Below are 55171 nucleotides of genomic sequence, written 5' to 3' on the forward strand. Positions count from 1 at the left end.
GCGTGACTCAGGTCCTTGCAGAACCAACTCGGCATACCCATTAATTAACCGCGAGACGGGGCGGGGGGGGCATAAGGGGCCGTCCATAAATGACGTCACGCACCTAGGGGGGGGTCAGACATTTGTGACGATGTGTGACGAGGGGGCGGGGGGGTTTGAGAAATGTGACGTCACATCAAAATGCGCAACTTTAAATAAATATATACAACACGTTCTACTTAATAAAATTGACTTTTTAATGAATGTTTTCTCCTACAACATCAGGGTGCAGCGCCACATTAAATACGCACTACAATGACAATAGTTTAAAGAGATTTGAAGCATGTTTTATTTTTTTTTGGGGGGGGGGGAGGGGCAGAGCTTTGTGACGTCATATTTGAGGGGGGGTCTGACTTTTTGTGACGAAGGGGGGGGTCAAAAATCGTCCAAAATCGCGTGACGTCATGTATGGACGGCCCCTAACTGAGTCTTGCGCCAAGGTCAATGGGTCGCCGCGGTCAACGGCGTTGATGCCAACACACCCCGGCCATCGCTTCCTTCCTTCCGCCAGATCTCGGCAGTTGTTGCGCAGAGTCGGCACCCAATCATCAAGCAACGCCGCCGCCGGTTTCACAGCGTTACAGCTCTTCCCCTCGTATTCTTAGGTTTTTTCGGTAAAGTCACGTAGGTAAAAAAATTAAAATTAATAAAAGTAAAATAAAAATAAAATAAAAATCACGACGTTTCGGAGGCAACGCAAGCTTCCGTCTTCAGGTGGAACCGTCACAGCACGATTGCTGTATCAAGTAAGGGAAATTCCAAGAAAACCGTCCTTATATATACTGGTTGAGGGTGGGAGGAGCCAAGGTAGGCCCTGGATATTATTTTTGTTAGGTTTTTTCGGTAAAGTCACGTAGATAAAAAAATTAAATTAATAAAAGTAAAATAAAATAAAAATCACGACGTTTCGGAGGCAACACAAGCTTCCGTCTTCAGGTGGAACCGTCACAGCACAATAGCTGCTCGTCACACGGTCGACGCGACCTTCACGCACCTGCGCTTAAGAGTCCGATCGACACCAGGTGGTGGTGGTGGTCGATGAGACTGGGTGATCACTCGGACGCAGCTCCCGATAACCTCCTCTTCCGTCGTGCACACGCAACCAGAACCCACACACCCACAACTTCCTCCCCCCCCCCTCCTCCTCGTGATTACATCAACAACGAATTCCTTGCTGCCACGTTCCACGCGGAACCTCAACGTTGCTTGACCCTCCCCTCCCATCAATTCCCAGCATGCTCCGCATAGTTGTGTGGTACTGTCCAAGGCTGTAATATATTGCTATGAATAGATTTCTGTTTATATGATTGTTATGGTTGTACTTTATGAATCCCTCATCTCTGCCAATATATGCAATGAAACAAGAAAAGGTAAACAAAAACAGACCAATGTAATACAATACACTCTTAGACATTATTGTTAAAAATAAATAAAAAGTCTATCCCATGTGTTCGTGATTTTTTTCATTTTCGGCAGGAAATTCGTTTTCAAATTTAGATTTTTTTTTTTTCTGGGGAAGGGGGGACTCCCAGACCCCCTGGAAGATTTGCCCCCCCCCCCAATGTTGACTCCATGGCTACGGCCTTGGTACCGTCACCCACGTGGACATCTTCTCGCAGAGCCCCGCCGGTATCACCCAGAGGGGCGACCGCTCAGATCCCGGTTCGCGAGTCGGACACCCGCCCCCAGACCTGATCAGACGAAGAAGCGAGGGTAGCCGACTTGACGCACGGCGCTACGAACCTGGCGGCATGAGTTCCATTCCCTTTCCTGGCTCCAGCTCTGCTCGAAATGGAGGGGGGTGGGGCGAGCGAGGGGACGGTGGCAGTACAGCTGTCGTGTGTGTGTGGGCCACCGCGACAGTGATTCGCCACTAAGGAGAGTGAATTTGAGTGGGGAGAGGGCGGGGCTAAAGGGACAATTGGGGGTGCTAGGGCCCTCCCCAGCACACCCGTTAGCACCGGCCGTGTTCCTGGCCACGGCTAACTAAACCGACCCCCCTTTAAAAAAACAACCCCATAACTGACAAGGCAGTGGATTGACCAAGTCTAATACGGTATATAAAATGGACAACTTACCGATACGTCCTTGTGCAGGGGTCACGTGCACAGTGGCGGTCAGGTCGCCTGGCTGCTGGGGAGCGGTGGTGTAGCGGTTAACGCGTTGCGCTACGAACCTGGCCACCCGGGTTTGATTCACGGTTAAAACCAGTGACGATTATCTGAACCGGTTATGGGCCTCCCCTAGGTCGACTCAGCCTCAAATGAGTACCTGGTGCTGTGCGTAAAAGCATCGCCACTAGGGATACAAAGGCGGTCGGGCGTGGTGTTGGCCACCCCACCCCCTCGTGTGCCGTTCTGGCCTTCATAGCTGCTCGCTAACAGCACTTGCCCCTGACAGTCTATTAAGGCTATACGGGGGATCTTTGCCTGTTGTGCACGGTGGGGGTCAGGTCACCTTGCGTTACCTGTTCGGCAGCTGAGGCACGCGCAGCGCTTCTCTGCAGCGGGTTCGTGGCAACCCCGGCTGGTTTCTTTGCGTTTGTTCAAACGGAGCACGCGGTGACAACAACGGAAAATCACGCGCGCGTCGCCCAATGCTCTTTGTTCGCCCGATGAAAGAACCTCGACGAGTCCGAGGACTCGGTTCTCAAGAGGGCCTTGCCACCTTCGGGCCAATTCCATTACACGCCGGGTTTTGGCTTCTTGTGGCGAGAGAGCGGGAGACCCTTCCTTGGAGAAGCCTCACCCCCCCACACACACCTCCCCACCGCGCGATGTACGAGTGGGGGTGACGCGAGACACTGCCACCTCCCGGCGGTTGTTGAAAGCGTGGAAGGAAATGTGGCAGGTTGGTGCTGTGGTAGAGGTCGCAATCGGGTACCCGATACCCGTACCCTACCCGATACCCGGCTACCCGTACCCGGCCGGGTACGGGTAGCCGTTTGCGACCCTGGTGCAGCCGGGTACGGGTACGGGTAGGCCGTGAGTCACTGGTGAGTAACCGTTTGTCACTCATTTCGGGTAGGGTACGGGTAGGATACGGCTACCTGTACCCGGCCGGGTACGGGTACGGGTAGGCGTTTGCGACCCTGGTGCGGCCGGGTACGGATACCCATTTGCGACCCTGGTGCGGCCGGGTACGGGTAAGGAATCAAAATCCGTTTGCGACCTCTGTGCTGTGGGTAAAGTCACAACGCACCGGTGGTGGTCTATGAAACAGCCATCATCGTATCTTATGTTAAGAGGATGTTTCTATAGCGCCTTAACCAAGGCGCTTTACAAAGAATGAACGACGGTGCGCCGTGTGAATGCAACGGTGGAAATGAGCTGAGTGGAATAGTAGATGAGAGGAAGCAATGGGGGCGGATGTGCGATGATGCGAGAGCGAAATCGATGACAGAAATTTACGATGAACGGCTTGAATGAATGAATGTATGGCTGTTAATGAGTGAGAGACGTATGATGAGAATGTGAAGAGGGAAAAAGTGACGGTGGCGGTTATGAGGGGGAGATTGAGGGCTCGTGGGGTGAGCTGGGGGTAACAGTAAGTGTGAGTTTTTTAGTGAAATTTAGTGAGCGAAGGTGACCGCTTAATGTGGAGGGGAGAAGTTTGTTCCAGTGAAGGTGACGCAATAAGAGAGAGAGAGACACACAGCGTGGATTGAGCACCAGGAGGAGGACCAGAGAGAGAACAAACATTGTGAACGTCGAGGGTGATAATACGACGTAGAATAAGTATAACCCGTAAAAACAAAGTTTTTCACTATAAATCCTTTATATGCGTGGCGGCTAGAGTCCTCTCGTCCTCTGGCTTGAGATGGCTGCCACCTATGGGTCAGGTGATTGCATTGCACCATTAAGCAATTGGTAAGTAAAAATAATATTTTGTCCTAAAAAGTGTAACATTTAGAAAAAAAGATTTCACGAACATTAATTGTCACGCACGACGAGTCTGTGTGGAAAATGTCAGCTCGATTGGATCACGGGAAGTGGGTTAAAAAACGACCGAAAGATTTGCACGGTCCTAAGCAAGCAAGCGAACTTAATATAAAGGATTTAAAAATATGAGTGGCAAGATATTGGTGGGGCAAGACCATGGGGGGGGGGGGGGGGGGGGGTTAATACAGTCTTGCACTTTGCAACACTGTTAAAAACGATCACATGTATTCACTGGTGTCACGAAGCTTCACTGACACTCGCGATGAGCGTTCGGGAGGGTCCTGCCATATGAGAGAAAGGTTTGGTGCATTCCATTTAAAATAAGGAGTGTTTTTTGTTTTTGTTTTCGACAACTCTCAGATTCGCACTGTCGGCAGATTCGCACGCGGATTAAGTGAAGCAACTGTACAATTATTGGGTGTATCCGAGGCTAATTGAACGGCTCCTTGAGTTATTAATTAACCGAGGTGGAGGTGAACCGTGGAGTAATGAATTATGAATGAAAAATGCGTACATGTAGGTGGACGGATGAATAGACTGACGAATAAATGAACGATTTACTACTGGTGGAATAGATCAATAAATTAATACATCAATGGTACATTTTACCCGGTGAATGGATGGATATATGAATAGCTGAATTGCTGAATTAATAGCTGAATGTTTTAATATACAAATAAAATAATTAATAGATGAAGGAAATGGTGGAATCGATTAATATACGTTTGAAGGAATATACGGAGAATGTGATTTCACGAACAAATTAATAGACAAATTAATGGTTGCGTGATTGAATCGATGGACATATGATTCAATGGATCAATACGAATATGAATTCAGAAATAAATGTATAATGATGTATGTTAAAGCATAGGTGGGTGAAACGATGGATGCATGCATAAATGGGTGAATGCATAGATGAATTATTGAACGGATGAATGGATGAGTGACTGAATGAATGCCAGTTTCTGGTTAACCTGTCTTCAAACCGGTTTAGCAGGAAAACGAGGAACGTGTGTGTGCATAGTTGTGTTAGCGAGCACACGAGGGGGTGGATGTCCAGCACCGCGCCCGGCCGCCTTTGTCTCCTTCGTGGCAAAGCAATAATTTGTGGCTGAGTCGACCTCGGAGAAGCCCACGACCGCTTCAGATAATCGTCACCGTTTGATGGCCGTGAGCGGGAATGCGATCTCGGGCCGTCGGGTTTGCAGTGCACCGCACTCACCGTTACGCAAACGCTCCTCAAAAGTGCTCGCGAACAGCACTTGCCCCAACAGTCTGTTAAGTCTACGGAGGGAAGAGCTCTGTGTTTATTACGAGCGTTGAGCGCGTGTCGTATACGAGTGTAATATTACCACTGCCTCAGTTTCCAAGCGCATGACTGCAATAAAAACACATGGGCCGTGTCGACATAAACACCCGGTTTTGTATTAACGTGGGCCAGGTAGATTGCCTTGGCTTGCATCGAGAGATTATTCATTGCGGTTACGTTCTTTGTTAAACACACCATCATCATGAGCCATGGACTATCCACTGCTGGTTGAAGGCTTCCTTCGTGTCGTTGCCATCCCTCAACATCCTGGGGGGGGGGGGGGTGCCACAATCCACGTCGCTTCCCACGTGCGAACTAATCTCATCACAACGCATCCTCACACGGACGTCAATGTTCGTGCAAGCCCCTAAATTATCCAGGCATGGTGGTGGTGGTGGTGTAAACCTGTGATCCAACATGGGCTGGCGGATCATGCAGAGGTGCGTGAGCCTCCCAGATCTGCTGGACCTGCAGGGAGGACAGGGTATGGACAGGATATCACGTGAGTTTGTGAACCCATCTGTGCGGACCTGTGTTATCGCTTTGTATGCGTGGTGGACTTTGTCCCAGGACTCTGGTTTCCTCCCAAAACACACGACGCGAATCATCCTAATATAGCAGGACCCTGCAGAGAGAAAAAAAGTATCGTGTCACAGTGTGGCTTTCCCAGATAAATGCATGATGTTGCATAGTGGTGGTGCAGTGGTTCGATTCCTGGGCACGGCTAACATCAGTGGGTGTCCTGTGCCTCGCTATACTTCATCAACGTACACTGACCAGCAATGGTGAAGGATGGTCAAACAACACCCACGATTCCAAAGACATGAGTTAGGCCTTCTCCTAACATTGCATTGACATGGGGGCTTTCAATGATTACGTAAATAGCTCTCCACCGGGTGTTCGGGTTGTACCCCATGTTGTTCAGCATGATGTCCGACGTTTTGCTCGACGTGCTTGGGAGCTTCTGTAGCTCCTAGTCGGATGTCATGCGAAGAGCACGAGGTACACACACGAACACCCAACGGACAACGACGAACCATTAAATACCCACGCAGGAAAATTACACAATTCATGTTGAGTCTTATTGTTTTTTTGCATGGGCATATGTAGAACTTTTACAAAACAAGCAAGTTACAGGACACTGCCGCAGTGGCACATGACACGCAATGCAACGCTAAACACCTCTGACATTACGGAGAGGAGGGCATCTCGGGTCATCCACAATTCCATACATGGGAGGTAGAATAACCCAAATACTGCCATGAATGGCTTTAACCAGATCCCTCACGCGTGCGTACGTGGCTCTGGTCACGAGCCAGGAGCCAACTGGCCTCAACCTAGCCCTGACCAGCGAGCCAGAGCCATCGAGGTTCGACTCCCCGGCTAAATTTGCCAACCCGGTCTTTTACCCCAAATAGAACTGGCGTTGGGCAGCTGGTCGGGATGGTGGGCAGATGAGGTGTTGAGCGCTTGTGTCTGTGTTGGGCCGGAGGAAATGCTGGCGTGTCGTGCTGGCGATGTGTTCTGGTTCTAGCAGAGCAAACCCCGTGCTGCTACCCGCACGGGGTCACATGGGGATTTGACCCGTGCGTGCGCTACACACGAACGCACAAGCCACGCGTACAGATAATGTACACCTTGCACAATACGCAGTCTCAAAGTGTACAATACAATACAGTTCAGATTATATAACGTCCACTTTGTATGGGGGGTTCCCCCCACTGGAAACAGTTCTCACAAATTGCATTAGTATTTCTTTGCTTTGTGAAAAGTCAAAAGCGGTTCTTGCTTGGACAGACCGATCCCCGATACAAGAAAGTGGAATCTCTACCGCTGGATCAGCGTCGAGAGCGGAGAAGCGGCGTACGCACTTGGAATTGTTTTGATTATTCAAACACAACTGGGCTGCGTGAGTGATGACTTGCAACAGACGTAAATTACGTTTTACGACAAACGCTTTTAAATAAACTCCATAGGATAAGGAGCGTTATCCGAGGTCACATGGGAACAGATGAGATAGAGATTCTCAAAACAAAACGTCTTCTTCTTCTACGAGGGGTACAGCGAAAATCCAATGCAGTGGTTAGCGCATTGTGCTATGAACCAGGCGACCTGAATTCGATGCGTGGCCACGGCTAGCATCAGTGAGTGGTGAGTGATGTTTCAATCGGTCTTGGACCTCTCCCAATGATGCCAATGACATCACCAAATCTGGCCCATTATCACCTCCCGTTCTCGGGGCACGTGTGGGAACCGAAGCAAAACCGATCATTTGTCGAGCAATCGATTTCTTAAACAACGGGATATCCCCAGATCTACACAACAAACAGTGCAAACACAGCCAACGCACAGGACACAAAGATGAGTCCCCGTTCATCACTAAATGACCTTCACATCACATTGCCCTTGTGCAGAGCTCGGTGCACCTTGCAGACACGTGGCATGGCTACGGCTTGCCAGCAAGTCAAGGGGCAGACCCAGGTGGAATGGGTTAAAAGACTGGAGAAAACATAGTTCCATGTAAAAAGGAGGCGTTCAATATTCATGAGTTGCAAGACCCCTTGTTGGGAAGGTCCTTCATCAAAATGTATGGATAATTCTATTTATATTGAGTGTTGTGCCATATGCAATGGAATCACTTGCACTTGAACAAGATATTTTCGTGCCAAATGGGCTATCACGTGTTTATAAACAAAGTACTGTATTGAATTACGTTTGTTCAAGGTTAACCGTCAATTCTTTTTTATTCGACATCATCGGAAAGCAAATGGAGATTGCAGCTGAAAATGTGCGATGTGGATTGTGACATCTGGTCGTTTTGCGCAAAGCATTATGGGCATTTCAAAAATGGTTGTAAACAGTGTGTGGGTGTGCTGTGGGAAGAGGCAAAGGTGAAAACATGTACAAGGTTTGGCGACAATTGCCGTGCGTTTTGAGTGATGCAAACATTTTTTTTATTTCCCACAATGAAGGCTGCGTGGCTACAAGATGAACAGCAGATGGCAATGCGCCTCCGATTAGCACGGTTGGCTACGTACGATGAGAAAGAAGTTCAACATACGTACAGAAAACTATTTAAACTATTCCTATTTTCATTTGTACCAGGTAAGGCCCACTGAAACGACCTGGCCACAAATGATAGCTCAACGAAGTGGCTTATCACGTGGAAATGAATAGCAGCCAAATTACTCTTAACGCATGTTTCTAAATGTGGAGAGAAAAAAACCGAAGGAGCCGGAGAAAAATCCACGCGACCAAGGGGAGAACATGCACACTCCAAATATACAGGCGTCAGGGTCGGGATCGAACCCACGACCTCTATACGAGGCGAGGTAGTTAACGTCTCCCCACCGTGGCGCCCCAACAACCGTCAGTTTCACCAACTCGTTCGCATGTCTCTGCTTCCGGCCTGCACCAACCCACACTGAACCAAGCGTGGTCAAAAAACCTCCACGACCCGCACGACGTGGGCAAGTCCCTAATCCAGCAGTTGATTGACAACATGGGCTGCTCATGCACGTGTACAAAGTTATGGAATCCCAAGCACTGGTTCAATTCAATTGCTCATGATGGGGTTGAGTGGCACTGCAGTTCTTAGCCCACCTTACTACGTCTGTTTCTCTCCACCAAACTCATTCTTATTGCCCTAACCACATCATGTCTCACATGCCTCGACCAGTCCACCTCGAAACCATTCACTTCACCCCTAATCTCTGGCGCCCTCAAGTGGCCGTAAACGGTTTTTGTTAATTGTGAACACCGCTCGCCACCTTGTGGTACATCATCATCATTACCATAAACAGATATTTTCAATCTACTGCTAGATGGACTCAAGGGAGTCCATCACCGCCATGTCTCACAGCCCTGAGATGCGCAAATCCACCTCGCACCTGCACGTGCACTGATTGCATCACTCATTCCACCCGGTGGATGAGAAGACGAGAGAAATTAATTCACAAGTGCTATATTTTCCAAAACACCACAAGCAATACTGGAAAATATGTATATTTAGTGAAAATCGCTGAGGAGCTGTGAAATGTATGCACTCCGTACGAATACATTTGGCGTATGAAAATAATGTATCACAATTTGCCAATTCACTGCTGTATGAAGGCCTCTGTGTCGGTTACGGTAGTTGCTTAAGCATACTTCACCACCACGCTCCTCACTGCGATCGATTCAGATGTCACACTCACCACCGAATTTGGGCCGAGCGCAAGTACAAATTCCTGGGGAAACCCTGCTCCACTCACATTACTTTAACAGCGCTGGATCGACAGTGGGGGGGCAGGGGGCGAAAATTGGTATTTCATACATTGGTATTCACAGGGAATATACATTGACTTTTTTGGATATTAATGTGGGAGCCCTATTTTAAAAAAATCTTTACATTATTGGACTATGCCAGATCCACTTCTGAACTCCGGAAATGATGTAAACGCCAACCGCTTGTTAACCAACTTGAGTTGTCATTCGACTCGAGTTCTGGTTGAGATCGGGCCAACTCAAGTTGATGGTTGTCCAGTGGAGTGAGGTGATCGCACGTCATGCAACCCAGTATCCGTGCAGGGCTGAAGGAGGAGACACCTGTAGCTGAGTAACCTCCCCACGGTCACAGGGCTACAGGTGATTGTTGGACCATTCCTTCAGGCACGCGTAGCACGCAGATGCCTGTTCTTCGTCGGCTCCAAACGTGTCCTTGAGCTTCTTCTTAAAAATCTCCTCTTTCTTGCCCACCTGTAGGTACTGGCCCAGCAACTTGTATGCCTGCGGTCATTTAGAAATACACACATGCAATCAGTTTCATAAAGGGCATCGGCTAGTGCATGGGTCAGCAACCAAGAACCATTTTTTTCGAATTCAGGAACAAAACGTCAATATTTCAAGAGCCGCAAAGCACTGTGTGGTGAATGCGAGACGGTGCTGGTCCTTAATAAAATAACGCCACGAAGCAGCAGTCATCATGGGACCTCCTTTGCCAGTACCAAAATATACTCATAGGGTTTTTTCCCCTAAATTTCTGGCAACAAAAAGAAAGCTGTCTGGTGTGGACCAATCAGTTTCAAAGACAATGCATACATTATCAGAGTATTGTTTTTTGTTTGCATTTGACTGCAAGTATTGTGGTGAATGTAAGCATGATTCCTTGCAAAAGGTGTCAGTCTTGTTGCCAGAAAAAAGGGGAAAAAACCCTATTAGAAGCAGCAGTCCTTAAAGAGCCGCATGCAGCTCTGGAGGGCTTAGTGCGGGGTTTGCAAAGGCACTTGGCAGGCATTGGAGCATTGCACAGTAACAAGACGTTGGTGTTACTACCTTTTGCTGTCCAGCACATAGCCCAGCCAGTAGCCTTCAAGTGTTGCATTAGCGTGGTGTTCACCTAAGTACTATCCAGGCTCAACTCCGCTTAGCGTTCCGAACATCTCATGAGGATAGGGCCCATTCCGGGTGATTTCACCATAGGTCATTCATTGCCAGCGACCGCGATGTACCTTGTCCAGTCCTTCTTTCTGGAGGCGAGAACCGAGTGTCGGACCAATTCCGGGTAAATCCGTCACGGGTTTATCTCCCATGGGCTCCGAGACGAAGGCTCTGTGCTTCTCGGAGTTTGCTGACATCACGTGTCGAGCTCCAGGATGCTTGATGGCAAGTCCTTCTGCAATTCCAGGCGAATGATAAGTACGCATTTTATAATCATAACCATCAGCAGCCATGTACGTTGAACTTCTTTCGTACCGTACGTAGCCAACCGTGCTAATTGGAGGTGCGGGAGAAGGACAACACAACACAAAGAGCAGTTCTAAAGGAATGAGTTTTCAATCGAGAGCCATGATTTGTCCACTGCTCAAGGCCTTCCCCCAAACCGTCGAGCTGATTGCATTTGCTCGATCCGGGCTGTGGACAATGCCCCCTCGTGGATAAAATCTGTAAATGACGGGAAAACGCCATCACAACAGAATGATAGTACAAGCCGGGAGAAAAAAAAAACACAAGTTCTAAACAACACACACACACGTGTAGGGAAATCACTCCGCCTTGAGTGCGTTATGCAAAACCCATCAGCACGTTCCTGAAGAGCTGCACTGCGGTGCTTCTCGTCTTAGATCGCACTCACAAAATAAACTTGACGAAACACATGGCTGACAGCAGCAGTGATAGAGAGAGGCAGACAACCATGGGCCGGTTTCGTTGCTATTAAAACTCATCAGCACAGTCATCGTCAGCTTGCAAAGCATGTCTCTGCAAAACGTGGAAGTCCCCACAATTCCACACGATGGGGCCCATCAAATTATGGCCCGAATCCCAGACAATGTGTTCCGTCAATGACCCCTTTGTTTATCTTGATGTAAGTGGTAATTTTAGCTGTAGACGTTGCTTTGCGTATGATAAATTGCTGCATAAAAACCCCATTCTAAGGGTGAAGCCTTTAGTAACATAACCGAGATAAGTACAGTATCCTAGAGCTTCATGCACTCCACCGTGAGATCTACGGATTCGCATCAGCGTAGGTTCACATTCTATAGATTCACACTCCCCCATCGAGATTCAAACGAGTACCCGGTCAGTCGCGGAAAGCAACAGCAGCGCTTGGGAAGAAGAGAACCCGGGACGGCCTGGTGTCTGTGGTTATTATCCAACCCCATACACACATCCTGGCGTGGAGGGCGAAAGTCCTCCATCGCCCCCCAGTGGCTAGGAACGGAATTCGCAGTTCGATTCATAAAATAATCGGGGTGTTTACTGGTAGGAACCTCCTGGTTACACCAGCCCACAGGGGATTATTGTGTCCGTCCGTCCGTCGTGCAGGGAGGGGCTGGGTGGGGAGGGAGGGGCTGGGTGGGGAGGGGCTGGGTGGGGAGGGTGGGGAGGGGCTGGGTGGGAAGAGTGGGGAGGGGCTGGGTGAGGAGGGTTGGGCTGGGTGGGGAGGGGCTGGTCACCCCGTGGTGCCCTTATAAAACTCAACGTTTAACCTACTCACGCCGGCTTGTGCCCGACCTCACAGTCTGTCATATTTGCGGAATACACCACGCCGCCGTTGACCCTGGCCATTGACCGAGCAACCCAACGTTCCTACCAGCTCCCTCCGCAGGAATGTATTTGAAGCATGGCAGTCGCCCGTCTTCGTATTTATCCAGGCGCACAATTGCTTAGATTTTAACACCAGGTGCATTCCAGTTAATTATGTCACAGCAGACAAACGTGTACTTGGGCTGCAATTGGTCAGTCTTGGAGGCACCTACATTTTATTAAATTAAATTGTGATGACAGATTATGTTGTCGAACTCTCCACATCAAGTGTGTAAATTGCATGGTTTTAGTATGGCCAGAGGGGACTGTAATTCGTTCTTCCACTGAGGTCAAAGACTTGGGTGTTATCCTAGACCTCAGTTTGACATGAGGCCCACGTATGTAGTAATATTACCAAAATCTCGTTTTTTCATCGACGCAATAGAGCTCGTCTAAGACCGAGCCTGTCCCGCCCGGATGCTGAGGCAGGTGCATGCCTTTATTTAATCGAGGTTGGATTACTGGAATGCCTTGCTTGATGGCGTTTTTGAAATGTTTTAAAATATATTACAATATACTGTATTCAAAACTCAGCTGCCTGGGTTTTAACCAAATCTAAATCGCGTGTCCATATTCTTTCCACCATACACTGCCTCCCTGAAAAGTACAGAGTCAGGCCTTGAATGAGTTGGCTCCGAAACACCTCGCAGATCTGCGAAAACTTTGATCTTCTGCTTCCGGTCTACTCATTATTCCAAACACAAGATTTGGTTTTATGGAAGACGGAGCTGTTTGGATTGTGGAAATCCCTTCATCCTCAGTCCATTCGGGAAATCTGAGTCTGTCGCACTTTTTAAAATGCATCTCAAAAACTCACCTGCTTTCTCCAAAACCTAAGCATTATGTAATGCGCTCTGAGGCTTTGTGCACATTTAGCTATATAAAACCCAGGTGATTATAATTTGTGATGGAAAGGACATTCAAAAATACAATTGTTGAGGTTTATACAGCGTCACAATCGGTAACTACAGGTAAGCTGGAAGGCAGCGAGATGGTGAGCGCCAAAGCTATAAACAATTGCACAAGTGCTGCAATCCTCTATATATTAAGATGTTTTCAATAATTGAGTGTTTATGCAGGCGCGTGCATGGCCACCACTGCCTGGCTAATTTATTATTAATGGTGAAATATAAATTTCTTCTTCTTGGTTCTTTCGGTAAAGTCACGTAGAAGGGAAATAATAAAATAATAAAAAATTTTACATAATAAAATACAATTCTCACGACGTTTCGGCCACAACACAAGCAGCCGTCCTCAGGTGAAGAAACAGAGCTGTCGGAAAGACAGCGCTCTGTCTTCACCTGAGGACGGCTGCTTGTGTTGTGGCCGAAACGTCGTGAGAATTTTATTTTATTATGTTATATTTTTATTATTTTATTTCCTTTCTACGTGACTTTACCGAAAGAACCAAGAAGATGAATCCCTGCAGTCACGAAAGCTTTAAATCGAAATTTATAAATCTCTTGTATTAGCCCGGAACATCCGAATATTGCAATGCGAGTGAAGATGTGGAATAATGTTTTTTTTATGATAAAAAAATCTCATGTATTATTTTCTTGTATCAAAGTACCATACGTTTTTTTTCATTGGAATGCCAGAATACAATACACCATCATGCACAGATGTGCAGAACCATGAGTTAACATTTATTGAATTCATGTTTAAACAAGTGCAACAAATTCTGCAAAAAACGCAATTGCCAATGTTTTCACATTAAGTTAGCTACTTGAACATTTTCCCATTCACAGTATTCCCTTAACATCACCCCAATGAAGCAGGTTGCGTAGCATATTGGTGTGTATGTGGGAACGCGGCCGTGGAGCGATGAATTAAGCTGATGTGCAGGCGCCAGGTGGTGACGACTTGGGATGGCCTTCATCCAGCAGTGGGTTGATTATGGCTGATGATGATGATTGATCTAATTAAATTGAATGTACTCCAATTGCTCCCCACAGTCTGGCTAGGAGGGCAACACCAGCCAGGTGGCCCACGACAAAGCCTGCTACAGGAACGCATCGCACCAGTCCATGAGACACTTGAAACACTGCGACGCTTGCCGGCTATTGGCCTCACATATGTACGTGAGCCACTCCTTGAAGAGCTCCTCATTCTTGCGAAGCAGCAGGAACTGTCCCAGAACCATGAATGCCTGTGAATGCAACACACCCGCCAAGACAATGATCCTTCGCCCTGTCTCAGTCTTTCAAAGACTGATGGGGCGATTGTTTTTGACAGGGGCACCTATGAAGGTGCTCCGGCACGGCACACAAGGGCGTGGGATGGGGAAAAAATACACCAGGCCCAGCTGGCATCATCCCACAAAAACGTGCGAGTAACCAGCTGCCATCTAATTCTAGATTGTAAGTTTTCGTGACTGCAAGGATCCATGCTCTTTGGTTCTTTCGGTAAAGTCACGTAGGTGAAAAAAAAATTACTGTAGTTTTCACACCTAATGATGATTGCTTGTGTTGCAATCGAAACGTCGTGATTTAATTTAGTTGTTTTCATTTTAATTTATTTTATTTTACTTTCACCTGCGTGACTTTACCGAAAAAACCAAAGAGTAAAGCTGCCATCTAACCATGATTAACAAAGACAATACCTTATCAAATCCTTCTTTCTTCAGTTGAGTGCCCCTCTGTCTGTTGATGCCAGGCAAAGTCGTGATCAATTTCTCCCCCATGGGCTCCATGATGAACGTTTTGTGCTTCAGAGAAGTCGACGACATTGTGTTATCCGCGTGAACTTTATTGCTGCAGCAACTCCTTCTGTAATTACATAAGAACACGTTCTTTTGTGATTTATCACAAGTTCACGTACGTCTTCCAATAACAAAGGGTGGGTACGTCTGGCGGATATAAAATTAGAATTTCATGCACAAAGTGAACATCAGAGTAGGTAAGACAATTAAATGGAGACCCACTTTCAATTTAAACATTTTGTTTAAAGTACAGGATGATTAGCACGGTTGGCTATGTGCGGTGCGAAAGAAGTTCAACATACATTCAAATAAGGCAGCAGAGGACAATGGAGCAATATCCATTGTTGTAACTAGACTCCGATGTTTGTATGACTTACCCTGTTCAAATCCTTGCTTAATTCCTACTCTTATTCCGCTGCTTATAAATTAAGTTAACGCCTACAATTCTAAGACTCGGACGGTTGACCCAAGTCCTTGATTGCTTGGGTGGTTGCTGCTGGATAATGCTGCTTTGGAAGCAGTGGCATCGAACGTGGTTGGCATGGGCCCTGGTGCAAGGAATTAAATGGGGCCCCCCCTCGTCCCATACCCTCCCACCACCACCCAGAGGTCGCAAACGGGTTTTGATTCCTTACCCGTACCCGGCCGCACCAGGGTCGCAACCAGCTACCCGTACCCAGCTGGGTACGGGTAGCTGGGTATTGGGTAGGGTACGGGTATCGGGTACCCGGTTGCGACCTCTGCCACCACCCCCTTTGTAACAGCACCCTGGCCCTCCTCCAGCCCGTAGGCATATGTGCAGTTGTACCGCCTGCACACTCGATAGCTACGCCACTATTTGTAAAACAAACAAAACAAATCGGTATAATTATAGTTATACAGGAGTTTATTATATACTAGCCTTTTGCCCGTCCTAGGACGGAAGCTGTAATATTACCGAAAACATTTAGCAGAGTATAATTGTATCTTGTGTAAATTTAATGGCAGTGAATCTTGCACGAAAGTATGTCATCAAACACTTCACTGCATTTCACTTTAGCACTGTATTAATGGCAGTGATTCTTGCACAAAACTAAGTCAGAAAACACCTCACTTCATGGCACTGTAGCACTGTATATAACTTACCTTGAATTTGTTCAAATTCTCTGCTCTGATACTTGATTCTCTTCTGCTTTCGGTCGCTGGAGTTGAAATAAATTGTAAATCGATACAATATCTGAAAAATCTACGAAAAATGTCTATTTTACCATAATGTAGAAGCACAAATTAGACTTACCTTTTGTCTCAAGTGCTGAAGGAATAAATAAAGACACCAAATCCACTTTGTTGCTGCGTAGAATACACACATAGACACGTGTTTAATTTAATACGCACAGGAGAAATTGCCTAAATCATCAACAGGGATTGATTCCAGTAATTAATTTTACAGCAGTGACTATATTGTGATGTTTTTTGGTTGGGGGGAGGGGGATGTGTTATTGGTGAATAGAAGTTATCTTAATCGGGGCTTCATTTATGTAATAAAGTTAATATTGTGATTAGGAAAACTGAAAACAAGTGTGTGCTCACAGCAAACTGTTGTGAACTTTGTAGGGTGTGAAACGATACATTAATTAATATCGATGACTTAAGGTATAAAACAGGTTTGAAAGAGCTCGCATAAACTATGGATGTTTTTTTAATGTATGCAACCACTAGAGGCCGCTACATGCAGCACGATTTTAAATATAGAATCGATTCCTAATATCGAACCGCATACATATATTGAATCGTCGCATTGCAATACACTACATCCAATTCCGATTGGCGATTCAATTATATAATCGATTCTTTGTCTCGCTATTCCACCCTAACGTTTGTATTTTTCGACGTTTATTCTGTACTAGCTTTACTACGGGACTTAAATTCACCACGCCCGGCCGCCTTTGTCTACCCAGTAGCGATGTTCACACACCACACGAGTTGCTCGTTTGAGGCTGAGTCGACCTAGGGGAGGCCCAGGACCGGTTCAAATAATCGTCACCGGTGATGGCCGTGAGCGGGAATCGAACTCGGGTCGCCGGGTTCGTAGCGCAGCGCTTCCGCACACGGGTCAAATGACAGATGTGACGTCACAGCTCACTTGCCGTGCAAAATAAATGCATTATTATTAAACTCCCCCCCCCCCTCTACAAAAAATATACAAAAGTGTATTTTTATAATTGTTGCATGGTGTACAGTCTGGAAAGTACCCACATGGCAAATTTCAAGTTTGTTGCATGTCGGGAAGTACGCTAAACATTTTTGAACAGACACACATTCACAAATTTCCCTTTTATATAATAGAGAGAAGAAGATGAATAAATAATATTTTTTTACAATAATTAGGAACCGGCGTTCGCAACAATGAACATACAAAAACAAGGACACACGATCTCTTGACACGAACGGTTTCATGAATGTTTCGTTTCCATTGACAAATTCCTCAGCAGCCAACAGCTGGAACATTTAAACCGTTAACGCCACAAAAAAGGGCCCACATTTATCCCACACGGCCAGAAACAAACAGCACCGTTGAAGGTGCTTTAAAAAGTCAAGATAAGAGACATTTCGTTCGCTATGTCGACTGTACGCATCTGTCGATTAGTCAACACGGTTATGATCATCGGTAGCCAGGATGTATCCACTGCTAGACAAGGCACGGGCGTGATAATAAGGTAAATATCGTGAATGAATTCGTATACTGTAACAGTACTTCACGGCGTTGACGCATTGCAGTACTGCCAGAACTGTGCATCCTTTTAAGTAATTATCGTGGATTAGTATCGATTTCAAATAGCACAGTACAGTACTGTATTCGAATCGCCAAAATGCTATAAAACAGTGTCTGTGTTGTTAAGAATTATAACGTTAATTTCGAGAATTCAAAATTAACATACTTTACCAGGCGGGTTGGTGAAGGTGTTGGAGCCACGGCACCAGTTCAGATATCACTCGATACTGATGTTAGCCGTGAGCCGAGCATCGGAAGTCTAATCGCTTCCCATCCCCCATACATTTGATACAGCGCCGTGATACGTTTATAGACGTACCATACACGTAACAGGAATTGTAGAGGACTTTGAAATATACGTGAAGGTCTCGCTATGTATTCCAACAATCTCAACAATTTTTTTTATAGTTTTATATTTGTATTATTTTATTATTTTCCTTCTACGTGACTTTACCGAAAGAACCAAGAATATAATCTCAATACACTTGTTAAATGTGTTCAACACTGATTATATTACTTTGCCCAGCATTACTGGTGCGTTCTTTTCTGCGACCGATAAATGTTTTAATAATTTCAATTTAGTGGGGTATCTATAAACGGATCGCCATGTACAGTTGCCCAAAATAACGTGCGAACAAAACGATGAATGAAACATATCATTAATCAAACGACACAATAATTATCTATCAACTATTAAACGAAACAATTCGACGGAGACGATTTGCGTGAACAAACCCGCGAGTCAAACTGCACAAATCGGTGGCCAGAGACCAAAAATTGGATCGCGTTTCACTTCCATTTTTTTTATTTTGTACTCAATTCCTTACTTTACACCTTAATGCTTTAAAAGCTTTACAAATTTAGTACGCCAGTGACTCATTGATAAAGTATCGTGTCGTGAAAAATAACTTCTTGCTCTATAAACACCCCCTTATAAATTATTTTTACCTTGAAAACGGATCCCAGGGGGTCGTGGTGGGGTGAATGTCAGAGCAGAGTTGGGCTGAGGGCATCGGCAACTCGAGCAACTTGTGACTCGCTAAACCCATTAAAATCACTACTTTAAACACCAACAAACACAATACAAACCTGTTTAAAGGCGTGCTTGAGAAGAGACCTGGGTATCTTCCACTTAATATTTCTTTAACGTTCTTCTTATTACAATCTCAGCGACCAGAGCGCGATGCGGCCGGGAAGATTGAGCCTCGCATTGAGCGCCCTGCTGGGGGCCTCGGTGGCAGGCCTCAGCCTCGGTCTGGTCTGGATTTTATACCGGCGAAGGCGAGGGTCGTCCGGCGGCGCCTCGCAGGACCTCGTGCCCTCCAGCCGTGCGACCGTCGTCGACGTCGCCGTCAACATCGCCACGTCGGCGACATCGAAGCTCTCCCGCGGTCACGACGAGATGGTGCAGCAGCTGGGGACGTTGGCGGACAGCCTGAACGAGGCTCGGGCGGACGTGCGGCGGCTACGAGAGGGGCTGCCCGGCATCGTGGAGGAGGCAGTGGCGGCCGGGTCGGTCCGCCGCCGTCGCCGCGGTCTCCAGTCGAGCTCCACCAGCAGCTTTTACACCGCCAGCCCCGGCGAGACATCATCGGGGTGAGCGGCGAGGGGATGAGGTGTTGGCAGAGGGGTCCCTGGGATGAACGGGGTCAGGGTGACAGGGCCAATTGTGGGGGTCAGATGGGGATTGTGGGGGTCAGATGGGGGAGGCATCTTCAGGGTGAGTGGCGAGGGGATGAGGCGTTGACGGGGGGGGGTCCTGGGATGAACGGGGTCAGATGGGGATTGTGGGGGTCAGATGGGGGAGGCATCTTCGGGGTGAGTGGCGAGGGGATGGGGTGCTGATGGGGGGGGGTCCTGGGATGAACGGGGTCAGGGTGACAGGGCCAATTGTGGGGGTCAGATGGGGCTTGTGGGGGTCAGATGGGGGAGGCTTCTTCGGGGTGAGTGGCGAGGGGCAAGGGGATGAGGTGTTGACGGGGGGGGGGGGTCCTGGGATAAACGGGGTCAGGGTGAGAGGGCCAATTTTGGGGATTGTAGGGGTCAGATGGGGGGAGATCTTCGGGGTGAGTGGCGAGGGGATGAGGCGTTGATGGGGGGTCCTGGGATGAACGGGGGTCAGGGTGAGAGGGCCGATTGGGGAGGTTGGTGCAGATGGGGTCAACCTGCAATTTGGCATCAGTCTTTGAAGTTCATCACGGTTATGTCGGACCGCTGTGGGGGGATCGGCACTGTCACCTCAGAGGTGGTTAATAGCCAAGTCGTACCGGTAAAAGCAACAGGACTAATATTTCTGGTTCTCTGGTTCAGTGTGTAAATTGGAACTGTTCTATCAAGAAGCGCATTATGGATATGCCGGGGCATCTCGGGTTAAGTGCGGTTTGAATATTTTACAGGTCGCTAAAATTAAACCCCGATAAGTCAGCTTCTGAGGAACTTGACTTTCGGTTTTTACGAATGTCAGCATGGTTGGTGCTTGAAAGGTGTCTTGTCTTCTCTGCTAACTTTCCCTTCATATCTCCTTCCTCCTTTTCTCCGCTTCGCAGACTCCTCTCAGATTCCCCATAAGGCGTACCCTTTTTTTCCTTCCTTCGCTTCTTTACCCTGGCTAGGATTCGAAGGGAAAAAAAAATCCTAAGGAGCAATAGAACCGATTTGAATGGATCATTATCAAGACTTAAGGATGAACATGAGACTGAATGAAATATACTTTGCTGCTGAACTTGGAGAACTAACACAACAGTGCTTCCTCTTTATATCTTTCCTGAATATTCACTAACAACACCAAGGATGGAACCTACTGAAGAAGATGCGTTTCTGCTCACCACTGTTCACTACCACTGCCCACTGCTTTATCATTCGTGTAATAACTACATACCATGCTCACACCACTTTCATTCAAGTGGTTTTGCAGTTTAACAGACCATTGTATACATACATGCTGGATGATAGTCTCCGTATGCTGTTCGGGTCATGCATGGGGGGGATTCTTTGATCATATATTTTACCATAGAGGTTAGGGGGAAGCTTAATTGTTGTACCATAGTAATCTACAACACTGGATTTTGCTGCAGTGCCCTCTGCTTTGTTAATCACCGTTGCTGAGCAAAGGTCCATAAACCAAGCGGGCTGTAACAGAGAGCGCTATTGAAGGTGCAGCCATTCGACAGCCTTCAATGCTATTTTCAGCATGTTGGTCACCTATCCCAAGCATTATCCAGGTTAAATACCTGCTTAGCTTCCGAGAACTAACAACATCGAGTGCATCTCGATGATGCGGTCATAAGCAGACCGTTCTGGGCCGAGTCAAATGTGGCTGGCTTATGAACTCAGCATTATAAATAGGAGCTTGCTCCTGCAATTTTCTCAAATTGCACTCGTACCAATTATAGCAATGGAGTGACTGTGCTGTCATAGACATAGTTTTTAAATCAAATCCCAGTGGAATACTGCGCATAAAAAATTAAGTATAATTTGTGTTGATCAAAGAAATGCACGTGATAATGTGTTAAATGTTTAATTATGTATAGCCCTTATGCCAATCCACTGCTGGATGAGGAGTTTTTTTTCACATCATGTAATTGGCAGGGCTTATTTAGACATACTTCACCACGTTGTGATATTTAAAACACGACTTCTGCAACTGTGTAGGTGAAACATTTGTCGGTAGATAAAAGTTGCAAGATTCAGAGAGTATGAGCTGAGTTGTATGCAAAGACATCATTTACGCTGTGTGAATGTTTAAACTGGTCATTGATATTTATGAAAATACATTTCTCGTTTGTGTAAATACTAATCTGTAAAGAACATATCGTGCTCATGTTCACTGCAACACCGTATTAGGGGTGTAATGATGCACCGATTAATCAATTAATGTTGATTCTTAAGCTCATGATGTATGCACATATTTTATATGTGGGTGGTGTGGTGGTGCAGTGGTGAGAGCTTTGTGCTAGGAACCCACCAATCCAAGTTCAATTCCGGGTCATGGCAGCTAACATCATTGACAAGTGATATCTGAAACGGTCCTGGGAAGATCTTCATCCAGAAGTGGATTGACAAAGGGCTGGAAATTATGTATTACTTAGTCATATTTTGTGTCCTATGCGTTTGTGACCCTGCAGCCACTAATGGCCACTACATTCACTGCGAAGTTGAAAGAAAAAAGATTGATTCTTGACTGAAATCATGACCCTGAATTGCAACAATTACTTGGATGAACGCGCGCACCATTAACACAGGACATGCAGATATCATTAAGCTGTTTTCCTGTTTCATGGTAGAAAAAAAAGTTACTTTTAATATTAAATAAACTTGACAAGTTATGACAGGGAAACTGCCAAATCTTTTCTGGATACCCAGCCTTTTAAAATATAATGGCTTTTTAGAAATGTGTGGGTTTTGACAGTACTCTTGACTATTTAGTGTTCAAATATTGAATTTTCAACACAAAAAAAAGATATCATGTGTGTTGTTGACACTTGTTTTACACACCATTAAACGATGACTGAAATATTCCATTTGCGGTATTTACATTTTTTGTAAGTGCAAGACATTTACTTCACAAAGTTTACTTTCAATTCTATAAAAACACACATTTCATTAATGCAAATGGCACACTTTAACCTAATTTTCATTACCTGCTGAAGCATACATTGTGGCCTAGAAGTCGATAATAAGTCCTGTGTTACAGTACCTTGCCATATAAGTTGGTAAAACATGATCCCAGTGTCAATGATGAATGTGGTACGGTTTTTACACTTTCCATTTAAGGTTGAACACGTTTGTGTATTACTATAGTTATGTCCATCTGTGCATCTGTCCATAACGAGAGTGCATTGTAGCTGTTGTAAAAAGGATTCGATATTAATTAATTTGTCGTGTAAACCTGTGTTATTATTTGGGACTTATCCAATCGAAAAATAAGTTTTCCCAAAACTTGGAGACAAACACAGAACAAACATGTCTTGGCAAATACTGGATACAGTACAAACAGGATTTGCCCTGACAGCTACAAGTCAGCTTCCAGACAAACGTGTGTTGGAAAGCGTAATCCATGCATATGCGTGATTTGTCCTAACTTGTTTACTTTGTATTGGTACACACCATTGCCAACGGAGTCGCTTAACTTTCAGTTTTTTAGAGTGCCGTCCTGCATTTTTTAAATGTGCGCCTGTGTTTGCTGATGCGTGTTTTCCTTTCTGCATGTTGGCTGTAACAGCAGTGATTCAGAAGATGAATTCGGTGACACAGTGGATGGCCCAGGTATGAATGGGTAGTGCTCACTCGTTAAGCATCTGCTCGAATAACAACCACTATGTACACGTGCAGCCCATTTGTCGGTCCAGTTTTGGAGGAGATTCTCCTCATACTTCACCACACTGGTCAGTGAGAGTTCGTAAAGGAAAGAAACATAGAAGGCATCGCATTAATCCAGTTTTGTACTGTACTCCTATGCTTCCAAGCCTATGCATGCCTTTGCTTCCCGCATGCGCTGACCGTCAAGGTGACGTATGATCAAATAACATGACACACACGATGCGGGGAAACCCACATTTAGCAGTGGATTGAAATTTTTTTACGTGTTAACGTGCTGTTTTCCATATGCCGCTCAAATAAAACTCAGCGTTGCTACTAATAGGATGCTAATCACATGGCTGTAACTGACATAGGCCAGGCGATGATACTGCTGGAGGAGGAGGAGCTGTGTTTTGACGAGGAGTTTGAGGAGCTGGTGCAGCGAGCAGACAGGCTGCATGCGGCGGGCCCAGGAAGCTGGAACGAGGCTTTAAATGCTCTCATCTGCGGTCAGAACAAGGTGGGGGACTGGCACACAAGGTGGGGGACTGGCACACAATCCCAGCATGGACACGGGCAGCGGGGCATCATTTCAATGCTGACGTTAAAACAGATTTTTGTTCTGTAGTTCTGCCCACTGATGTCAACAAACCTTAATTATACAGCCCGCACATCGTTCAAAGTCTGGTGGCAGCCACTCTTTTTTTTCGGCGTCCAATCTGCATGCGGATTTACTGGGAAAGATAAGAGCATCTGGTTGACCTGCTCGGAGAAAAGCACCGACAGGCAATCGGTGCGGATGATGTAATTATATCCAAATCTGGTGCTGTGCTCTTGTCAAAAGTCATCAAATAATAGCCACCAGCCACCATGGTCATTAATGATAGCAGATAAGAACGAATTATTTTCTTGAATTGTGTGAGGTTATGCGAAGTTGCTGGGAAAGATTTCCAAAGTAAGTGCCAATAGGTAACCGTGTCTCGTATCCTCCAAACTTTTCTGGCATAATGCAGTGATGCAGTAATTATTTTGAGCGGCTGAATGGCCAAGCAGGTAGCTTGGCCACCACTGCAAGCGAGCTTCTACATTCGTGTACCACGCGGAAAAATAATTTATTCTTGAAATTAACCGTTACTGTGAATCGTGACGGATTGTGAATCTCAGAAGCCGGGGGGGGGGGTGATGGGGAATCATAATCAGAATATTTATTTATACTGGAGAAATCTGATGAACTATAAAGCTCTTCACAGATGTCCAGTAGGGGCAGGTCAGAACGTTACAACAACAAACAGTACAACGATACACGATAGGAGTGAAATGTATAGGAAAGGTATACAAATTGATCAGTGTCCCTAGCACGACTATGCCTGTTTGTCGTGCCACAGTTTGCCAGGCGCGGAGCGTTTTGGTGGCGGATGGCCCGTGCCTCCGGGGATATGTGTGAAATTACCGAGGAAAAATCTGAGCGGCTGATACACGCGCTCACCGGTAAGCCATGAGCGCACGCGTTTTATGAATTATTAAGGAAGTTCTCTGTAGGTGGTGTGTGGAAAATGCCCTGCAGTAAAAAAAAAGCAGTAAAAGCGTGTTACTTTCCTACAATTTATGCAAGAGGTGTCTTTGTTATGCACGCAATGACTTTCCTGCTTCTCGTTTTCAAAGCAACCCATAAGATAGAGGTGGCAAGGTAGCACAGGGGTCAGAGCACTGAACCAGTACGCTTGATATCCTGGGTTTGAATCTGGGATTCAGCCACCCGTGTTGAACCTGGTTTGTCAAATGTACTGAGTTGATGGTGTCAGCCTGGTCATCAATGCTTGCACAACAAATGCATAGTTTAAAATAAGTTTATCATTTATTTTTAAATAAATTACAGCTATGAGAATGAACAAAAGTTTGCTGAGACTGTCATGCGATGGACACATATATATCAACGTGCATAAGAAAGTGTAGAACCCCCAGAGTGAATAAGAGGTCTCTTGACGGGATCCTAGCAGTAGTTCTGTGATGTCTACTTCTGTGTCTCCTTTTAACACATTATGTTGCAGTACTCTTCGAAAGCTACGGAAAAAAAAGACAACAGAAGCTCTTCCAATAAAGCTGTTCATGTCATTTAGGCAAAGAGTCAGCAGAAAAGGGGCTCAAGTGGAGAAGTTGCATCAGGGAATGCCGCAAATGGTGAGGCACAGGTTGCATCTGCGTGATTTCTGTTGGTTCAAAGGTGAGTGGTGAGGAGGTCAGAGTTTATTGTTCTGCAGTTATAGCAATAAAACATGTAAAGTATACCTTTGGCTGCCTTTCCACGTCTGAGTATACAGGTTTGCTATAATTTGCTTGGACTATCTGTGGGAATTACAGACGACTCAGCACCAGATGAGAGACAGCTTTTCTGTTAAGGTGTGTACAGCAAAACGTTCTTTGTTCTCAAGAAGAGCCATTTCCTCCGGTTCTTCAGCCTGTGCATATTTGGCTGATCAAGTCGACAGCGGCATTATCATTTCTGTGGCGTTCAGTGCTCTCAATCTTCCATCTCGTCTGCTCAGAGGAAAATCCTCCTCCACAATATGCATCACAGTCTGCCCCCTGTCCACAGGCAAAGTTTGGGTTGATGCCTCATCTGGCCTCATTGGCCATGCAGTGAGCTTGTCCGATTCGAAAGAGAGAAAGCCGAGATACCAGGACGTCTATCATTCATCTAGTGCAGTCAACAAACTCGTCTGATGCTAGCCATACCCTGGCTTGTCAAGAGATGGCGAAACGGCAAATGTGGTCTTCACCTCTTCCCCATCAGTACGGAATAGTGTTGTCCCCTCGCACGTGTGGCTTTACTCCAGGTGCTCTGATTTCCTCATCCATGCAAACAATGATTAATTTGCCGATAACGCCTTTATATATAGAGGACCGTAGTTGAGCTTGCGGGGAATTTGGTGCCGACTTAGAGCCTGGCTGCCTTTTCCCGCTTGTCTGTGGTTCCTTCCGCCTCTGAGTCGTTTTGTCTCTTCGAGAGCGAGCGAACATGTGTGTGTTACAAGTTGAAATTATTATTACAGTCTGCTCTCCTAGAACGCCTGTTTTCATAACGCGAATTGGATATAACGCGATGAATGTATTCGGGAACACATTTTTTGTAAACGTGGGATGCGAATTGGACGTAACGCGATCAAGTGAACGTAACTACGTCACACGAGTAGGAGTAAGCGGTTGTGCGGCTGCCTCGGCATAGCATCGCACAAGGCGGGATGCTGCTAGATGCTTCCAAATGCATCTCACGTGTTATCGTGGACTGTGCTTTGTCCTATATTATTTATTATAACACGATTTTTTTTCCCATAACGCATTCTTCAGAACAGGCTGTGTTATCTGTTGTCTCTGCTGCTCTTACTCCAGAGACACCTGGAGCAGACTCTGGCCACCAACCCCTCGGACCCCGAAATGCTGCACCTGCTTGGACGCTGGGGCTTTGCAGTGAGTGACGGGCTCGCACACATCGCAGATAAGAGAACAAAAGTGTAATTCTTACTGGTAGGAACCTCCTGGTTACACTAGCCCACAGGGGATTATTGTGTCCATCCGTCCGTCGTGCAGGGAGGGGCTGGGTGGGGAGGGAGGGGCTGGGTGGGGAGGGGCTGGGTGGGGAGGGTGGGGCTGGGTGGGGAGGGGAGGGTGGGGAGGGGCTGGGTGGGGAGGGGCTGGGTGGGGAGGGGCTGGTCACCCCGTGGTGCCCTTATAAAACTCAACGTTTAACCTACTCACGCCGGCTTGTGCCCGCCCTCACAGTCGGGCATATTTGCGGAATACACCACGCCGCCGTTGACCCTGGTCATTGACCGAGCAACCCAACGTTCCTACCAGCTCCCTCCGCAGGAATGTGTTTTTTTTTTTACATTGTACTTGTTTACCCAGGAAAGCCTCACCGAGTCTCATAACTCGTTCAGGAGGGTCCTGCCAAGTTTTTTGCAGGAGGAGCGATGGTTGCTGCGTACATTCCGATTGATTCATTTGCGGGTCTATTTTTATTTCAACTCTCGGTCGATTTGGACCATGATGCCGGCACATGGTGGCCTACTACTTTGGCAAATAGCGTCACGGGATCTTTCGTGTCCGTTATTAAGTAGGTGGCACCGGCGAGCATTTCTTACGGTTCACACAGCAGCGGTATTGATCAACATTGGCCGACTTAGTGGGGATGCTTGCAAGGGCAGAACAAGTGAGACTGTGCGGGTGAAGCAATTCAGGAAAAACATGGGAGGCACCGGTGCTTTGTTAACCAAACCAAGTTGCCCCGTAAACTCAAGTTCTGGGGGAAATCGGACCAGCTCGAGGACATTTAAGTAAACTTAAATTGGCTGTTCATGGAAATGAGGAGTTCACGGGTTGGTGAGTTTGGTCGTGTGTGTTTGGAAGCCGTCTCCGTCAATCTGCATTTGCAGCAAAACTGACCTTTGCAGATTGAACTACAGTACTGGGTGCAGCAGAATTCAGGAACCATAGCGAGCTCAAAACCACGCTGCCTATAGTGGTGAAAATACAAGCTGAGTGTGCTTCGATTAATGTGGGCGTATTGAGGAAGGTTCAAGCATCCTGCGCGACACGTTTTCCAGGCACATGGTTAACAGTTTCAGTGTCTGCAATGATTTATACCGTACTGATGTATAGCTCCTGACTGTTATCGCACCCTGTGTAGATTATTGTTCAAATTCCCTTCAACATTCTGTCCATCTCTCTCTATCGCTCGATTTCCCCTCCGCCAACGTCTCCGTTCTTTCCATCAGATGGCCAACTTGACGTGGATTGAGAGGCGAGTTTGCAACAGCATCTTCAAGAATTACCCAACGTCATCTGTGAATGAAGCTCTTCAGTATTTCCTTAAGGTCTGCTGATCGCTGTTTTTTTCATGATCGTTAAACTCTCGGAGTTTTTTACTGTGGTCTGTCCACATCGGGGAAACGTTTGGAACAATGGCAATAATTCTAGATTTGAAGCTTTCGTGACTGCAAGGATTCATATTCTTAGGTTTTTTCGGTAAAGTCAGGTAGGTAAAACATTAAAATTAATAAAAGTAAAATAAAATAAAAATCACGACGTTTCGGAGGCAACACAAGCTTCCGTCTTCAGGTGGAACCGTCACAGCCACGACAGCTGTATCAAGCAATCTCTCATTTACTTGATACAGCTGTCGTGACTGTGACGGTTCCACCTGAAGACGGAAGCTTGTGTTGCCTCCGAAACGTCGTGATTTTTATTTTATTTTACTTTTATTAATTTTAATGTTTTACCTACCTGACTTTACCGAAAAAACCTAAGAACAATGGCAATAGTATGCATGTAACAGTGGAGCGATTTATTGGTTTAAGTTGTTAAGCTCACTATCGTTTTTTTTATGTTTCTGCAGTGTATGTGATCATACAATTGTACAAAACAAATTGGATGTACATATGTATTGAGTGATATTTCATTTCACTATGTTTGCGTCGTGGAATATCCAAACTATGATACCCTATTTGTCTTCTAACTCTAGTGTATCACTAAAACAAATGTTTGCAGTCGGTGGTCTATGTTCTGATCTCAGGAATAGAGTCGAGGTCTGGGTTAAGGTTCGAGTTTGTGTATATCAGAGGCTTCATCATGTGGCTTCCACCTTCGCACACGTTTAGTTTTTAACCATGAGGGAGAGGGATGACGTTGGGACGCCTTCATCCAGCAGTGCATAGATAACACTGGTCAACAAAAAAATAAAATTCTGGCCTGGACTTTTGCAGCTGTTTTAGATGAATTTCAGGGTGCTGATTCCAAATCTGATCTCAGATTTGCTCTATCACATCTCATTTTTATGCTATCGGCATACCCCATTTTCATTGATTTTACCCGAAATTAACTCTGTCACTTATGATTGCAAGTTGTTGCGAGTCAGTGACTGCTTTAGTGTTAAAATATGGTGCTGTATTTTTAGGATAGTGTGTTTATAATATCATTTTATATCGATATCCACATTTATTTAATATTTTTCTTGTGCAGTTTTTATTGAAAATGCAATATTTGATATCTCAAAAACCGGACGTGTTATACAAAAACTGATGCCAGATTTGGAATCAGCACCCTAAAATTACCTTAAAACCGTTGGAATACCTTATGCCAGAAAAAGTGTGTTGACCAGTGTAATGGTTGCTGCTGCTGCTGATGATGATGGAGTTCGATGAACCAGCACTGTCATACCGTTTAATTTTTACATGTTGTTAACCTGCCTTGTGTGATTGCTCTTTTAACCTCAGGCTGAAGATATCCAGCCGAACTTCTCCAAGGCCAACCAGGTGTTCATCGTAAAGGTGAGCGCACGTTCAGTCAGCTGTACTGCACTTCCTGGTGTTGAGTAGGTGCATGACTTTGTGGTGAAATGTACTTATCAAATCCAGTCTTTATTTCACCAAGAGATGGAAACAACCCATTAAGCCAGACATTTAAAGAAGGTCTTGTTCCCCAAGTGGACCTGGGTTACATCACAAGATAAAATATTATGATGCTAAGTCAAACTAAACTGGTGACAAATGCAAAAAAGTGGAAATAGAAAATGTTAATATTACCGCTGACTGGAATTTCTCTCTTCCCGTCTCGTCGCTCTTTCCCTCTCCCTGCTTTGTCCTCTCCTCTTTGCTGCTCGCTCTCTCTCCTCCTTCTCCCTCTCCTCCTCCCCCCTCTCCTCCTTGTCCTCCTCCCCGCTGCTGTCTGTCCTCCTGTCGCCGGCAGTGTTGCGCTTCACTAGGTCTGCAGGAGGAGCTGCAGAGGTGGACTGCGTCTGCTCAGAAGCTGCCCGCTCTGACTGCCCAGGTAACCCCCCTGCTTGTGTGAATGTAATTCTTATACAGCAGTGTGCTTAATATATATTGTGTAAGTAATCCTTGGGGAGAGCAGTGGCACTGTGAACCTGGCTAGCATCAGTGGCGAGTGATATCTCAACCGGTCCTGGACCCCCTTTCCGAGGAGGCCTTCATCCAACGGCACAATAACAATGGGCTTTAAATGAATATTTTTACTTTATTAACCAACCCTGAATGTTCACATTTGTTGTGCTAATGGTTGGTTTGGCGGTAGTGCGGTTAGTGTACAATTCCCAGAAGGTTTGTTTAGTTCATATCCTAGTTGGGAATCAACTCGGTAATTCAACGAAGGGGGGCTATAAATTGTTATAATGTGCTGTGCAATGCAGTAAGCGCAGCCAATTCGGACAATATGATCGCTCGCTCTTCTAAACACAATTAAATCAAGGCTGCAGTAGCCTTAATAACATTCTTTTTTCAAAAACCAGGACCGCAGAGTACAGCAGGACCTGGAGCACCTGATATCAGCGTCATCTCGGTCCGATGGTTCCACACTGCTGATGAGCTGAAGCGGTTCCCAACTCAACCACGCACCTCCCCGCATCACCTCGAGGACCCGGCAATCACGTACTTCCTGCTCTACTTTGTTGACCGCTGGAGAGAGCAGGACAGAGTCCAACGCATCCCCAGTGTTGGTTAAATCAGTGGTCCCCAACCTCTCCAGCGACGTTTGTTTTTTTACTCATTTTGGCTAGGGGTTAGCTTGTGGGCTTTACCAAAACTGTGACTGAGACAAGCGCACAGTGCGGGAAAGAGGCGCGGATGGAAGTGGTAAATAATAAAATAATGGGCGGGCAACGCGCGGACTCACCGCTCACTTCCTGCTGTGCGGCCCGGTTCCTAACAGGCCACGGACTGGTACCGGTCCGGTTGGGGACCCGTGGGTTAAATGACAGCGAAGGCTATCAGGGGCATTGTGAAACAGGGAAATGGGGCAGAAGAGTGGTGGTGTGCACTGGGTGTGGTAAGAAAGTGAAGATGGCTAGAGAGAAATAACCTTTATTTCCAGGGAAACTTAGGGTTATTTGAGGCTTGCTGTTCAACCTCACTGGACCCGTGAAGAGCCAAAGTCCAGTGGTGTTCACAGTCTCCTTCTTGGCCAGCAGCAATGAGCAGCGTTAATTTCACTACCGTAATTTATTTCAAATGCACTTACTCGTTCGTAATCTCATGCTGCTGCTGCCACTGCAAAGATTTTCACCAAAACCACCCTCTCCAGATCGCAGGAGGACTCTCCTGCTAGTAGTCCATGAGACCAAACCAAATATTTCACTTGTCGGTACCACATGAGGTGGCTCAACTGTAAATGTTGCGATAACCACTCAAAACGATTGGGTTATCAAAACATTAACTCTTATTAGCCATATGACTCAATCGGTACTGTTAAAGTTTTGCTACCTTAAGTGGTACCGATTTCAGCTCTTCCCATGGACTATAAATAACCACTAACCCAAGTGTTTTTTCCTCATTGGGCTTTGTGTTGAGAAATTCTTCTCTCAAAGCTTTCGCCACCAAACTTTGGATAACAGTCGGCTGTGAAAAATGTATCTGTAAGACCCCTTAAAATATTTTTGAAACCGAATTTATATCAAGTGGGGCCATACCTGGTTAAATAAAACAAAGTTTAGTTTAAAAGTTGTTCCCCACGGAAATGTTTGAATGGTTATTAAGTTGGCCTGGTATCGTTTATTTGTTTGAGCTTTAGTTTCTCACCTGAACATTATTTTGAGATTACTTATCCACTGCACTTGGAGTGAAGGTGCACTTTTTTGCCGAGTGCTTACATTTTGTCGTTTTTAGAGTATTTAATCTGAATGTCTTGGCATTTATCTCAGGTTATTTACACGTGTTTGTATTAATAGGGTTCAGCATTGCTTACTTGAGTCACTAAATGAAAGTTAGTAAGCTCTTGTAGATTCTCAGGTGATAGAACCGATTATGCGAATTATGACTAGCTTGGCTTGTCCTTTAACACTTGAGACTTGTTTCCGTGGTATGAAAGTTGTTGGTTATTTGAACCCTGCAAATCAGCACTTAAGATGCAAACCAAAAAAACTAATGGCACATATTTTGTAGATGCCTGCGTAGGCTGTGCCCTGAACCATCCAACATGAAGTTGGTCCTTTATTTAAATTAGAAAATACCAGTTCTCTTCATCTTGATACTGAATGTTATCCCGATTGTATTATTGCTGATGCACCGTGAAATGAAGAATCCACTTGGAACTCGAGGGATGCAGCGCACCACGCCGTGTTAAATGGTCCACGGAAGTAGATGCCACAGAACTGCTTTTGAAAACTCTAGGGGACCTCTTATTCACACTCGGGGGCAGCATTTTTCCACCCACCCTGCTAAACGGAGATTTGTTGCAGGATCGCCGAATCCAATATTTACAATTCTCATAACTGGAATTTAGTCACGTGTAATACCAAAATCAATATTTTTGTTCAGTTCTTTGTGGCCAGGTTGAGACCATTGACTCACTACACGTAAGAATCCCAGTTTCAGCAGACGCAGCGGAGAATCTGATTTGAATACAGGATCTCAGCGGAGCTGCATCAGTGCATTAAACGTGGTCACCGCGATCAGGAAACACTTAAAAAGCCTCGAGCATTCTGCCGATGTCACCGTCACGTCTATGCAGTGATGTCACGTGTTGGCGGCACACTCGAGTGTAACTTTGAAGTGTTTTTTTTATTCACCAAGCTTCAAGCTTGTGTGGGACAGGCTCGGAGACGGTGGCTACAAAAGCTTATTTTCGTTCTCTTTTTAAACCCAAAGCAGTAACAGCAGTTTGCACTTACACCATCAACTGTTAAAAACACCTTCTGAATCGGTATGCCGCAGCGAGCATGGTGGCCGACGCCTTACTTGACCGTATTTCATTTATTAAATTACGCACTTGTTCCCAAGCTTGTATCTTACCGCACTGGTTGAGAACTCGCAGCCTCCAGGAATGTCCGTCGCATGTACTTTTTCAATATCGGCCGAGTCTTACCGAGGAGTGTTTTCGCTGTCGTGTGAATGCAGATAACGTTCGGACGGTCGTGCCCACGCCTTGCGTCGTTTCAGAGGCAGGTCTCCAAAGACGGCTGTTGTGGGTCGCTGAGGACTTAGAGGTCGTTGTGTTGGATAGTTGAGAATCAAATGTGGCTAGCTCTTAAAGACCAGGGGCGGGGGTGGGATCCCTTTTACCAAATGACAGCCAAATAAGACTTTCAAATGCCTTTGGCCGGCCACACACACCCACACACGAACACTTGTGAAGTTTATGATGAAGGAAAGTGTCAAAGCAACTTAAATGTACACGTCTGGTGACAAGCAGTCTATCTCACGCACAAGCGTTCAAATAGGTGCAAAACGTTTAGTAATGAACCACATTCTCTGTTCAAATTGTCAATACTAAGGGCAGATGTCCTGTCATGGCTGTCGTAAAAAAAACAACTCAACGACGTTGACTTGAAGACGATGATGGCAACGCATACCGAATAGCAGGAGGCATATCTTGGTCAACAGGATTTCACTTTTAAATGATATTGAAGACTGAAAGTGCAAGTTAATCTTCTTAAACGCTTCTCTTGTAAATTAACACTCGTGCTATTAATATAAAACCACATGCACACATCAGTAACATGTGCGGATATGTATGAGAGGGGGGTGTCCTGGAAAAACTTGATGAACAAATTAATTTCAATCAATTGAGATATCCTGCCATGGCTTCATTGCTGCACTTTCAACTTTTAATGTTTTTTATTGTATCTCCTCCCTGCAGATGGGCACACAATCAACTTAACAATTCACTTAATGCCCCATGCTCTCAATGACGAAACCCGACTTTCTGGACAAATGGAGCATTTATAGGTTACGTATTTTACCCACAGCAGGGACCCTTAAATATTTCTAAGGCATGTGACAATCCACCCCTACCCCCTCCTCCACCCCAGAAAGTCAGCTGTCTAAGTTTATAAAACATAAATTTGGTTTTGATTTTCAATTAGTCCCCACCCATTTCACTTGTACAGATATTATTATTCTGCCCATTAGCCTACTATTTACAGAAGTACAATTACGATTTGATGCATTACTGCAATTTTAACAATCGATTTTAATGAATCTGTAGATGCCCAAGTATGCATATTACAGATTGAATATTATACCTTTTTATAACAAAAATAAACTCGTCACAAGTACCACTGGCTGCAGCATAAAATCCGTCGACTGCTCGTGTCTCATTCTATTCACCTCTGACCGCCGTCGGCAAATCGTCGTCTGCCAACCGCGATTGTCATATATCTTGCTGTGGGCAAGACAAAATGTTGTGATATTAACTATTACCCGAATCAAAACTGTTCTTACAGTGCAATACTTGCAAAAAGCGAATGAGCGAACCCAAAGTTATACGCGTAGTCAATTTGATCGCTGGCGTGACTAAGACCACACAATGCAGCAGCTTCGTGTTCAACAGAATGTGTACGGAATGTGAATGTAACGCAAATCAACCTATTTTTTTAAATTAAAGTATTTCATTTTAATTTCACATTCGTCTCGTGTACATCTTACAAGATCACCAAATACATTAACCGTTAATGATATATTTAACTTTGATTAAAACGAGCTTGGAGAGTGCAAAGAAAAACCAACATCGTTACACTTTGCGCAAAGCAGCTGCGACATCTGGCTCCTGCTAACAAAACGGTGACGATGTCGGGTCAAACGATTTAAACATGTCTACCAGGTTTTGTTGGCGCCCACCATCACCAAAGCCTCCCTCCAGTGACCCTGCAGTGGTTGTGGCGATGTTGGTGATGGTGCCCGTGGTTGTGGCGTTGGTGACGGTGCAAGTAGTAGGAGCAGCAGCAGTCTGTGCTGTACTGATTTGCAGCAGCAATCCGTGCTGCTGCTGCGGATGCTTTAATGCGGGCGCTTTAATCTGGCGCGGACGTTCGCCAAACACCCCGCTGTACTTGGTCTTCGTCAGCGCACCGAGCACCGGCTGAACGGGCAGGTTGTGGACGGCCCCGTGATGTGCCAAAGGACCACAAGATGAGATGCTGCGGTCCAACAAACTCTCAACGATGGAGGGCCTCTCCCGATCCGAAGTGGCGGAGGAGAACGCGTCCATCGACTCGGAAAATCCTGCCTCGTTCGCCATCTCGTTGCCGCCTGAAGGTTCCCAGTTCACGCGAGCGAAATCTGGCACGGACAGATCCGGATCGGGGCAGAAATGCTGGCTGGATCTCACCAAGCGGGGGTCCCACGTGACCGAGCTGTGCACCGGCTCGGGCGGGATGACCACAGGCTGTTCTTGGAGCACAGCCGGTGCTGCCGGCGACGGGAGATTTTCACAGGCGCCCGGCATTCCCGTCTGCAATGACGACGGCTGCTGTTGCTGTAAAGCGGTGAACCCTGAGGAAGCTTGTGGCCCGGTGGCGCCAGGAATTGCGCCGTCGCCACCGTGCGCCAGCGCCCTGCCGCCCTCGGTGCCCTTCGAAGCCGCAAGGCTGAAATAGAATTTTGGGCTGGAGGGGCGTGGAGAGTTTGTGTGAGTGTGACACAGCTTACTGTAAATGTAAATCGCGATTTAAAAGACTGAAAATCATGCTCAAAGCATCTCACATGCGCACTGCTGTCTCGTCAGCTGTATTCATGAAATTCATTTTAAGGTCTCTCAAAGTTTTTGTTCTTGAGTTTGTTGGGTAGAGAATTCCACGCGACAGGAGGTCCCCGCGCCTTCTGAAAAGCGCGGAGTCGCCACGCGTCTCTCGGCGGGGTTCGTGTAGCAACAACGACGAGATCACGAGGTGTTGTCATTTCCGATCATGGGCGACAGGCGTGCATAAATCCGACAAATAACGGGGTGTCATACCATCTCGGCACTTGTATACCGTCAGAGAGAGCTTATACTTTACACCGAGCACGTTGTCGCCGTGGTGCTCAATAGCTCTCCGACGTGTTTTCGGGTTCATGGCCAAATGTTTCGCCCCCCAAATGTTTGCGAGCTTCAAATCGCGGGGCGAAATGCCAAACAACACTGTGCCTAGCATCACGCGGCACAACCAAACGTTTGGGCAAAAGGTGGTGAGGTGGCTCAGAGGTTAAGAGTGCTGAGCTGGCACTGCCGAGATCCTGGGTGAGTACCTATGACTAAAACTGAGCTATCGATGATTGTAAACTGGGGCTGACCTGTCAGGAGCCTCTTCCTTCTCTTCTTTCTCCTTCTCTTTGGTCTCCTTAGGTCCATTCAGACACTGTTCATCACACATTCAAACAAAGACATAGGCATGCGATGAACACATTCCTGCGGAGGGAGCTGGTAGGAACGTTGGGTTGCTCGGTCAATGGCCAGGGTCAACGGCGGCGTGGTGTATTCCGCAAATATGCCTGGCTGAGGGCGGGCACAAGCCGGCGTGAGTAGGTTAAACGTTGAGTTTTATAAGGGCACCACGGGGTGACCAGTCTCTCCCCTCCCACCCCCCACCCAGCCCCACCCTCCCCACCCAGCCCCACCCCTCCCACCCCCCACCCAGCCCCACCCTCCCCACCCAGCCCCTCCCTCCCCACCCAGCCCCTCCCTGCACGACAGATGGACACAATAATCCCCTGTGGGCTGGTGTAACCAGGAGGTTCCTACCAGTATTAATGAACGATTAGCCCACAGCGAAATCGATAAATTGTCATGACTCGGGGTCACAGTCGATTCAATAATCAATGCAGTTTTACCGTCGCGAATATAGCGGACAGGGGTTGTTGGCAAGGGTCGTGGTGCAAGCAATGAAATGGGGCCCCTGTCCAATTTCTTACCCCCTCTTCATAACCCGGCACCTGGTTCCCTGGGCCCCTCTGGCCCGTGGGGGGTGCAGCTGCACCGCCTGCGCTCCCGATAAAAAATGCCGCTGGTGCCCACCTTCAGCAGGAGCTCCTTGGTCTCATCGGTGAGGGCCGCGTGCGAGAAGCGGCAGCGGTCCCCGGCGTAGCACGTCGTGCCCGTGTGGTAGAACTTGCAAGGGAAGTCGCGTTGGGCCTCCCGCCAAGTCAAGGAGCAGCCGCGGGTTCACGGTTCGTGGGGGACCGGTGGCATGGCCCAGCGGCGGCGCATCCCAGCGGTCGCGCGTCCGCCGCTTGTGTACAGAGTGTGGTTCGAGTTGAGCGGCCGCCCTGGTTAATACTGTGCACATCCGCTTCGGAGTGGCTAACGCCCACGGGTCACTTAATCGGTCGCCCCGTAGCGATTCGCCACGATTCGGGGTCGCAGTTCGTTTTTAAGAATCAATTCTTCTCAGTCTCGTTTTTATCATCTAATTTCCCCCCCCCCTCACGCCCGCCTCCTTTGTGAAGTTTTTGCTCCGTTAGCCCGAATGAAACGTTAACGTGTCATTTGCATACACCTCGATATGTCAGCACTTCCCTATCATGGTCGAGAGGTAGCGCATTCATCGCTTATTGCAGAGGTTCGTGGTTCAAACCCAACAGCCACCCCGGTTAACTTTTTGCATTCGTCTTGAATACGTCCTCTCTCCGCTTCACAGCGGAGGCTTATACAGAGAGCCTCTCACGTTCAGAGAGTAAGCCAAGTGCGTGAGCGTCACAGTCCAAATAAAAAAAACTACTTCCGAATTACTTAAGCGGGTAACACCACATCGAAGCATCGCGAGTGGTACGATTTCCTGCCTCTTACTGGAATGCCAGCGACTGCGACGCTTCAGCCACTGAGATCGCCACTGAGATCGCCACTGAGCGATAAGGATATTGTGCATGTAGAGGCAGCTGGAGCCTTTGGAGCAGAAGCTGTTGAGGTAGAACTTGCAGATCTCCCTCTTGTTGGCCGGTATGCCCTCGTGGCTGAACGTACACTCGTCGCCCTGCACACACCACACACAGCACCACCTCCTTCAATGGGGTCGCCACCGATGAGGTACGAAGAACCGGCACGTATGTGAGGAAGAATATCTCGCTATACTTGTAGATCAGAGAACCATGAATTGCATTTAATTACACTTCTCTCGGCTGTATATTATCTCGCGGCAACCCAACAGGACGTCCGCCGTGGAGATGGAGCCACCAGATCAGCTGACGCACAGAAAGCTGGATTCATTGTATCGCAAGACATGAGAGATGGCGACGGCTTGGGGAGGGGGCCTTCATTCAACAATGGATTGTACATATCTAATGAAGATGATGATGGCTTAAATAATGATGGGAATAATAGCCAAAGACGGATGTTTGACATACCTTGGTACATCGTCCTTCCAAGTAAAACTTGCAGGCGTATTTCGGTTTCGGTTTCGGAGGCAATGCTTTCTTGTTTTTGTTCTTTTTTTTCTGCTTCTTCTCGGCGGGATTATTTTGCAGGGGCCGATGGACCTTGTGGGGGAAGGGGAATGTGTACAAAAGAGCTATTAAATGTACATCCTTTACGCGAGGTGAGCTAAACGCCGACCCCCAAGCAGTGGTCACTATGCACGTGGCCTGTAATCCTGCACTGTGGAGGCAGCAGTGGATCGCCGCACAAATGACAAAATGTTGCGCGACGTCCAGAGGTCGCAACCGGGTACCCGATAACCCGTACCCTACCCGGCTGGGTACGGGTACCCATTTGCGACCCTGGTGCGGCCGGGTACGGGTACGGGTAGGCCGTTAGTCACTGGTGTGTAACCGTTTGTCACTCATTTCGGGTAGGGTACGGGTAGGGACCCTGGTGCGGCCGGGTACGGGTAAGGAATCAAAACCCGTTTGCGACCTCTGGCGACGTCCCTTCCCAGTGGGCATCGAGATGCAATACCCTGGCTTGCCAGTAGAATGCAGTCCAGCAAAGTGTGGAGTGATATCATCTGTCCTTTATGTATCGGATAAGACTGCTGCTCCCTCGCATGCATGGGTTTTCTCTCGCTGCTCCGGTTTGCTCCCACACGTATCTTGTGCACACTCACCAATTGGCTGAAAACATCTCAATATGTAGAGAACTGCAGAGCAATTAGCGTCGGCTCACTGCCTGGAAACCTTCCGGCTCGTGCCTGGTCCTTCAGCGATGTGTGCAAGGGAGGGCGGCCGCGCAAAGATCTTACGTGTTGCGGATCTGCCGCCCCGCGACGGACGAAGGTCCCGCCGCCACGGACCCCACCGCGCCCGCGAGCCACGACCCTTCCTCTCGCCGCGAACGCCCCGCGTGGCGCCGTCGCGACGGCAAACGCTCGACACCTTCCCAACGCCTCTGCGTCAAAGGAACCGCGGACAAATTCACGACAACGCTCTCCCAGTTAAATTTCGATTTAAAGCTTTCGTGACTGCAGGGATTCATCTTCTTGGTTCTTTCGGTAAAGTCACGTAGAGGGGAAATAATAAAACAATAAAAATAAAACATAAAATACAATTCTCACGACGTTTCGGCCACAACGCAAGCAGCCGTCCTCACCTGAGGACGGCTCCTCACCTGAGGACGGCTGCTTGCGTTGTGGCCGAAACGTCGTGAGAATTATTTTATTATGTTTTATTTTTCTTATTTAATTATTTCCATTCTACGTGACTTTACCGAAAGAACCAAGAAGATGCTCTCCCAGTTAGTTTCACGCGGCTCCTTTATAAAATAAGACGTCGTCGTTGTCAGTCAAAGTGCGTGCAAATCGGAAGAGGACTCCCAACACGCTGGTCCCTGTGACGTTGATGGTGGATCCCAATGGACACTTTCTCTAACTGGACGGATGTCATTTACTAAAAAATTAGTTGCTTGTAACGATTACCATGACATTGCCCTCTTGCAGGGTACCTTATATTTTCTAGCGGGTCACGTAATAAAACTAGCATGTGCTGGCGGACCACATGACCTTATGTCATGTGATGTCTTTACATAAGTGTCATCTGTACGGACGTTATGATACATGGCATCATCTTGTCATAACACCAGTACGTGACCACTAACCTATTCCCTCATTTCTCCAAGTGTTTCATCTCACTCTTATTTATCTCTCAGCTCACTCGTCTCTCTCTTCTCTAAAAGCTGTCCCCATCTCTATCTCTTTTTTATCTCTCATTAATCTCAACAACCTGCATCTCATTACGACTCAGTGAGCCAAATCTCTGAACGGGCCACTCAAAGAGCCTTCGCTGGCCATATCTGGCCCGCAGGCAGCCATCTGAAGGGCCCTGCCCTCTCGTATCATGGCCTTAAGGGGCAGAAGCTGTCCAGGTTTGGGCACGTGCATCTCACCTGTTGCTACTGCTTGTGCTGCCGCAAATTTCGCTGCCTGGTATCGAGACAGCTCTTGCATGAAGTCGTCATCATCACCACCACCGCCGCCGCCGCCATCATAATCGTTATCGTTGTCCATGTCGCTGTTGTTTCCATCTGCGTGTTTGCCTCTTTCTTCTCCTCCACCATCGAAGAGTCTGTGGGATTTTCCTTCATAGATGTCGCCCACCATGACAGTGAGAGGGAGCTCAAACACCCCGAAACCGCTCGAGGCATGCGGCACGCAGACTTGAGCCTCCTCCTCCTTCCGCTGATCCTTAACACAGTTCACTTTTCCCTTAAGAGCATGGAGACAGGAAGGAGAAGACATGATCTGAGAACATAGGAAAGTTAGAGACATCATATTTACGATTAAGAAAAGTCAGCGGGCTTGGCAAGAAGGGATGATAGCCAGTGGTCGAAAATAATGATGGAATGGCAGTCAAAGGAGAGCACAAACCGATGTATTTGTGTAATCACCCAGGACTCTCCTGGAAACTAGACTTTTGACTAATTGTGCATATCCTATGCATAACAATTATGCTGATAATAATAAAGGTAATGATGTGTATTTGTTTTTATCACTGGTGAGTGAAGCCCAGATTCGAACCCAGGTTATGAGCAGTGATTCGATCTCCGAGCCAGCTGCAGAAAGAGATTTCTTCAATCTCTATAAACGCAGCGGATTTTCTGCGTGCGCTGCGGTCACGCGCCTAAGCAAAATCACCTGTGAGCCGAGATTGAGAGGTGAGGAATCTGTCTCAATCAACTCCACCTCTCCCTCCTCCTTCTCCCCCCCGTCTGGAATCGACATCCGATTCACTGGCAGCTCGCCTTTCTGCAACAGCGTCGCAAACATCACAACCTAAGTTTTTGTCGCATTTTAGGAAATTCCATAAAATTTAAATGGACAGCTCACTATATTATGCTGCTTATATCCGTAACAAATACAGTATAATAGCAACTGCAAGTACGATGAAATAATTTTTGGAAGATTCGAGGGGCAAACCGTACACACCTCCTGACGGTCTGTCGGGTCAACGCCGTTACTGGCGAGAGTGAGCAGCCGCCCAATAGCTCCTCGACCTTTCCCCTCTCCATTCGCTCCTCGGGGAAGAGTGCACACCGGCTCGGTGCGCCGCGTCATCCCTGCATCAAAGGGGAAGCTCTGTCGGTCATTGTCCAACCAGACGGCAAACTACAACCTCAAGAAACAACATGGCTGATATCAGTGGCGAGTGAGACCGAAAGCGGTGCTGGGCATCACCTTTGTCTGCCTGTGTGATGGCACAAGTCAGCATCGCTGCTGCTGCGAGTTTCGCCTCCCGGTTGCGATCCAGCCCTCCCAGGAACTCATCCTGCACACCACCCTCGTCATTATTCTCCTCCTCGTGCCTGTCTGCCAGCTGGCGCGGCTCTTCCGTGGCCACGTCGCCCACCATGTGAGTGAGAGGGACCTCGAACACCCCGAAGCCACTCGCAGAGACGAGGTCGAAAGGCTGGGCCAAGCGCGCGTCCGTCCGTGGGCTCGTGGAAACGTTTGACTCGACCTGGAGCAGAATTACAATTACTTTTTGTAAGCATCAAGGATAAAAAGAGCAAAAGCAAATCCCTGCAGATATTGATATCGTAATGAAAATGACTAGAATCCACCTATCAACAAAGACCGAATTTCCAACAGGTAATGGTGATATCAGTGTTTTTGTATGGATGTCAAGCACGGACTCTGTTGGCTGAAAGCGAGAAAAGAAGACAGGCTTTTGGAATTAAACACTTTTGAAATGACTGCAAACCCCGTGGATGGCGCACATGACACGAAAATGTACGGACCACAATTCCCACCCCATTGGCACAAAAAAAGAACAAATCTAGACAAAAAAATGATATGATTAGAGGGGAAATAAGAGGAATTTGGTGGGGAAAAAATATTTGCGTTTTTGTGCAGTCATTGGTGGCCAGGCAAAGATCATACACGTGGTACACCCAGAAGTCAACAAACCTGAGTGATCTAACCTATACCAACCACCCAACCCAGTTTGTAGAGCATCCAGAGATGCGATTACGTTCATATTCTAAATAAATATAAATTGTTGTTGTGGCTGAAGTGATGAGACGTCACCCTCTCTTCGCTGACCGGCCGCTGCTGCTGTACCGTTCGCTGTTGCTTGGCGTGCGCCACCACAGCAGCCGCAGCCGCCGCCTCCTTCATTCTCTTTCGCTTCCCCGTGCCGCTCCTTGCGGTGGCGAGGTCAGCGTGGAGTCTCTGGAGTGCGCCCTCCCCTTCATCCACCTCCTCCGTTGAACGACCGACATCGCTAATCACCGTGAGCGCTCCACTGACAGACACAACCAGGATGGCAGGCAGCGGAGGCGGTTACAACAATCGCGTCAGTCAGTGTCTTCTATTGTGGTCATCTAGAACAGACCACACAACAAATGATCCTTATGGCGGTACCTCGGGGTACCACATAATACAAAATGGGCCGAGGCAATTAAATATTTTATTTCTGGGACACTTTCTTTTCCAGAGGTATACTTAACTCCGCGACTGGGGTAACCAATCAATCCGAAACCAGTGCCACTCCGCTATGTCGAAACGCCAAACATCAGCATAAAAAAATCCGTTGTCGAAAAATGCAACTTTGAATAGTGCATCGTGTACAGCTCGTCGAGATGAGTCGATTGCCGCATCGCCGACCATCAACAGACTAAAAGTGACTGCATCACGGATATTGTGCGTGAGCCGGGGTATTATGGTACCCCGGGGTACCGCCATAAGGTTCAAATAACGACGCAATGTCCCATTCCACAAATACAACGGAGAGAACACAGCGATACACGCCGCTACTCCTGATGCAGAAATCTGGCTTGACCACCTGAATGTGAAATTGTCGCTCTGCGTGTACATCAGCAGCCACACGAAAGAACAAGATCGGCATTGTACGCGTGCGTACTCCTTAACAGAGGTGTTTCTAATCTAGTCCCTCCTCGTTCTTCCTTATCTCCTCTGGCCTTCCCCCGCGTCACCGCTTGTACCTCTCATTGTCATTTTTTGTCCCTTTAGATTCGTCAGCGTCTACCCCGAGCTATTACTCGTATCACCTCGTTCCTCCTAGCCCCCCCCCCATCACCGATCCTCATCTCTTCTCGACTCATCTGGTCGCTTCCCATCTGACCTTCACCTCTCCACGACCCTCTTTCTCCTTGTACTGCCCTGTTGTTCACCCACTGCTAGACAAGGGGCCCGCCGACGCCGTGGGGGTTTCGATTTAAAGCTTTCGTGACTGCAGGGATTCATCTTCTTGGTTCTTTCGGTAGAGTCACGTAGAAGGGAAGTAATAAAATAATAAAAATAAAACATAATAAAATAATATAATAATATTTTATTATGTTTTATTAATAAAATAAAATAATAATATTTTATTATCTTTTTTTTATTTTATTACTTCCCTTCTACGTGACTTTACCGAAAGAACCAAGAAGATGAGCCGTGGGGGTTAATCGGACGACCACGCTGCTCAATCTTAATTTGGAGCTTTCGTGACTGCTGGTCAATGTTGCTTCACTGCCCTCTGCTGACCACAACGTTGACCCCCCATTCTCTCCCCCCCCCCCCCACATTTACCCGGCCACAGACGCCGGGCTGAGCGAGGGGGGGTCGCTGCCGCTGTTGAGGGGTGCAGGCGGGGATGCGAAGAGGCTCTCCAGGGACATGGGGCAGCGGGAACCTGGGTCGAGAGAGGAGGTGGGGAGGGGGGTAAACGGACACAGCACAAGAGTGAAGAGATGCAAGACGATGGAGAATGAACGAATGTGTGTGCTGGACTTCTTTCGCACCGTACGTCGCCAACCGTGCTCATCGGAGGCGCGATCAGCGCGGTTGTTGCGGGTGTTCGTATGCGTTGAGTGCAGCTCCGAAAATTAGGCAAAGCTGAGCGAAATTTTGTAAGTGATCGTATTAATAATGACGCACGGACAAGTCTGTTATGTCATGTCACTGCGGGATGAGGGAGTCGTCCCCTAATTCTAGATTTGAAGCTTTCGTGACTGCAAGGATTCATACTCTTAAGTTTTTTCGGTAAAGTCACGTAGGTAAAAAATAAGTAATTAAAGTAATAGAAATAAAAAAAAGTATTTATTTTTGTTATTTATTAATAATTATTATTTATTAATAAATAAAAATATCAGAAATATTCTTATTTAATTTTTACCTGCGTGACTTTACCGAAAAAACCTAAGAGTATATTTGACCATACTTCACCACGATGGGCAGCGTTTTAACCCACGCCGCCCGCCACGTGTCCGCCAAGCAGCCCATTCAACGCCCACGTTGTGCATCACCATCGCCCCCACGACACAGCCAACTTTACCTGGGCTCCTTTATAATTAACCCACTTTCAAGCCGCCTAAATCGATCGCCTGCAAGATTTCGCATCACGATTGTTGGTCAGTGCCGCACGTTTGCAAGTGTTGTTGTAAACATCGACGTTCATCCTACAACGTCCCATCACAAGGGAGACACACAGACGAATAGACACACATTTATGTTACTCAACAAAAGCGGTTTTATGTATTAATTTTGATCGTTTGTGTCAATGATGTTACTTCTGCTGTTTGTAATCTTGCATGCTGATGCTGCTTGCTCGATATGTGGATGCACACATACCTGTTAACCCCTTATCAGCACTGCCTAGCTTATTACAGACCAATTCACACCTTATTGGTCACCACGTGCCCTTAGAAATATCAACGTTCATCTTACAAAGTCCCATCACAAGGGAGAAACCACAAACAAATAGACAAAAACATGTTTGTGCTGGCATTGAAACGGCTGTACGCCGTATGGACCTGAAAACTAAATTTCCCCGTACAATAACACGGGGTAAACCGTACGTCTTGACCGCATGTTTGCGAGTGTTGTCATTTATTTACCAACGCTGAACGTAATTCACGGTGACGACTCACACCACCACCACCACCAGCAGCCGACGCCGCCCTCAAGCACGTGGTTAGTGACCCCACGTGCGAACCACGTGCGCGCGAGATTGACCCCAGGAAGCGGAAATGCATTTGGAGATAAACACACACACGCTAGATTTGAAGCTTTCGTGACTGCAAGGATTCATATTGTTAAATTTTTTCGGTAAAGTCACGTAGGTAAAAAATAATTATAATAATAAAGTTAAATAATAATAAATGAAAATAACTAAATTAAATATATGTAACAACAACAAATATGGATGTAAAGAGCGTGTGTGTGTACTCTAAGGTTTTTTCGGTAAAGTCACGTAGGTAAAATAACAATAAAATAAAATAATAATAAATTAAAATAACTAAATTAAATCAAATGTCGCTATTTTCATTTATTATTATTTTATTTTATTATTATTTTACCTACGTCACTTTACCGAAAAATCCTAAGAGGACACACACACGCTCTTTACATCCACATTTGTTGTTGTTACATCTATTTCACTGCGGCAACACTGTACTCGTATCTTCGTTAAAATTAATTACTTCTGTAAAATAAAACATGTTGTTACATTTGTGCACGCAACGTCACTTCCGGGGTCAGTCAGTGCGCGGTGACGCACGTGTTTGACAGCATCTGAACGATTGTACTCTCGTTAACGCGGCCTTGTTGTTAATATCGTTACCGTTCATAATTATTTACATTGTTATTGTAAGTGTTGCCAATCGAAACATGGAGTTTGGCGAAGCAGTCAGCGAAGGACCCGGCTTCGTCGGAATTAAGTTTTGTCAGGAGTGGTGAGTATGTTTATGTGGTGCTGTGAAGAGCCATTGCTTTCAACGTCGCCTACTGTGTGGTTTCCTTTGTATCGGCCACCAACACAGCTATTGACGAATGTGTTGAGTTGATTTTCTTTGGCGAAGACGCGGTGGTCGGTTAATTTCACTTTCCGGGGCGCTTAAAACAAATACTGTACCGCTTTGTGGGAACCCAACAATGTTGGTGGTGCTGTGGATATACTCCACTCCGTCATATTAACGTGGAATTTCCATCGTTGAGTGGTTGTTAACAGGAGATTAGCACTGCACAAATTCTTTGTTGCATGAAGGACAATATCCAATTGAGCGTGACCAGGCGATGTCTCCTTTATTCATGCCTGGCGAGGGTTTATTGGAGACTAGTTTCATAAGCAACAGGTAAAAAACGCATCGCTGAATAAATGTTTGAGAAGCTATAACGGAACACTTTCTAGAACATTCTACGGATACAATCAGCAGTATACATTCTAGTAGACTGAGTAACCGTTCCTATCGGTAGTAGCAATTCTAACTAATGTATTATTATTTAATTCGGTACAAGGAAGTTGGTAATGTGTTTCCGTGCCCTGTCAACATCACATTTATACTACAACAATCGTCATTATCTATCCACAGCTCTATGAAAGCCTATAAGCCATTTACCATCTCACGATCCCATACCTGTCAACCCCTTATCATTTCCCAGCTTATTACAGACCAATTCAGACCTTATTGGCCACCCCGTGCCGATTATAAATCTCAAGGTTCATCATACAAAGATCCATCTACAAGGGAGAAAAATACACAAATTATGGGGGGGGTTTTGCCCGTACTGAAACGGCTGTGCCCAGTATGGACCTCAAAATTCAATTTCCCCGTACAATAACACGGGGGAAACCGTATGGTTTGACAGCGATGTATCAACATCAGATTCCTGTAATACAATCATCGTCATGATATATCCACTGCTCTATGAAGGCGTTTACCATCTCTCGCGGTCGTCATCTGCCACATTTTACTTGGCCAAACCAGTCAATCCATGCGGTTTACCCCCTATTCTTGTACAGGCACATTGACTTTTCAGGTCCATACGGCGTACAGCCGTTTCAATACGGGCACATTTTTTAAAATGTTGTTTGTGTTTCTCCCTTGTGATGGGACTTTATAGGATGAACTTTTGAGATGTATAAGGGCACGGAGTGACAGCTGAGTTGGTATGGCAATAATGTAGGCACTGATCAGGGGTTGACAGGTATGGACATGTCCACTGACGTGCGATGGAGCAAATGGAATGAACGCTTATGAATTGTGGCGTATTGCAACAACCACTGAAGCAAATAGGTTGTCATTGTTGGTGAGGCCTTCATCCAACAGTGGGTTGATCATGGCTGTTAACAACTCTTCACAAGGAATTGACCAAACGTGCCAATGTAGGAACCCTCGTAAATAAAGTCTTAAGACTCACTGATGCATTATTGGATAGGTTTTAGGGTTTGGTTAAACGCTGGTTCAAATAACAAACTCATTAAGCTCAACCGTGGAGCGTGATGTGTTTAATCACATTAACAGAACTCCATTCTGGCTCCACACAAGTAAAAGCAGTATTTATTTTGGTCCATACGCCTATCAGTTTTCGTGCTTTTTACAATAACATTTCAACCCACCAGCATTTATTTAGCAAGCCTGCCTGCTTATGAGACCCAAAATGTTGAAACCGGTTTAGAAAGCCAATGGGCAGGTTTACTTACATAGTATTTGCTCACATGTTGTTTAAACAACAAAGCATGTTCTCTTCCTGTAATACTCTGCAATTAACCATGCCAACTCATGCAGGAGAGGTGTTTACAGGTGCCGCAGTAATAACATGGGAACAACGTGTCTTATTCCGTTTCAGCAACAACATGCTTTACCCGAAGGAGGATAAGGAGAACAGGATTCTCCTCTACTCTGTAAGTGAGATATTGCTTCTAGATTTGAAGCTTTCGTGACTGCAAGGATTCATATTCTTAGGTTTTTTCGGTAAAGTCACGTAGGTAAAAAATTTAAATTAATAAAAGTAAAATCAAATAGAAATCACGACGTTTCGGAGGCAACACAAGCTTCCGTCTTCAGGTGGAATGGTGGAACCGTTCCACCTGAAGACGGAACTATTCCACCTGAAGACGGAAGCTCGTGTTGCCTCCGAAACGTCGTAATTTTTATTTTATTTTACTTTTATTAATTTTAATTTTTTACCTATGTGACTTTACCGAAAAAACCTAAGAATTAGATATTGCTCTGCAAGTGCTGCTTATTTTAAGACTGAAACAAACGCATTTCTCCTGGTATCAAACAAAGTAAAGCCACTAAGCGTTCTGGTTTTGGGCTGGGACAGTCCCAAGTGGTTTCACAGAGGCTCTCCTGGAGCCCGAAAGCACTTGGTCATGGTTTAAAAAAAATGCTTGCAATCATGTTCGACTCACGACTTAGGCAAACAAATGGGCCTATCTTTGTGGGTGGGGGCCAGAGGTCGCAACTGTGTACCCGATACCCGTACCCTACCCGATACCCGGCTACCCGTACCCGGCCGGGTACGGGTAGCCGTTTGCGACCCTGGTGCGGCCGGGTACGCGTACGGGTAGGCCGTGAGTCACTGGTGAGTAACCGTTTGTCACTCATTTCGGGTAGGGTACGGGTAGGGAACCCATGTGCGACCCTGGTGCGGCCGGGTACGGGTAAGGAATCAAAACCCGTTTGCGACCTCTGGTGGTGGCCTATGAGCAGCAGTCGGCAGGGCCAAGCTCAGAAAAGAAAGGCGAGGCCACTGCTGGAACGGGCGAGTGGTTGAGTGGCCTCAATAAAAGTGGGCAGGGCTGAATCGGAGGAGGGGGCTGCCAGCTCACCACGTGTCCACCTGCCCCCCAGCCCACACATTTGGTAGCTTTATAGCAAAACACTGAATCTGTCAGAAAGATTTTTACCTGGACTGTTTGACGCTTTCAAAATCCCAACCACAGGTTATATTGTTAGGTTTAGGGCATGCGGTTAATAGAATAATGTCGTAGAATTGTGCTTTGATATTGTTGCCACTAAATGCTACAGACATTTTCAGGTAATATCTCATTTTGTAAGCAGTGGTAATACATTCAGGACTGCTGTCAATTGAGAAAGTAATTATGTGGCCCTTTGTCATTCTATTGCTGGATGAAGATCTCCTCCCGTTGTGTTGGTCATGGGGATTATTTAACTTGCTTCACACGAATTAGTAAATATACGGATTAGCGATGGGTGGCTCAAGACTTGTTCACATATCACTAATCACTGATGTTAGCCCTGGCAGTTAATCAAACTGAAATATATATTTTTGGTTATCAGCTTTTTCCAGGACACCCTCTCAATTCACATCAGCGGTTTGACAAAAGAAGTGACGCCACTGATTACAGTTGTTCAGCTGGCACGATGTTTGTGTTTGTTAGCGGTGTGGTTGTGAGTGGAGGTCTCTTTATGTTTGTGCTCAGTGCAGGAACTGTGACTACCAGCAGGAAGCCGACAACAGCTGCATCTACGTCAACAAGATCACCCACGAAGTCGAGTGAGTCTGTCCTCCTGTCTGCAACATGGGGTCAGGATAACTTGGAAAGATGATCCAACATAGAGGTGGCCTAGAGGCCAGTCCTCAGCCTCAAGGACAATCTCTCCTTGGCGTGTGACCAGAGGCGCCCTCAGTCAGAGAACTTGTAATGCGTAATTCTTCGTCGTGGTAATTTTTATAAAGTTTCTAAATTGTGAATGATTGCTAATTTTTATTGTAAGTCAAATGTTGGGCCAAAATTAAATGCCGAGCTTTCAGTTTTGACTGACCTTGACACTTGAACTTGGTCTAAAAGGCTCTCTTCCTGAGCCTTGCGTGTCCCAACCTTGAATCCAAGAATGTCACAATCTCACACCATCCCGAACTGTCTTACACCATCTATGATAGGTTACATCAAAGAGCGCTTGAGACTTGTGTCGATGTTTTTTGTCTTCGATGCCCTCCGCCCCTCTCTCGTTTGCCAGCGAGCTGACTCAGATCATTGCCGACGTGGCCCAGGATCCTACACTGCCCCGTACAGAAGACCACCCATGTCCAAAGTGAGCAGCACACAATACACTGTGTAACAAAATGTTTTTTTTCCTGGGTAGTAAGTGTTATTTCCTAATTGCTTATGCCTCAAAAGTACATAAAATGGCTATTATTACCCACAAACTTTGCTTTTGTGACCAGGACAGTGATATTTTGAAATGTATCTATTTTCAGTGAGAAAACGTGTGCACTTGTGTCATTCCTTCACATAAAGTCCTGGTCACAAAATCCAAGTTTGTGGGGAATAATAGCCATTTTTTATACTTGTGAGGCATAAACAATTAGAAAATAACACTTACTACCCAGGAACAAAAATCGTGTTCCATAGTGTTACTCATCCACTGAGTTCTATTGAGAAGTAGGATAAATAACTTGAACGCTTTGTGGATTGTGAGAGTTATTTGACCATACTTGACGCTGGCCGGCTCTGGCTGCCTAAGTGGGGAACGATTCTGCTATCACTCGCCACTGGTGTGTTAGCCGTGGCCAGGAATGTAACTCGAGCAGTTCAGAGTACCACTGCGTTATCAGTGCACCCCACCCCTCAGCTTATTCGCGTGAAAATAAGTTTAGTAACTTCCTGGATTTGTTTCACTTTCAAAGTCACTACTGGTGACACATACTGTGATGAGGGCATTATCTTTAGAGCAGAGTCTTGATTATAACCATGATTGGATGGGTGGCATCCTAATTGTGTTTATTTGACAACATATGAAGTCAGTATTTATGTTTATCCACAAAAAATAGGTGACTAGAATGACGTGAAATAAAAACAAAATTGGAATTGGCATTGACTTTGTTAACTGTCGTTGACGTTGTACCTGGAGACGCTGTTTGTTTAATTCTGCCCCCACAGATGTGGCCACAAAGAAGCCGTGTTTTTCCAGTCGCACAGCGCAAGGGCGGAGGTGAGCCAATACTTGTATTTATCCACAAGGTTACGCATTGCTGTGCCCAAAAACATTATCATCAGCCAAAGTCAATCCACTGCTGGATGAGGGCCTCAGTAAGCCACCATTTCTCGTGACTCAGAACATACTTGTATGTCTGTCCATATGAGGACAAAACTCATAAACCGATCACAACGACGTTAACCGCACAACTTACCAATACTAAAGGACAAATCTGTTAAGTTGTTTATTTGAATGGCAAAAAATTACGAGTAAAATTGCATTGCATGAAGAAAAGTTATGTTCTAAATACCAGCATGATTAGCATGCATCAGAATGTACACGCTTGCCTATAACCAATGTGCACCTCACGTGTTAATATTTCCTGTGCGCACACATTTCCTCCCGAGGTCAAATTTCCTCACAAACAGGAGGCTCCCTGAATGGATTTGTTAGCCAGTTTGTTAAAACGTGTACAGGAAGCATGATTATCTGGGGTGATTGGTGGGGGAGGGATGGCCCAGATAGAATGAAAACACAGGTAATACAAAACGTATGTAAATTCGACTATACAAACGTGTTGTTTACCCTTGTTGAATGGGAGTCAAGACATACAATTGTGTAGTTTTTTTATTTCTTTAAAGAGCAGCCGATAATAGAATCGGCGTGTAAAAGGTACCAATGAGCATGCAATCCAAAATTTAAAAAAAATATTGTTTTGCAAGCATGATTTAATCTGCATCCCGAATAATCTGACTCCTGATAATTGAGATGTAAACTCTTAAATGTGTTTTTGGGTTTAACCTCTTTGTACAGTCATAAAGCACAGCGAAGAGCTGTACAACGGATGAGTTAACTAATTCATTTCAGAGGAAAATAAGTCCCAAGTTGTTTGTTTTACCTCCAGCCTCACTCAAACGCATACCTTATCTGCACACCCAAATACTGCAATCCCATACCGCGTGCTTACTTAGGCTATTAAAAGCGAGCTGCAGAGGGCATGTTTATGGTTATATAAATAGAGGGAGTCTCACCAAACTTGTTTTCATTTGTCTAAATCGCGTTAATATTTTAGCTTACAATGCAGTGTTTTTTCATCTTTAAAAAAAAAACATGTAACCCAGCGATTTTGCAGTGCAATGTTCCGTTAACGTTTGAGTGCCTGTTTAGCAACACTTGGGTGGATGGAACATCTAGCAAATTGGACCTTGAGGCGACAGCCTGTGGCGTAATGTCCTATGTAACAGCAGTTGCCATGGTGTAAAGTGTGCCACAATAGCATTTAGGCATATGAAACGTGAGACATGTTTCCATCTCTGCCATAGGGCACAACCAGCGCTCCAGAAAAGGATGCGTACTGAATTACGCACGGCATTTCAGTTTAACGCGTAACTATTCACCGAGCGATGTTTCTGCACAGAAAAAAACCCAAAGTAAGCACAGTGTAATAGTAGTAGTCATTATTAGTACTCTTGTTTCCAGCCTGCATGCACGTTTCTGCCTAATGCCTCACCATTTACAGAACGTCTTGTAATTGGTTTGTCTTTGTTGCCTTTCGACATGTGCCATCTATGATCTCTTGTCGCTCAGGACGCCATGAGGCTGTACTACGTGTGCACTGCACCACACTGCGGACACCGCTGGACCGAGTAACGAGAGCGAGCTTGCTGTCGGGCTGTTCGCCAGATGGCCGAGATGCCCGGGCCTCTGGCCTTTGCCACGAATGCAGAAAAACCTAGCATCTTAAACACGAATGTTGTCCGTGATGTACATTATCTGTAGTCTTGTGTTACTAAAATAAATGTTTTTAAGTAACTTTCTGTGTGTGTTCATACTAATGATATTTGTATTATTGGTATCGGGATATTTCTTCAATTTTTGTGCTCGCTGTTTTGTTCCAACGTCACTGTGAGCATCGTGTTCTGAGACGAAGGGACATCCATTCGGAACTCTCACAGAGCAGTGTGACCCCCACCATTTCGACATGTTGGAGCATGACCCGTGGAAGGAGATGTGAAGGAACTACGACCTAGATCTCTTCATGTGCTCCATTTTAGCCACACCAGAAGCCCACATTCCCACATGCTGCAATATGGTGAAATGTTCGTGTGTGTATATTTAATTATCTTGGATATTAACCAAGTGAAAAACGAATGTGTCATTCAAAAGAAATGTGTGCAGTTACTGGTGACCAGGCTGAAACCAACAACTTACTACAATTAGTGTCTGATGTCTGACCCACCTGGCTATCTCATTGTCATTTTTGAATTTTAATGAAAGTGTACTTTGTAAATCAGTAATTTCTCCGTCATTTCTGGTCTTGGCATCATTCTTGTTTCATAGTGGGAAAGAAAAGTCATTACACCTTTAGAATTTGTTAACAAAATCCACTAATCCTGAAATAACAGTAAACCCACGTTTCAAAGTGAAGCCTTATCTCTGATACGATATTTACATTGTTATGTTCCATCACCTGCTGAAAGAGAGTCCGCGTGCCTTTTGTTTAGAGGGTTATTTCTAAAAGTGTCATAAGGTGTGTGTCTGTATCGTTCCTATGCCCTGGGCGCAGTGACGTCAATCCTTTATTTGTTTATTTGTGTGTTGCTGTGGGATTGCCAAGTTTACTCTGCAGTATTTATATTCTCTATAGCTCCTAGGCGGGGAGTGCTTTCCTGTGACTCGTGCAAGCATTGCATCAAGCTCTCGTTTCTCCACCTTGCGTCAGATTCTCACCCGAATCATGTGACGGTGTAAATAAAATACATTTAATTTATTTTATACCCACGTGACTTTACCGAAAGAACCAAAGAGTATGGATCTCTGTAGTAACGAAAACTTCAAATCTAGATTGATAAACGATGTGGATAATTTTAACCCTGTGGCTGTCCTTCGGAGCTAAATTGGGGTGCTTACATTTCGACTGGCACGTGACATATACATTTATAATTATTATTATAATATTGTATTGTGCAAGCTATGTACCGCACTCTTTCAACTTTACTTTTAAAATATACGTTCCAAAATTACCGTTTAGCATAGCCTCGGGAAATATGATGCGCAGTTTATTCTATGAGCCAATTCTTGGTCAAAACGTTACAAAATAAACTCTGCCGTGGCATTAAGTCCAGTAAGAAAACACCATGGGGTATTCGAGCAGCAAGAGATGATTCGGATGCAACACTTTTATTTAGACAGCTGAGAGAGATGTTGATACAAGAGTGGACACTAATTATCTCAATTGTCAACACCAAATATTCCGATAAGTTTACTCCAATGGCCAATATATTACATTAGCTGTTAGTTGATATTACTGGCGAAACGTCGAACTCAGTTTGTAGATGTTGTGGCTTGGCTCTCCAATACACCGGTGTGCTGTACTAGTACACTACACTATACACCAGAGGTGGGACAAAGTCATTGTTATGCAAGTCCAAGTCGAGTCGCAAGTCATCAAATTCATGACTCGAGTCTGACTCGAGTCCAAGTCACATGACTCGAGTCCACACCTCTGCTATACACTACTCCACACTTTACACTACTACGCACTAGTGCTGTACTAGTATACTACACTACACACTACTATACACTAGTGCTGTACTAGTACACTACACTATACACTACTATACACTAGTGCTGTACTAGTACACTACACTATACACTACACTATACACTAGTGCTGTACTAGTACACTACACTATACACTACACTATACACTAGTGCTGTACTAGTACACTACACTATACACTACACTATACACTAGTGCTGTACTAGTACACTACACTACACACTACTATACACTAGTGCTGTACTAGTATACTACACTATACACTACACACTACTATACACTAGTGCTGTACTAGTGACGAATTGTCACGTTCTGTTTACGTGACAACCTTTACTAGTTGGCTGTGTCGGGTGGTGGCGGGTTTTAACGACACGTATATATTTACGCGATCTAACCCCCCCCCCCCCCCCCCCTATTAAGCGTTACAATTGGTGTTTGAACATCTTATAGCAGCAACCTCCAGTTTTACTACTGCCAGAAAAGATAAACACCTATTATTATGGTTTAACACGTAGGCTTTCGCGACCAATATTATCCAAAATATAGGTGGGGGGGGGGTTAGATCGCGTAAATATTTTCAAATTATTTTTTATTTTATAAACTTAAACATTTTCCCCTCACAAAGTACTGCTGATGGACACCA

General features: G+C 46.0%; 5 protein-coding genes across 9 annotated transcripts; 2 read left to right on the forward strand and 3 right to left on the reverse strand.

Moving 5' to 3' along the window:
- Nucleotides 1-8408: 8408 nt before the first annotated feature.
- Nucleotides 8409-11965, reverse strand: LOC144941903 (barrier-to-autointegration factor-like). Its single transcript, XM_078868406.1, has 3 exons — nt 11848-11965; nt 10782-10945; nt 8409-10059 (listed from the first exon to the last, which is right to left on the reverse strand). The coding sequence occupies exons 2-3, from the start codon at nt 10905-10907 to the stop codon at nt 9913-9915; spliced, it is 273 nt and encodes a 90-aa protein (XP_078724532.1). The 5' UTR covers nt 10908-10945; nt 11848-11965; the 3' UTR covers nt 8409-9912.
- A 2066-nt stretch (nt 11966-14031) lies between these two features.
- On the reverse strand, nt 14032-19004 carry LOC144941787 (barrier-to-autointegration factor A-like). 2 transcript variants are annotated; one of them, XM_078868224.1, is made up of 5 exons: nt 18900-19004; nt 16335-16387; nt 16184-16239; nt 14960-15125; nt 14033-14506 (listed from the first exon to the last, which is right to left on the reverse strand). In XM_078868224.1, the coding sequence occupies exons 4-5, from the start codon at nt 15083-15085 to the stop codon at nt 14360-14362; spliced, it is 273 nt and encodes a 90-aa protein (XP_078724350.1). In that variant the 5' UTR covers nt 15086-15125; nt 16184-16239; nt 16335-16387; nt 18900-19004; the 3' UTR covers nt 14033-14359. The 2 variants fall into 2 exon arrangements, with proteins under 2 accessions (XP_078724351.1, XP_078724350.1); XM_078868225.1 differs by lacking the exon at nt 16184-16239 and having other exon boundaries at nt 14032-14506.
- Nucleotides 18795-33951, forward strand: LOC144941784 (regulator of microtubule dynamics protein 3-like). 3 transcript variants are annotated; one of them, XR_013639265.1, is made up of 11 exons: nt 18795-19406; nt 23032-23075; nt 23483-23628; nt 24494-24596; nt 25226-25286; nt 25427-25505; nt 26496-26573; nt 27881-27906; nt 29378-29431; nt 29850-29930; nt 30409-30445. XR_013639265.1 is itself a non-coding variant. In XM_078868221.1 (11 exons), the coding sequence occupies exons 1-11, from the start codon at nt 18994-18996 to the stop codon at nt 30487-30489; spliced, it is 1239 nt and encodes a 412-aa protein (XP_078724347.1). In that variant the 3' UTR covers nt 30490-33951. The 3 variants fall into 3 exon arrangements, 2 of the variants coding, with proteins under 2 accessions (XP_078724347.1, XP_078724348.1); XM_078868221.1 differs by having other exon boundaries at nt 18994-19406; nt 27881-27979; nt 30409-33951; XM_078868222.1 differs by having other exon boundaries at nt 18994-19406; nt 23035-23075; nt 27881-27979; nt 30409-33951.
- A 578-nt stretch (nt 33952-34529) lies between these two features.
- ZC3H8 (zinc finger CCCH-type containing 8) lies at nt 34530-45235 on the reverse strand. 2 transcript variants are annotated; one of them, XM_078868219.1, is made up of 13 exons: nt 45135-45235; nt 43828-43930; nt 42355-42538; nt 41470-41752; nt 41221-41351; nt 40930-41040; nt 40182-40500; nt 39043-39188; nt 38210-38341; nt 37728-37839; nt 36885-36994; nt 36164-36228; nt 34530-35499 (listed from the first exon to the last, which is right to left on the reverse strand). In XM_078868219.1, exons 2-13 carry the CDS (start codon nt 43914-43916, stop codon nt 34665-34667), a joined length of 2517 nt encoding a protein of 838 aa, XP_078724345.1. In that variant the 5' UTR covers nt 43917-43930; nt 45135-45235; the 3' UTR covers nt 34530-34664. The 2 variants fall into 2 exon arrangements, with proteins under 2 accessions (XP_078724345.1, XP_078724346.1); XM_078868220.1 differs by lacking the exon at nt 40930-41040 and having other exon boundaries at nt 34531-35499.
- A 527-nt stretch (nt 45236-45762) lies between these two features.
- On the forward strand, nt 45763-52787 carry POLR2I (RNA polymerase II subunit I). Its single transcript, XM_078868217.1, has 6 exons — nt 45763-45971; nt 47866-47920; nt 49469-49542; nt 50007-50081; nt 50930-50981; nt 52554-52787. The coding sequence occupies exons 1-6, from the start codon at nt 45907-45909 to the stop codon at nt 52614-52616; spliced, it is 384 nt and encodes a 127-aa protein (XP_078724343.1). The 5' UTR covers nt 45763-45906; the 3' UTR covers nt 52617-52787.
- The last annotated feature ends 2384 nt before the right edge of the window (nt 52788-55171 follow it).

This window comes from Lampetra fluviatilis, chromosome 25 (assembly GCF_964198595.1).
Source record: "Lampetra fluviatilis chromosome 25, kcLamFluv1.1, whole genome shotgun sequence".
NCBI lineage: Eukaryota > Metazoa > Chordata > Hyperoartia > Petromyzontiformes > Petromyzontidae > Lampetra > Lampetra fluviatilis.

Coding starts and splice junctions, on each gene's coding strand:
- LOC144941903 (XM_078868406.1), bottom strand. CDS start 10,907: ATGTCAGCAAACTCCGAGAAGCACAGAGCCTTCGTCTCGGAGCCCATG. Junction 10,060..10,781: donor AGAAAGAAGGACTGGACAAG/GTACATCGCGGT, acceptor AAATGACCGCAG/GCATACAAGTTGCTGGGCCA.
- LOC144941787 (XM_078868225.1), bottom strand. CDS start 15,085: ATGTCGTCGACTTCTCTGAAGCACAAAACGTTCATCATGGAGCCCATG. Junction 14,507..14,959: donor AGAAAGAAGGATTTGATAAG/GTATTGTCTTTG, acceptor TTGCATTCACAG/GCATTCATGGTTCTGGGACA.
- LOC144941784 (XM_078868221.1), top strand. CDS start 18,994: ATGCGGCCGGGAAGATTGAGCCTCGCATTGAGCGCCCTGCTGGGGGCC. Junction 23,629..24,493: donor TCATCTGCGGTCAGAACAAG/GTGGGGGACTGG, acceptor GTCGTGCCACAG/TTTGCCAGGCGCGGAGCGTT. Junction 25,287..25,426: donor ATCAGGGAATGCCGCAAATG/GTGAGGCACAGG, acceptor CTGAGTATACAG/GTTTGCTATAATTTGCTTGG.
- ZC3H8 (XM_078868219.1), bottom strand. CDS start 43,916: ATGTCCCTGGAGAGCCTCTTCGCATCCCCGCCTGCACCCCTCAACAGC. Junction 41,041..41,220: donor ACCCGACAGACCGTCAGGAG/GTGTGTACGGTT, acceptor ACGCTGTTGCAG/AAAGGCGAGCTGCCAGTGAA. Junction 35,500..36,163: donor AAGGAAGAGGCTCCTGACAG/GTCAGCCCCAGT, acceptor ACGCCCCTCCAG/CCCAAAATTCTATTTCAGCC.
- POLR2I (XM_078868217.1), top strand. CDS start 45,907: ATGGAGTTTGGCGAAGCAGTCAGCGAAGGACCCGGCTTCGTCGGAATT. Junction 47,921..49,468: donor ACAGGATTCTCCTCTACTCT/GTAAGTGAGATA, acceptor GTTTGTGCTCAG/TGCAGGAACTGTGACTACCA. Junction 49,543..50,006: donor AAGATCACCCACGAAGTCGA/GTGAGTCTGTCC, acceptor CTCGTTTGCCAG/CGAGCTGACTCAGATCATTG.